Source organism: Musca domestica, unplaced genomic scaffold, assembly GCF_030504385.1.
Source record: "Musca domestica strain aabys unplaced genomic scaffold, Musca_domestica.polishedcontigs.V.1.1 222, whole genome shotgun sequence".
Taxonomy (NCBI): Eukaryota; Metazoa; Arthropoda; class Insecta; order Diptera; family Muscidae; genus Musca; species Musca domestica.
The window spans coordinates 770,301-842,389 of record NW_026712264.1 but is presented as its reverse complement, the minus strand read 5'-3'; the positions used below and the strand labels follow the sequence as shown (position 1 = coordinate 842,389).

The window sequence follows — 72,089 nt, the reverse complement described above, 5'->3', positions numbered from 1 at the left end:
CCACTTTATGTTTTTTTTTAAGTTTAACAGCATTATCCAAACGGTCTTACTGGTATTTGTAGTATAAAGTGGAACATATGTGAATTCAGATACTTTTATATAAAAATGTTTTTTTTTTACCCAATGGTGGAGTGTATTAAAAGATCGACTTAGCCGAACTTATTATCCACACTCTGGAACATTTTTCATATAATGGTATAGGACGGGTAAATTCCGACTTAGATGAGTAAGGCATTAAAAGAGTTTTAGTTAGTGATTCATCATGTAAACCCTATTGTAGCGGATGAGTCTCCACGAAAAAATATTTATCAATATCTTTATTATCTTAAATTAGTGATATTCAACTTCCTCGAAAACCGAACACTGTTATATCTGTTCCTAATTATTTATTTTAATATGTATTATCATGTCATTAAGTCATTTTAAAATTACTTTCTTGAACATTACTCACAATTGTCTTTATTATTTGGGTAAGTATTTAATTACTTCAACTCAAATACACAAACACAGCTAAACAGTGGACAAAGAACGTTTTGTGGGGTCTTTGCAATGTATTGCTGTCAATGAAAATATCTAAAATTGACTTAGATAACGAGTATCGGGGCTGATTTTGCCTATTTGGAACTTTGCCTATTTTTCTTTGTTGTCTATCCCGAAATGGATTCAATCATTATTTTTAAACCACGGTAATGTAGAAGGCAGTTTGTCTACGTTACCTTTTGGCAGATCTTAGATTTGCGTGTTTTGAACTAAGTTTATTTTCGAATCCTTTTTTTTTTCTTTTCCGCTGTGTTAAGAAAAAACAAATAGTTCCAAATAAAATAAGGGTATTCCAACTCAAAAAGTACCTGGCAAGAGTAGAATTCAAATTGATATAATAAATAATTTTAAATATTAATAACCCTCATAGATCGCGAAATAATTTCCTTAGATCCTCTTAGATTCTGCATAAAATTGGATATAATTTCTACATATTCCTAAAAAAAAGTTCAGAAATTTTAAAAGAAAATATCTTGCTCCTCCCCCATGAAAGACATAACTTTAAATAGTATTTCTACCTCAATTTTGATTTTTTTTTAATTTTCTGCAAGCTTCGCACATTCTAATATTTTCGATAATATTGGAGGTAGTCTCAATATGGTCCACTCTTTCTACAAAATTATATAAATTCCTTAGAAATTTTTCGAGATCTCAAGTTCCCTACAAAAGTACTCATTATAAATTGGGTTGCCAAGCCATTGAGATGAAATTTTCCAAACAATACTTGTTTGACTCAAGGACGAACCCTATTGAAATTGGTGAGAATTGGTTCAATTCAGATATAGCTCCCATATGTAACTTCAACCTATTTCGATTAATTACACGCCAAATGGCCAATATCAGTCCAAATGACCTGAAATTTGGCACATCTGACCAAATTCTATCTAGAAGTAAGTACATTATATATAAAGAAAATCGGTTCAGATATAGCATACTTAATATGCACTCCACAAGAATGATATTTTGTACAAGATAACGCTCAAATTTGATCGAGATCGGATCAGATAGGAAATAGCGTCGATATAAATCTTTATCCGATATCATTTTTATTGTGTACCAAATGCCTTATATCTACCTACCAAATGGACTGAATTTTGGCAATTCCGACTGAATTCATCCTAGAAAAAAGGGCATGAAATTTGGCGATAATCGGTCCAGATATAGCTATAGCTCCCATATAAATGTTTCATCCGATTTTGTGTTAAAGGCACTCACATGCATAATATGTACTTCACAACAATAACCTCTAAGTGTTTAAAATTTTGTCAAGATCGGCTCAGATTTAGATATAGCTCCCATATATATCTTTATATGATGTGAGGTTTATTGTGCACCAAATGGCTAATATCATAGACTAATATAATATAGGATTTCCTCAGAATTTTAAAATGGCCATAACTCTTTAAATATTGAGTTTTCAGCGTTTTTAGCTATAATTTCTGATCACTTTTTTAAGGAGGAATTCCTCAGAATTTTAAAATGGCCATAACTCCTTAAATATTTAGTTTTCAGCGTTTTTAGCTATAATTTGTGATCACATTTTTAAGGAGGAATTCCTCAGAATTTTAAAATGGCCATAACTCCTTAAATATTGAGTTTTCAGCGTTTTTTAGCTATAATTTGTGATCACTTATTTAAGCATGAATTCCTCAGAATTTTAAAATGGCCATAACTCCTTAAATATTGAGTTTTCAGCGTTTTTAGCTATAATTTGTGATCACTTTTTTAAGGAGGAATTCCCAAATGGACTGAATTTTGGCACTTCCGACTGAATTCTGCCTAAAAGCAAGTCCCTCACATGTCAAAAGCAAGTCCTTCACATCGAAAATACTTCTGCCAAATTCTATCGAAGTCGATTCAGATTATTATATAGCTTCGATATACATCTTTATCCGATTTTACGGTAACTGTTCACCATGTATGTAATATCAGCCCAAATTAAATAGATTTTTTGATATACAACCGAATTTTACCATTTGGTGAAACTCGAAATATTACTACCAAATACGTTTAGTGATGTAGGGTATCATTATTTACTAGTTTAGAGGTAAATTTATGGAATCTTAAGGTGAGAATACATAAAAGTCTTTTTTGACTGGTTTAAGCTTCTTCGTAAAAGAACAAAGAAGTCTTAGGTTAACGTATTTCTACTTTGACCTATAATTCATACTTGTTCACCCTACGCTCCTTTGTCAGCTGATGACATATGCCAGCCAAAAATGCATTTTAAATGTTCTCACCTTTAATCTTATACATAATACTTAGTACATGAGTATTTCTAGAAATATTAAACAAAATAACACTATTAAATAGTTCAACTTACGTTCCCGACAATCCTTCGACGCCTTGGAAAATCTCTGGGCGTAAAACATTACGATAATGGTATAACACCGTCATGCCGGGTCTTGTTGGCCAAACACCTTCATTGCGATAGACTTTTTCAAAATCCTGAGGACTGTGACAGAGTACCGCATCTGCTTTGCCAAATACACCTTTGACCAGACCAATTGGACCCAAATCCTCCTTGAATGCCAACATCAACTGGGCTGAATCAAGATTTCTATATTTACCGCCGGGAAGAAAATTTCGTAATAATTTCCAAGCGCCAATTTTTGGGATGTCTTCGAAAGCTTTAGCATCTTGCCATTCATCCGATAAAGTTGAACACGTTCGCGTTGCCGTGAAAACAAACTGAAATGCACCCGGCAGAGACAGAAACTATGAAATAGGTGTTGATTATTTGAAATTCACTTCACATCATTATTTGTCGACATCACTCACTTTATTTCGTATTTATAAGAGATTGAATTCACTCTTAAAATTGAATTTTTCGAAAAACTTGCAGCATTGCCGCTTTTTAATATCAACATTTCGCCAAGCTATCTGCGTCACGGGCAAATGCAAACTGCAACATCGTCATGAAAACAAAGCAAATGCCAGTGCCAATTTGTGCTCCGAAAAAGCGGTTTGTGGCCTATCTCTCGGTACATGTATACTTAAGAATGCGCATTATACTAAACAATTAGATTTGTGTGATCACCATTGTTTAAAATTATGTGCCACTAATTTCTCTGAGAGAAAAGCAATTCGTTTACTCTCTCCCCCTAAGCAATTATATGTATTTTGTGGGTAGAGATTGCCAATGGCGTATACATTATTTTTGGTCAAAAATATAGAATCAGTGCAAAATGAAAATGCCTATTAAAATTTCACTATAAATAAAATCCTTAAAAAATTCTGTTAAACTTTTAAAAATACCGAATATAGGGTCTATACGACGTGGACATACATAGGCATTCTTTGTCATAAGCCATTACCATATTCACATTCGAAACTTGAAATAAACGGTGAATAATGTAGCTAAAATCATCAAAATATCGTATATAAGGAGGTGCCGTTCAATTGGAGCTGGGCGAAGACCTGGACCAGCATAGACAATCACAGGCTGTAGCATCCATTACGAACTTCAAATACCACATCTCAAACAATTTCGGTGGGTATTGTACCTAAAATCGTTAAAATACCGAATATAGGGAGGTACTGATATATGGAGCCTATACGAAGTCCTGGACCCGCACAGACAATTTTCTGCCACAGACTGTAGTTTCCATAACGAACTTCAAATACCAATTTTAAACAATTCCGGTGAATAATGTCGCTAAAATCATCAAAATACCGAATATAGGGAGGTACCGTTATATGGAGGCTATACGAAGATGTGGACCTGCACAGACAATTTAGGGTGTAGTATCTATTTTGAACTTCAAGTACCAAATTTGAAACAATTCCAGTGAATAATGTCGTTAAAATCATCAAAATACCGAATATCGGGAGGTAACGTTATATGGGGGCTATACGAAGACGTGGACCTGTACAGACAATTTTCTGTCTTAGGGTGTAGTATCCACTACGAACTTCAAATACTAAATTTGAAATTCCTTCCGGGAAAAAGGTCGCTAAAATCATCAAAATACCGAATATCGGGAGGTACCGTTATATGGGGGCTATACGAAGACATGGACTTGCACAGACAATTTTCTATCTTAGGGTGTAGTATCCATTTGGAACTTCATATACCAAATTTGAAACAATTCCGGTGAATAATGTCGCTAAAATCATCAAAATACCGAATATAGGGAGGTACCGTTATATGGGGGCTATATGAAAACGTGGACCTACATGGCCCATTAACGAACTTAACCTGCCTACTGGAAAAATAAACATGTGTGCAAAATTTTAGCCATATATCTCAATTCATTCGAAAGATAGCGTGATTACAACAGACAGACGCACTTTTGGCACGAATTATGGGCTACAAACGGCCAATGAAACCGTCACACGCAGCGCGAATGTTGCTCTGCGGTATTTTGGACCATTACCGGCGAAGCGCTTGCTTGAGGTGATCGACACTTTGGTATTTTTTAGTGCCAACCTTGCTTTCCAAAATACTCCAACGGATTGGTATCCGGAGATTTTCGTGGCCATTGAGAGCTGAAAATAAAGTCAGGAACCTTATTTTGTAACCATTCTTGGGTGGCGCGTGCTGAGTGCGATGGTTCTGAGTCCTGTTGGAATGTCCTAGGTCTGCAGCCAAAATGTTTACAAAAACGTGGACCTGCATAGACAGATTTCTGTCTTAGGCTGTAGTATACATTACAAACTTTAAATACCAAATTTCAAACAATTCCGGTGAATAATGTCGCTAAAATCATCAAAATGTCGAATATCGAGAGGTAACGTTATATGGGGGCTGTACCAAAACGTGGACCTACATGGCCCATTTTCAACACCAAAAGTCCTGCAGATATAATATACATTTGAGTAAAATTTATCAACCTACTTCATTTCGTTCGGAAGCTAGAGTGATTTCCACAGATAGATAGACGGACGGACTCCGCTAACTCGACATAGAATTTTATGCTGATCATGCTTTGTGGCGTCTAAAATGTATATTTCGTGGTGTCACAAACGGAATGGCAAATTTAATGTACCCTATGGTGGAGGGTATAAAACAATTATTAAATCGATATTTAATGGTCAAAATCCAAACGTCCTCGTATCGTCCCTTAAAAATGGTCTTGAAAATTCCACGTTTTATTTTAAGATCCGTGAAAACAAATTAAAAATCCATAATCGATCAAAAAAAAAAATCTCTGAAAAATCTCCATTTATACAATATCCCAAAATTAAAGTTACAGTACATTATTTCGTACAATTTAATATAAATATTTCTTAACCTTGTGGTAATAAAACTTTAGGCAAAATTCCAACTTCAGGCTTCCACCTAACGCAATATGTCTTTCTTATTCCCATTTTCCGTACTCTTTCCACAAGTCCTGCCTTATCACAGACGTTCGCAATCAATTTCAATCCTTGTGCAAAATTATCAGTCAGTCATTAAATCAGCATTGATCCAACCAAACCCTTTCCAGCCATAATTTCGGACCTAATCTTAATTTGTTTTCTTTAAAAAAATTTTATTTTGCTTCGGACTTAGTAGGGAAAAGTATGCATTTTACAATAATATTAAATAATTTTATTGAAAAGGTAAAAATTTATAAAACAAATATTTATCTTATAACAATTGCTTTAGCTTAACTAAGATCTAAATTAGAATAACAAATTGCGCAGCTAACAACCAAAACCATTCATATAATAATCGAAAAAGTTGTCATCGTAAAATACTTCTCCGTAGTAGTCGGCATCCAAAAGTTTATCTTCAAAAAGAGGCCGGTATCCTGTAACATATCCATATGCGGGTGGTTCATATGTGCTGTAATATGATAATGGTAACGGTCTGGCCACTGTGCCCCAAATGTGGATCATCAATAACAGCAAAACACGGGGAAGGAAACCTAAGGTAGAAACATTAGGAAGAATTAAGAAAAAAAGAGTAATAAAATATAGAAACCAATAAAGAAAGGTCAAAGTCGGGCTGGGCCGACTTTATAATATTCTACATCACTTTCCATACATAGTATAGCTACATATAAGAAATTAAATTTTTATGGGGAATTAATGAGAATTTAAACATACCAACTATAATCGTTAAAGCAGGTTTTTATTTAAAACCGACATAAAACTAATATTTTGCATGCTTCTTTCATATTCTACGAAAGCATATGTGTCTGAAACCCAAATTCTTCAAAATCCATCCTCTTTGAGCTAATATTACACTTCCGAACCGATCTTTATAAGTTTTATCACATGTATTTCTATACTGTATCTGATAATTGACACCAAATATCGTTTTTGTGGAGAGCATTTACGGGTGTGAGGGAGTTAAATACAAAATCGAATGAAATCTCTATATGGAACCCATAGCTATATCTTAACCGATTTTCACTAAGTTTGATACACTTTCTTTCAGGCTAAATTCGTTCTTATGTGCCAAAATCAGTTCAATTAGGCCTGTATAAAACATTTGTGGCACAATAAACGTGAAATCGGATGAAGACATATATGTGAGCTATATCCAAATCTTCACCGATACCGATAAAATTTGGAAAAGGTATTTCTGAGCTGTATTTGGATATCGTTGTTACGGAGTGCATATTACGTCTGTGGAGTACAAGTACTTGGCTATATAGCTATATATGAACCGATTTCCATAAAATTTGACACAACTATTTACATTTGGTGCACAATTACAGGTAATCGGGCGAAGATATACAGGGTGAGATTAAAAAACTGCAACTGCTGCAATTTCTAAGCCACTCGTCCGACAGCTGTTAAAATTATTCCAGTGACAGATCCTTATATTGTTTACAAGCGTACAAAAGCATTTTGGTGAGAATTTTCCAGAAAAAAGTTATACAGGGTTGTCCATATTCGACGGACCCATCTGTCAACGCCATAACTTTTAAAAGAAATGTCACATCGCTTAATGACATACCGTATTTGAAGCGTCAGTCCAAGCAGATTTTTACGATGAACCAATACACGCCACGCGAGCGCTCTGAAATAGTTGAAATTTACATTCTACAGAAGAAGTCAATTGTGAAGAAAATGTGAGAAGTGCGCCTTCTAAGAACACCATTAAGCGTTTATACGAAAAATTTTTCGACTGGTAAGGCTCTTTCTAATCCGAAGAGGCCATATAAAAGTCGACCAAGGCGATCGGCCGAGAATATCGCTGCTGTACGAGCCAGTGTTGAGAGGTCTCCAAGAACATCCCAAAAACGCCGTTCTCAGCAGTTGGGCATGCCTCGGTCCACTTTTTTTTTGGCCGAAAGTGGTGAACTGCCGAATTTGGTTTTTTTCCGATGAGAAAACTTTCGTTGTCCAGCAGTTTGTAAACAAACAAAATGATCGTGTTTACTCGCCAAAGAGGTCAGCTGCGAATGTGCACCTTCGGTTGGCCACCAGAACTCAAGACCGTGGCATCAGAATAAATGCCGAATATTATTGCGAAAATATTCTGGAGGGTGTATAAAAGCCTTGGGCACGCAAACATTTTGGCCGCAGACCTTGGACATTCCCACAGGACTCAGCACCATCGCACTCAGCACTCGGTACCCAAGAATGGTTACAAAATGAGGTTCCTCGGTTTATTTTTAGCGCACAATGGCCACCAAAATCTCCCGACACCAATCCGCTGGACTCTTGTTTCTGGAGTATTTGGAAAGCAAGGTTGGCACTAAAAAATACCAAAGTCTCGATCACCTCAAACAAGCGCTTCGCCGGTAATGGGTCAAAATACCGCAGAGCAACATTCCGGCAGCGTGTGACGGTTTCACTGGCCGTTTGAAGGCCATAATTCGAGACAAAGGTGATCAATTCGAACAAATCTAAACGTATTCTAAAATTGATGTTATTTCCGACATTTTTTTGCTTTTGAGGTCTTACAAACGGAATGACAATTTAATATAGCCTCCTTTCCAATGTGGAGGGTTAAAACACTGCAATTAACGGTCATTAAATTATTCACAAAATCCAAAATTTTAACCAGAAAGAACTTGGAAAATTAACGGTTTGTTTTTGGTCAGAAAAATTTAACTGAATTTAAGAAAAATCCTAGACTCCCATCCAAAAAAATCTTTTTTTTTAAACACAACTTTTGGCGAGTAAAGTATAAATATGTTATCTCAGATCGTACGATTTTTGGCACAGAAATCGTACAAATCTTCTGTAAAAAATGTCTATTTTTGGCCAGGAGATCTTAAAAATGGTCTTTAAACGATTTTTGGCCAGGAAATCCTAAAAATATTTCTAAAAAATCATGACACTCAGTCGAGGCGTACTTGAAAAAAAAATTAAAACAGTGATTAAAAAAAACAATTTTTGTTTATTGTTCTCGGTGGGGAGTTCCTGAATTAATACGTTATTCAAAAAACCTTTAAACTCCTACAATTATTCTTAATAATAGACATGTTTTGCCCAATAAGCCCTTATAGGCCACATTTTATTAGTCCACTACCTTTTAAAATTTAAACTATTTTTGGGCACAAGGTTCGCGGAATAAATTATTAACAAATCCCACCAATGAGTGGGACGATCGTAAAGTTTGCAGAAAATCTGAGACTAATTTCACATGTATATAAAGTATAGACTTCATTGCGGTTATCAATTGATTTGTTTGTGTGTCGCGATTTTTAATAATGATTACGATATAGCCTATCTTTAAATACCATCTAAGTTCGTTAAACCTATAATTCCCTTCGAGAGCTATCGTGTGCACCAACAAGACTCACGAGCACAGCTAGATTGACTTCAAATGTCCTGAAATGGATTTCGTCCAAAGAGATATGATCTAAAATCGTTATTTTGATAAGGCTTAGTTTGGCCGTATTAACCTCTTTAGACTGAGAGTCAGTAGGCGCATACAATTTTTGTCCCAACTTGCCTGTGAATCAATTTTTATACTCTACACCACAAGGTGGTCAGGGTATTATGTCTTTGTGCATTTGGCAAAAGGCAAAAGGAAACGAAATAGACCCATAGTTCCTTTTGATGATCTGCATAGAATCACATTCTGAGTCGATTTATGCATGTCCGTCCGTCCGTCCGTCTGTCCATGTATTTTTGTAAACAAAGCATAGTTCGCAATTATTGCCCTATCCAAATGAAATTTTGCACAAATCATTTGTTTAGCCCAAGGACTAACCCTATTGAAACTGGAGATAATAGGTCAAAATTTAGATATAGCTCCCATATATATCTTCGTCCGATTTGCCTTTTATTGTGCATCAAACGTGTAATATCAGCCCGAATAGTATGGAATTTTGCAATTAAATTAGGCCTGAAAATAAGTATGCCAAATTTGATCGAAATCGGTTCAGATGTAGCTATAGCTCCCATATATATTGTTCATCCGATTTGTTATTTTTGTCCTCCGCAGCCGTAATATACACTCTGTAACAACAATATTTGGGGAAATATTTCAAATACAGCCCAGAAATACATGTGCCAAATTTTATCGAGATCGGTTCAGATTTGGATATAGCTCCCATATAAAACTTCGTCCGATTTACCTTATATTGTGCACCAAACGTCTAATATTTGCCCAAATGGGATGGAATTTGGCACCGAATTTAGTCTAGAAGCTAGTATGTGAATTTGGCGAAGATCGGTTCAGATATAGCTATAGCTCCCATATATACTGTTCATCCGATTTGTCATATTTCATCCGATTTGTCACCCACAGCCGTAATATGCACTCCGTAACAACGATATTCAGAGAAAATTTATCAAATACAGCTCAGAAATATCTTTGCAAAATTTTATGGAGATCGGTTCCGTGGATATAGCTGCCAGATTTCAAATTAATTTTGCACCAAATGGGCAATACAAGTCCGAATTTAAAAGATACAAATTCTTCGGCATATTTAGTCCTTTTGAACTTTAAATTATAATTATAATCATAGCGTGTATCATTAAATTCTCCCATAAAAACTTTTAATTGTTATGCGGAGCTCTACTAAATTAGCAAAGTGGTGTAGGGTATCATAAAGTCGACCCCGCCCGACTTTAAGACTTTCTTTGCTGGTTTTTAATGTTTCCATTCCAAAGAGCCACATTTAGTTAAAATTTCAAAATTCTTATTTTTTAAATAATTCCGACTCATATAAAAAAGCACAAATCTGCATGAATAACTTATATGCAGATAAAAAAATAAGTAAATAAATTTTTTTTTTGTTTTCACACATCGTTTTTAGACATTTTGTCTCCACACGTATAACCAAAGTGGGAAATAACACTACCTCTGAGAAAATACACCATACTTGTTAATGATTATTCGAAAACGTTATTGAAAACTATGATTTTTGCTTGCGACGACTTCAATTGTCTACCAGAAACTGAACTGAAATGAACTTCAATTGGCCATCTAGCAATGCATTTCTTTAAACCAGAACATGTTGCAGCGGTATTTCATCAAATCTGTTTTGACTGTTTATCGTGTCGTGAATGGGTCAAAGCAAAAAATTCGGAAAATTCAAGTTCATGATAAATCCAAACAAAAAATGTCGTTTAATAAAAAAAATGTATATGCATGAAGCTATTGCACAAAAAAATATCAACAATTACATTTACATTACCATTAAAGAGTTGATGCTATTACATATTGTAATGTACAGCTTGTTGGGTAATTTCGCCAAGAATGCAGGTCACTAGTGTCATAAAATATTGATAAATATTTAATCGGAGAAAATGTTTTAACCTATTTTGTATGAAAGTTTTAAAACTTTAAATTTGTAGACTTGGAGTTTATCGTTGCTATACTATAGCCCCGCCACTTTATTGATTTTTTGGTTTTGGAAATACATACTAAAAAGTGCTAAACGGTAGTAAATTTGGCGTTTAGGTGAGGAATTGAGTTGGAAGTCTAACATTTGGCATTAGTATCACCTTTGTGCGGTTCGTTTGGTACATGGTGGTACTAAGATGCACTACATTTTGGTACCCAAATGTGGAATTATGTGAACGTATAGTGAAAAAATCTTGAAATCTTGAGATGATAATAAATTCTTAGAAATAGGTTAATATAAGGAGGTGATTTTGAAAATGTGTACTAAGTGTAAGAGCTAAATAACACTAGATTTTATACAATTCCGTTTTGGGTGAACGGGAGAAGATGGCAATTGAAAGGGATAGGGTCTAAATTCTGAAATGTTTCCTCTAGATTACTGATGGTATCAGCGTTCGAGATTTGGCGATGGCTGGGAAATGTGATCTATATTATTAAGATAGAATACATCGGTCCACTCCTCCTCCTCATCCCCCACAAAATGTCGAAATTTCCAAAAATATTTCTGGACAGAAAGATAGGCAATAATCCGATTTTGCTACAACTTTGCAAATCCTAATATTTACCTCAGTTCTCGGTTAGGTGCAAAAAATGGATAATATCGGTCCACTCCGTCAAGTGCTTCCGGGTAATAAGCATCAGGTTCTCTTTATAATTCAAACATCAAATTATTTCTACTAACACAAGATCTGATGTGAAGATGGGATATATCAGTCCAATTCTTCTCCCCCACAAAAATTCAACATTTTGAATATCCATGAAGCTCATAAAAAACGAAATTAACATCCAATTGCATTCAGACTTGGTACATCCCAATATTTCCATCAACACAAGATCTGTTATGAGATGGAAGAGATCGGACCATTTCTTCTGGTACCTGTCCCAAATAGGGTTCAGTATTTTGAAGCGAAATAAGCATCCAACTCTCCTGAAATTTCACACATACAGACATTTTTGCTAATACAAGATCTGTTGTAAACACAAAGGGTCACAGTTTTCAATACTTTTATCTGTCATGACTTGCGAAACAAGTCAGCAATTCTTTACAACTTGCTATATCTAATGAGATATCAAAAATGTCAATCGACACAACATACCATAAATTTTTCATTGTTTTTATTTATTTCTCTATCGATCCTTTACCTGTTACATTTTATCATATATAATCCTATTTTGTCCCTTTCTTCATTTCAGATCTGTTGTAAGAGGGATTCTCTTAATAATAATTTTGAAAATAAATAATATGTCCTAAATGTAAACATGTATTTTTCATTTATTTATGTTTTAAATAAAGATTTTTAATGAAATTTGTGAACGACTTGTTGTTTCTATACTCAAAAATGTTTTTTTTTTGCGGAAATCATAATAAGCGCTTAATTATTTCTAAAATTATTTGCATTTTAAACTATGCATAGGCAACGATAGGGAAATGTTTAATTCATTTTTCGTGGGCGCCTAAAAATATGCTTTGAGTATTTGTTGCAAACTGATAGTATAAACTTACTTGGAGAACAATATGGCAACATTGCATTAAATATGCCCACCCTTGAAAAGGCAGATTTTGTGGTGTTTTACAATTTGCCGTAACAGGTGCCCAGAATTGAAGAGCAGGGCTATTTTGACACATTGTAAAATTAAAATTGAAATATCTTAGCAGATACTTAACCGATTTTCAAGATTTTTTCATTAACGTTGAGATTAAATATTGTAGATTTGTACCATATTAACAAATATTTGAAGGGGTCTTGTTTTGTGGCAGAAAATTACCATTATATATGAAGTTAAACCTGTAATTTACAACACGTTTATCACTAAAATCTCATTTATGTATTTCGGCAACCAAATGGGGCGAAGTTGTGATGAGGTTTTTACACAAAAGTGGCATATCATACATGCAATTTTTGCCAACATGTTTTGGAAGACAAGAGGTAATTTCCTCATTTCTACAGGTGAATAGATCAAAATTTGGTGTAGGTGGCCACAAAAAGCTATGGTAATTTACAAATGGAATTTTTATTTACTTATTTTTTCAATTTTGAATTCCCGATTTCTTTTTATCTAAAATACGTATTCACAAATTCAAATGCTAGAATTTTGGCTCAGACTATTGAATATATGTACAGAAAGGAGACAGTACTGCACTTAGAATTATTCACCATTTAAAGATTAATAAAGATGAGAAAAATATATCTGGGTGTATCAAAGCATATATCGACAAAATGCAGTTCCAAGGCCTAACTAGCAAAAAACTTACTTTTCCATATCAAATGAGAATGTTTGATAAATAACCGCTTCGGATGTGACTCTAGCGCTAGGAACCCCAAATTACATACGTCCTTGGAAGCAGATAGAACTAACATTTTTAACAAAAACATTATGGTGGTGGTTCCAGAAAAAAGTTTTTCGTGATGGAATTCAAGTGGGATAGTGTGATGTCGTTATATTTGACTGGAAAACCACAAGTGGCTATCGTTAGAGCACTCCAGCAATCAAATGTAAATAAATCTTTTGTGTCTCGTACCATTACAAGTTACCGTGATATTAGTAGCGTAGCCCGACGTTAAGGAAGTGGACGGAAGAAAACATCAGCAGAAATGGTTCGAAAAGTAAAGAAGCGACTTGATCGTAAACCGCGTCGCATTGGCCGAAAAAGGGCTCGTCAGCTGAACATATCGGAATATTCCAATCGGCAAATATTGAAAAAATGAGCTCGGGGTAAAGCCATTGAAATTACAAAAGTGCAAGAACTTACACCGAAACAAAAAGAAAATAGACGCAAAAGAGCTAAGGAGTTGCTTCGATTGGCCGAAATTGTGAACTGCCGAATTTTGTTTTCTCAGATGAGAAAACATTCGTTGTCCAGCAGTTTGTAAACAAACAAAATAATCGTGTTTACATGCCAAAGAGGTCAGGTCAAAATGTGCACCTTCGGTTTGCCACCAAGCGCCGGCCATGGTGATGGTGTGGGCCACAATAACAGCCGATGGTCGCTCTGCGCTCGTATTAATCGACCATGGCATCAGAATTAATGCCGAATCCATTGGACTATAGTGTCTGGAGTATTTTGGAAACCAAGATTGGCACTAAAAATACCTAAGTATCAATAACCTCAAGCAAGCCCTTCGCCTGGAATGGGCCAAAATACCGCAGAGCAACATTAGGGCAGCGTGTGACGGTTTTATTGGCCGTTTAAAGACCATAATTCAGGCCAACGGCGAACAATTCGAACAAATCTAAACTTATTCTAAAATTCGATGCTATTTCCGACGTTTTTTATTTATTCAATAAAATTTAAAAAAAATTAAAATTTATGGCGTCTGACTTTGTTGCAGTTTTTTTTAACTCACCCTATATATGATGAGTCTTTAAGTAAGGACCTCCGAAAATAAATTTTGTAAAACATCTAACATCATTTAACAAAATGTAAAACTTATGGCGACTGACTTTGTTGCAGTTTTTTTAACTCACCCTGTATATTATGAGTCTTTAAGTAAGGACCTCCGAAAATAAATTTTGTAAAACATCTAACATCATTTAAAAAAATGTAAAACTTATGGCGTCTGACTTTGTTGCAGTTTTTTAACTCACCCTGTATATTGTGAGTCTTTAAGTAAGGACCTCCGAAAATAAATTTTGTAAACATCTAACATCATTTAAAAAAATGTAAAACTTATGGCGTCTGACTTTGTTGCAGTTTTTTTAACTCACCCTGTATATGATGAGTATAAGGACCTCCGAAAATAAATTTTGTACAACATCTACCGTAACTTCAGCTGTTATTATTGCCAATATCCTCCACTTCAATTTTTGTAAACAAAAATTCGTTAGATATGGCCCGATAACGTAATGGCCACTCTTTGCTCATTTTCGAAGAAAAATCGCCCTCCACACCCTAACATGAGAAGATATAGAGCTAAAATTTCTATCAATATCTCCAGAAGCTCTCTGAACAATTTTTTATTCATAATTTTTATCTATATGACATTCAGCTCGATTTTATAGCTGGATATTTAAAAGCCATATAAAATAGAATTTTAAAAATTAAAAAAAAAATATTTAAGCAATCTATCTCATTTTTGACCATTGGAACTCCTTAGCACATTGTGACCTTTTGTGTGGAAACTGTCTTCTAATTCCCTTCCATTATGTTATTTTGCGAAGAATATAATCTGTCACTTCTAGATATAATGTATATTTTCACATTTTTAAAAATTTAATCAAGTCCCAACTGCTTTTCCAAGGTTATACACATTCGCCAATTTATCTTATAAAACAATACAATTGGTCCATTAACTGTCTACATTTAAGATAACTTTAATATTTTCTCCACATATTGGCGAAAAGTTGACAAAAATCGCTCAAGTAGTTCTAGAGATATTTCATTTTGAATACGACATGTCCACAAATACACTTACTAATTACTTCTGTTTGCCTAGTATACAAAAAATCACCCAGTAAAGTATTGGTCTGCCGAAAAATGATGTTTGTGTGCAGTCTATTAACACGGTATAAAAAATAAAAGCGTACTTTAAGGCAAACATATTTTTACTAGTTCCTCAAAGTATGCTCCGTTTTTATAAGGAATAAATATCTCAAATGAAAATAAATTTTCAGATTGCCACTGACTGCAACCCAGACTTGACAATCAAGCTTGAGGTGAAAATTGATACGGAATTGCATATATATATATATATATATATATATATATATATATATATATATATATATATATATATATATATATATATATATATATATTGGCGGTCTTTGAGAGAATAGATATATTGTCTTGAGAATAGATATATTGTTTTTTTTTCATGTGTTCAAATAAATATTTATAATTTTCAATCGTAGTTTCAATAAAATATATTTAGGGTTCCAAAGGTATGTAAAATATACATGGTGAGACAACAAACTCCAACAAAGTCAAACGCCATACTCTTTACATTTTTTTTAATTTATTGAATGAAAGCAAAAAATGTCGGAAATACCATTGTAACCATTCTTGGGTGGCGCGTTCTGAGTGAGATGGTGCTGAGTCCTATTGGAATGTCTAAGGTCTGCGGCCAAAATGTTTGCGTACCCAAGGCCGAACAGCTTCTAACCACAAAAAAAAAAAAAAAGAAATTCAATCACAGGTTTTTTTATAGAGCTGCTCTATAGTCAACTGACATTCTAGACAGGAGACTCAATAAAAGTCTTCTAAAAAGAGAAAATCTTCTAAGGGTCTTCTCTTCTTTATATTGAAGACCCTAAAAATTTCGTTTGCTTACTGGAGACCTTTAGAATGTGTTCTATCTGTCAAAGACCCCCAGAAGACCTTTTGTCTGTGAAAGATTTCCAAAAGGATTTTTCTATGTGGAAAACCTCCAGAAGAACTGCAAAGGTCTTAACTCTGTAGAAAGTTCTGGAAGGAGACATCTGGGAATTTTATACAAGATTTTCTGTCTATACAAGCTTTCTTGTAGGAAAGGTCTTACGTCTTCAGAAGGACTCTAACAAAACTTTTTCCTCCAGAAGATCCCTTTAAGGTTTTAATTATACAAAAGAGCTATAAAGAATCGCATGTGTACGGAGACCTTCTAGTAAATATAATAATTTTTAAAGCTCTTCTATACGATTAAGGACTTAAAAGGCTTTCTGAAGGCAAATGTTCTGTTAGAGTTCTTCTGAAGACGTTAGATGGTGCTGAGTCCTGTTGGAATGTCTAAGGTCTGTGGCCAAAATGTTTGCGTACCCAAGGCTTTAATACACCCTTCAGAATATTTTCGCGATAATATTCGGCATGTATTCCGATGCCACGATCGATTAATACGAGCGAAGAGCGACCATCGGCTGTTATAGTGGCCTCTGGCCGGCGCTTGAGTTTTGGTGGCCAACCGAAGGTACAAATTTTCAGCCGACCTCTTTGGCAAGTAATCACGAGCGATGGTACGAGACCCAAAAGACACGCTTGAATTCCAACACGAATAACTTTTCTTCTAGAAGATTCTCACCAACATGCTTTCGTACGCTTGTAAACAATATAATGAGCTGTCATTGAAATAATTTTAACAGCTTTCGGACGGGTGGCTTAGAAATGACAGCAGTCTGAAATTGGTTGCAGTTTTTTTCATCTTACCCTGTAAAAACTATTCAGTAGATGAATGGTAATTCATTTGGTGAAATATATAGACATTTCTCAAAATATTTTTTAATGGAAATAAATCAAATAAAGAAAGTACATCCTTATTCCAGTCCCTTTACAGCTACTCAAATAAAACAACAACAACAACTTGTTTTTAATTAAATATATAATAATATAAATATTTGTTTATTATTACAAAATAATATAATAATGTTTGTATATGTATGTATGCTTGTATCCGTTACAATAATTCGATTCGATATAATATTCATAAATTTGTTCGCAAACACCAATTATTATAAAAAAAGGAATTAATAATATGAAATGAAAAAAAAAATAATAATAGAAATTAACATAAATATTCATATAAATGTACACAAGTATTAAAAATAATTATTATATTGATTTTTGCAGATAAATGGAGAGAGAACAGTAATTAAGTATTCTTTTTTCTGCAACAACATAAAAATAAGATTTTTTTTATAAAATTCACATTTAATTCTTTTTATTTTACAATTTAACAAGAATAAAATTAAAATTAAAAAAACGAAACGAAATGAAATGAAATAATATATATCATAACAAATATTAATTTAAAGAGAATTTTAAGGGAGCAGGTTTTCGTTAAACAGATATGAAAATTTGGCACACGCTTACGCTTCAAGGGCAAGCTAAAAATTGAAAGTGACAATAATATTTGATATTTTATTTTAAGGCTTTTTCCAAAGCAAACTATTTGATGAATAATATATTATTATTTTTTTTTAATATTTATAAATATTTCCTAAATTAAAAACTACTTTTGGATTTCGAATCCACAAGATTTTGTTAAACATTATTGTTGCTGCAGCTGTTGCTGTTGCTCCTGGTAATTGGCAATGATTTTTGCTGCATCATTCATAATTTTCGCCGTGGAACGCACCAAAAACATCAAATGACATTCATCGTAAACTGTCAATTCGACACGTGTACGCACAAGGCCATGCAGCACGGTGGCCCTCTCCAAATCCAACCAACGTTGTAGTGCTGTTTCACGTTCCTTTGTTGAACCGGTAAGTACCACATCCGAAGGACCCCACAGTATGTATTCGAGTACAGATTTCGATTTCGAAAGAGATTCGGAGCGATCTTGCTTCAGAATATCCGCAACAATGGGTGTCATTTTGGTTGTGGGCAACATCTCGGTTAGAGCTGCGTGGGCACATTTGCACAAAGTGCCCATGGGTTCATCTTCGTCTTGTTGAGTACTAGAAGCGATGGAAAGAGAAAAGCAAAAGTTAATATTGACGGTTAAGAGGGATTTAAAAAAAAGGCGGTTCTTTTTTCTGGCGTTCGGAAAAAGTCTTAAATAGTCTTAATGGAAGCCGTTTGGAAGACCCACACATTTTCCATAGAAAGGTCATCTTTGATAGGGAAAAGTATTCTATAGACAAATTTCCCTTTGGAAATAGTCTAAAAACCTAGTATATGCCATTTAAAGGCAGAAACCCTTCGAGACATCATCTTTAGACTACAAAGTGTCATGTATAGACAGAGAACCCTATAGAAGCAATTTACAGGTAGAGGACCTTCAGAAAACAAAAAAAGTAAAAAAGCAGTTTAGTTCGGGTCGAACTTTTAATACCCTCCACCACTGAGAAGGAACTTGAAAAATTAAAAAAAAAAAATCCGAAAACTATCACTTATATGAAAACCGTTTTATGGGGACTATACGAAGACGTGAATCTGCATTCGAAATTTTTTGTCATAGGTTGTAGTACACATTAAGATCTTCCAATACGATATTTGAAAAGATTCCGGTGAATAATGTTGCTGAAGTCATCAAAATACCGACTATCTGGAGGTACTGTTATATGGGGGCTATACGATGACGTGGACTTGAAAACACAAATTTTTGTCATAGGCTGTAGTACCCATTACGAACTTTAAATATGAAATTTGAAATAATTCTTGTAAATAATGTCGCTACAATTATGAAAAAACCGAATATCAGGAGGTCCGTTACATGGGGGATATCATAAATATTTCGAGGAGTTACAAACGGAATGACAAAGCTAATATACCCTCCATAGAATGGTGGAGGGTATAAAAAGACAGAAATTCTCGAGAAAACAGAAGATCTTCTGGGGGTCTTCAGTAAGCAGGGCTTTTAGAGACCGAACAGCTTCAAAAAAAAAAAAAAAAAAAAAAAAAAAAAAAACAAAAAAAAGAAATTCAATGACAGACATTCTTGACAGAAGACTCAATAAAAGTCTTCTAAAAAGAGTAAATATCCCAAGGGTCTTCTCTTCTTTATATTGAAGACCCTAAACATTTCGTTGGCTTACTGGAGACCTTTAGAATGTATTCTATCTGTCAAAGACCCCCAGAAGACCTTTTGCCTGTGAAAGATTTCAAAAAGGATTTTTCTATATGGAAAATCTCCAGAAGAACTGCAAAGGTCTCAACTCTGTAGAAAGGAGACATCTGAAATTGTTATAGAAGATTTTCTGTCCATACAAAACCTCTAGTAGGAATTCTCCTCTGAAAGGTCTTACATCTTCAGAAGGACTCTAACAAATTTTTTTCCTCCAGAAGATCCCTTTAAGGTTTTAATTCTACAAAAGAGCTATAAAGAATCGGAGACCTTCTAGTAAATATAATAATTTTTAAAGCTCTTCTATACAATTAAGGTTTTAAAAGGCTTTCTGAAGGCAAATGTTCTGTTAGAGTTCTTCTGAAGACGGCAGGCCTATCAGAGGAATTCTATGAAATTAGATACATTTAGAGGGCTATTTACGAGAAAAAAAATAAAATATGTATAAGGTTGTCGCCTCCCAAAACTCCTTTAGAAGGTTTTAATTCTAAAGAAGAACCCCGAAAGGTCATCTGTTTTAATAAGTATTCTGAAATGTATTTTAAAAAGGATTCTGTCTACGAAATACCTTGAGTCGACCTTGGGTTTCCAGAGCAATTCTTAAAGTATTTACTTCAGAAAAACTCTAAAAGTCTTTTGTCTCCAGAGGACCTCTTAGAGGATTTAACTATAGAAACACTCTTAAAAGTCTATCGTCTACAAACGATGTTTTGCAAGTAGTCTATCCACCCATAAGACCCGCAGATCGGTGTTTTATAAGTAGCCTAAATTCAGCAATTGTTTCATAATTTACTGGATTTTTCCTGTTATAATGTGGCAAAGCGTTATTTGTATAATAAAGGTGTCCAACAAAATCCGGAATCAATACTCACCCCTGTAATACACATAAACGCGCCTGGGCATCTTTGTTGTCATACTCCTTGGAAAGCACCACATTCGACAAACTCAAAGGCATCTCTTCGACAGCTTTGACTTGCAAATGTTTCATACCATTGATAAGTTGTAGCATAATGAAAGCCACCTCTCGGGTCATGACATCATCGAAGGCTGGCATGCCATTGCTGCCGTTGCCAGCTGAATTGTGTTCTTGTTGCTGTTGTTCGGGCAATTTCAAACTCACATCACCACCACCACCAATTTCTTCATTGAGTGTGCTTAGATTTTGAATGGACAAGCCATTTCTCATGTTGTTGTTGCTGCCGTTAACAACACCTCCAACATCTTTCAATATTGTCAGATTAGGTATTGAACCACGGAAATTGAAATTACTCTTATCCAAGACATGGGATTTACCCTTGAGTATGGCTCCTATCGACTGCAATGTATCCAACTGCAGACGTGGCAATACCGAGATTGTGGCCTGTAGCAATGTCATCTCTGTGCTTGGCATTAATGGCAAATGATAACTGGGCACAACATCACAAAATTCGGTAATGGGATTTAGAGCACCCGATACACCACCGGACAGTTGACTTAATTCACCGCCTACTCCAGCCAATTGATTGCAATCGGCCGAGAGTGCCAATGTCACTGGTGCTGTTGTCCATAGAGCAGCATGGAATGCTTTTTTGCCAACCACAAAAGCTTGGGCTCCCTCCAGTATGGTGAAATCTTCAAAACGCAAATTTATGGCATTGGCAAGTGGTCTCAGGGCTGGTGGTATAATGGGAGTTTGTTGGAGCTGAAAAAAAAAGAAAGAAGGAATGATGTTTGTTATTGGATATCTATAGGAAACAATAGAGGTAGTGTATATTATTTGAAATATATACGACTGGAGAAAAGAGTGGAAATCAAGTAGCATTAAAAACTGTCGTTTCAGATTATTTTTGCGACACTATCTATATTATTCTATAGAATGTTTCATGACATAAATCTTTATAAACAGAAACATGCCTTTGGATAACTCGACCGATGGGAGCCATTTACTGGAACTGTCCAGAACATAAATATTCCTTAAGTTCTCATAAAGCTACAATCAGAAGATACGTTTATCGGCATTTTAAAAGTTTACATGACAAAGAAAGCAAAAAGGGTGGGGCAGGCAAGGTCCATCTACCACATATTTTGATTTTTTGTTTAAATTCCCTGGGGAACATTTTTGTAAACTTTGGGGAACATTTTGTATTTCTTTGAAATTATGCTTTGTAAGAGAATTTTACATAAACTCAAATGAACTGCGGATAGCTCAAGGGATAGAAGGATAAAATGCTTTTTGGAATTCATTTGTAGGTGGAAGACTTTTTAAAGTTTTTCTTTAGTATTAAGACCTACAATATGTTATCTGGAGGCAGAAGATCGTTTCGAGGTTTTTCATTTCACAGAACACCTTCCTGATTATATATCAGAGGCCTTATTAAGAGAGATAATCTTTTAGAGCTATTTAATAGCTTTTAAACCTTTGCAGGGACATCTGGAAGCAAAATTTAAATCTATTCTCTAGAATTAAGACATTAAAGGGGTATTCTAAAGGCAAAAGATCTGTTAGAGTTATTTTTTTGTAGACGGAAGACCTTTCAGATAGCTTCTATAAAATAAAATCCTTTGAGAAGGATTCATTAGATAGTGACTTTTTAGGGTCTCCTGCTGAGAGAGGATTTTACAAAACATTAAAAAAATTAAGGTTTTTTATAATTCTTTTGAAGATGAGGTCTTCAATAAAGAATATTCTGTTTACAAATCGTCCGTAGGCACGAGGCCTTTTGGAAGTCTTCGATAGACAGAAGACATTTTAGAATACAATCTATATTGCTCCTGTAGACAGATGAAACCTTTGGGATTTTCTACAGAAATACGCAGTTTTCGATGTATCGAAGAGCTTCTAAAGACAGAATATCTTCTAAATAGAAGATATTAGAGAACTTTTATAGGTCTTCTGTCTGAAAGTTTTGTTAACTATGGAGAACTTCTTTTCGGAGAACTTGTGTCGATAAAAGATTTCTGGAGGGTCCTCTGCATGTAGGGCGTGTAAGACCACTTGAAGTTTTACTGTCCATAAATGTTCATCCGTTAGATATGGGACTTTTAGACAACTTCAAAAATATCTTTTGTCTGTAGCATACTTCTATCTGTCAAAGAGGTCTTTTCCATGGAAAATATGTAGGCCTTCTACCAAAAGGACTTCCAAAGAGTCTACCATCCATTTTGGTCCTCTAGAAGAAATTCGATCTATTGATCAGTTAAACGTTAGAATACCTCATTCCTCCTTTTAATTGCAACTTGACAAACAATATTAATTTTTGATTTGTTTCCATCGCTTCCAGTATTCAACAAATCGAAGATGAACCCATGAGAATTTTGTGTAAATGTGCTTATGCTGCTCTAAACGCGATGTTACCCAGAGCTACAACCTTATGATGGAGTTTATATCAATCCAAGCCTAACTACCAAATATTAATCGGCATGTAATAATTTGGGATTTTTACAATAATTCCAAGAAAAGGTTAGTATATATATAAAATTAAAGTCATATGTAAAGCTACATTTTCTAGATGTTAAGCATTTGTATAACATACTTTAAGGCGCCTTGAACATTGTTATCCGCAAGAAAACGCTTTATGGGATAGTATACATTAATATATTCATAGTATAAGTGTAATATAAATATTTTACATATAGAGTTTCGTTTTAATTTAAAAATCATAGGGCGCTCTTACAAGCCTACTACAAAAAACGTTATAAATAATATTAAAATATTAAAAGACCATTTTACATATGACTCTAACACGATGTGGAAACTGGCCTTAAATGAGATTGACCTTTGAACCTTTAGTGAAATTTCCAAATGTATTCTCACCTGTTCTAAAACTTGTGCCAATGCCTCATGATTGGCTCCCACAACAGCTGAATAGTTGTCCTCGATGGTTTTGTGGACAACACTGCGACCTTTGCGCATGCGCAAACGATTTGTAGCTTTAACTCTGGTTTTCATGCCCTGTAACAAAAACAATGAAAAATTTTTAATTATTTATTTTCCACACAATCAAAATCGTCTCCAACTCACCGATGGTATACCCCAAACACTGTCATTTATATCGGCTGAGATATCACCGCCCGCTTCGCTGCCATAATAACTGTAGGGTGAATAAATATCCAAATCACCCATTTCACTGCCACAATATGAAGCTGAAATCATGCGGGGAATGTTCGCTGGAAAAACAATAAAAACCAGAAAAAAATCATGAAATCCATTAATCTCTGTGGAAAAGTTGTACAAATCTCAACTACTCACCCAAACTATTGTTGAGGCCATAAGTCCTCACCGGTCCATATTCACTGCGTGTATAACTGGCCACAGATATGGTATCCAATTGGAGATTTTCCCGCCGTCTTGCCTGCATTAGGCGCTGGGAGGCCTGCAAATCCGCCGACCTGGCCGGGGGCGGTGGTGGCGATGATGGGCTCTTAACCATTTCATACATATTCTCATAGTCCCTCTTATCCTTGAGATAATTATCAATGGTACTGTTGATTTTACGTACCGTATCCTTAAGGCTATTCGTACGACTGTCACTCTTGATCGAACAAGTATCGGATGCGTTGTTATTGTTATTGCTGTTGGAGTTGTTAGTCTGTTGTGTTGTTTCGAATATTTCCAATTTATTGGACATTGTTGGTTTCGCTTCGTTCTTCTTGCGTTCGAAGGTACTGGTGCGACTGCTGCCACCACCACCATTGTTCGTTGTTGGTGGCTTACCTTCATGACGTGAGGCGGCGGCGATGCCACCCAATTGTGGACTTTGTATATTTTTAATGGCATTTTGTTGCTGTTTGTTGTTATTTGTAATGATTGGTGTTGTTGTTGCTGCATTGTTAGAACCATTGGGATTTGTGGAATGTTGTTGATCCGCAGATACATTTTCACCATTTGACGAGCAAATTGAGAGAGTATCAGCGTTTTCCTTGTTGTTGTTGTTAGTACTGCTGTTGTTTCCATTGGGCTGTTGATTTATTCCAATATGACGTTTACGTGCCAATTCCAATTGGGCCTCACGTTCACGCATACTGGCCGTACGTTCAGGTTTGCGTGGAGCTATTGATGAACGAATTTCGCCTGTAAGATGAGAGAAGAGAAATTTTATTTTTTTTTTTGAAATTATTTTTGATTTATTAAAATCTATATTTTGACTGTTCTCTGTGGGAAGTACTACTAAAATCAGTGAAACAATATACTCCATCCAAGCACCAGATGCAATATTGACCCAGATATTGGGATATACGAAAATGGAGAAAACGAGCACCAATTTCTTCTCAATTGTAATAATAATTTTTATACAAAATTTTGACCTTTATTGGAGAATGAGCGAGAACCATCCTCCAGATGCATTAAATGATATATAAAATATATTCATTTAAAGAATTTTGAACTTTATTGGGTTAGACACGGAAAAAGTGGACCGATATAGAGATCGGAGGAAAATCGGTGGAATATTTCTCCTTAAGATTATTTAAAATGTTGACCCTTTATTGGTAGTTACACGAAGAAATATACTAGGTCTTGTTTATTTTCATACCTGCTCCAAAACTGGCAGAAATCTTAATGCGAAGTTTCAACCACATAACATGGTCCCAATGTTTTCTATGAAATCTAGTAATTTTTGAAAGTTTTGAACATTTGTAAAGAAGGAGAGGAGTAAACGCAATTTCTCATCCTCGAATTCGATCTAAGTTTAATCAAAATTGAATTGGTGATGGCTAGAGCGACTCTGGAGTGGATTTTGCTCGTATCAAATTATACAGGGTTGTCCATATTCGACGGACCCATCTGGCAACGCCATAACTTTTGACAGAGATGTCACATCGCTTAATGACATACCGCGTTTGAAGCGTCAGTCCAAGCAGATTTTCACCATGAACCAATACACGCCACGCGAGCGCTCTGAAATTTACATTCAACAGATGAAGTCAATTGTGAAAACTCAACGTGCTTTTAAAACATTAAAAATGTGAGAAGTGCGCCTTCTAAGAACACCATTAAGCGTTTATGCGAAAAATTTTCGACTGGTAAGGCTCTTTCTAATCCGAAGAGGCCATATAAAAGTCGAAAAGCCATATAAAAACGCCGTTCTCAGCAGTTGGGCATGGCTCGGTCCATTTTACAACGGATTATTCGCATTGATTTGCATTTGTTCCCGTACAAAATTCAATTGACGCAAAGAATGTTGCCTGCGGACAAGCCTCGTCGATTGAGGGCTGGTATCCTCAAATTTGATATTGAGGTATCGGTTGGTACGTGAAATTGAGATATATGAGTGGTTTCGGATGGATATCACTGTTGCTGTCTTTGGTTGAGAAACGGAGCTGGATTTGGATACGCTTAATAAATTTGGTAATGGGGGATATTACAGAGCTGAAATCCTGAGATTTGAGATTATTGTCGCTGTCGTATCTGAAAAAGCGTAGTTTAACTGCACGAAAGAAAGATATGGGACCGTGAAATTTTACAATGTGATCCTTCCTGTTGTCTGTATTTGAGATATAGAACGGTCTTATGCGATAAAAAAATTACAAAATTTGGTACTGAGCGAATGTATAGAGCTGGAAAGCCGAAATTTGATACTGAGGTCTCCGTTGGGGTCTGGTGGTGGTTTTGTAAATGCTTACTATTATTGTTCGAAAAGTACAAAGTTGTATTAATATTGGATCACTGTTTATGTATAGGATGGAGAGATGTAGATTGTTCAGGATATAAGTACTAAATGTGATATTGAGGACACTGTTGGTTCCTATGGTTTACATACGGTACAGAAGCATTTTGGTGAGAATTTTCCAGAAAAAAAAAAACTTATTCGTGATGGAATTCAAGGATGATAGTGTGATTTCTTTACATTTGACTGGAAAAAAGCAAGTGGCTATCGTGAGAGCACTCCAGCATTTATATGTGAATAAATCATCTGTGTCTCGTACCATCGCTCGTTACCGTGATACTTGTAGCGTAGCCCAACGTCAAGGAAGTGGACGGAAGAAAACAGGAACATCAGCAGAAATTGTTCGAAAAGTTACCGTGTATTATTAAGACTTGATCGAAACCCGCGACGCAGTGGCCAAAAATGGCTTGTGAGCTGAACATATCGCAATATTCCATTCGGCAAATATTGAAAAATGAGCTCGGGGTAAAGCCATTGAAATTCCAAAAAGTGCAAGAATTTACACCGCAACAGAAAGAAAATATACTCAGAAGAGCTAAAGAGTTGCCTCGCTTGGCCGAAAGTGGTAAACTGCCGATTTTGGTTTTCTCCGATGAGAAAACATTCGTCGTCCTGCAGTTTTTAAACAAACAAAATGATCGTGTTTACTTGCCAAAGAGGTCAGCTAAAAATGTGCGCCTTCGGTTGGCCACCAGAACTCAAGCGCCGGCCATGGTTATGTGTGGGCCGCCATAACTGCCGATGGTCGCTACAAGGTCGAATTAATTGACCGTGGCATCAGAATAAATGCCGAATATTGTCACGAAAATATTCTGGAGGGTGTATTAAAGGCTTGGGTATGCAAACACTTTGGCCGCAGACCTTGGACATTCCAACAGGACTTAGCACTATCGCACTCAGCACTCGGCATCCAAAAATGGTTACAAAATGAGGTTCCACGCTTCATTTTTAGCGCACAATGACCACCAAAATCTCTCTTGTTTCTGGAGTATTTTGGAAAGCAAGGTTGGCACTAAAAAATACCAAAGTGTCGATCACCTCAAGCAAGCGCTTCGCCGGGAATGGGTCAAAATACTGCAGAGCAACATTCGGGCAGCGTGTTTGAAGGCTATAATTCGTGCCAAGATGACCAATTCGAACAAATCTAAACTTATTCTAAAATTTGATGTTATTTCCGACATTTTTTGCATTCATTCAATAAAATTAAAAAAAAAATGTAAAAATTATTGCGTTTTATTTTGGTGTAGTTTTTCTACCTCACCCTGTAATATTAAGATGCTTTCATTCTATGAGAACTAAAATTTTTAAATTACCAACTTTAATGCTAAGAATTGGAAATTGGAAACTTTGAGAAAGACCAAATATCAGGAGGTACCGCAACATTGGGAATAAACTCAAATAATGATATGTAGAAAAACATGGAGGGTGATATTTTCTACATGTAGGGTGTTTCATTCTCCTACAACCTAAAATTTCAAATTGCAGGACATTTTATTGGAAATTCCGGCAGAAAAAGATTCTACATACTGAGAACTCTAAACTACTAAATTACAGCAAATTGAGGCTGAAGTATTTAATGTTTCTAAACCGTTTTCGATGCCAAACATCCAGAAACAATGTTTCAAAGATTTATCATAAATATTGTAATTTGTATCGTGATTTTGGCACATTGACAGGCAGAGAGGGGAACATTGCTAAATTTATTCAAATTCACACACTGATCAAGAAAAAATACAATTTATATATTCCCTCCTCTGAAAGAAAACAATAGTCCGCCCTAGTCTTGGAATCAAGTCAAGCTGTCATCAATACGACTAATAATATGACCTAATAAAAATATTCTCATAATGAATATTAATTGATTGCTTTCATAAACTAGATAAACATTTCAATACCGATTTTGTTCCGTCTATTTTTGGATATCGTCATAACGGTATCAATGTTCTATTTCATCACGATCATTAATCAATATTAAGAAATCTCTTCTGCTGTTCGAAGACAATTTTCTATAATTAATCATGATTTTGTGTGGCAGAGAGATTTTAAAGACGTTTGCTGCAGATAAAAGAGCCAAATCGAAATTCCTCTTGTCTATGGAATCCATTCATTTACATACATACCTACATACATATAAAGATATCTAACCACATTCCTGCCTACATACAAACATATTTTTGTAAGTGGGGAATGGTTGATAACATTTCTCCAGCCAACCATCCAACCCACAAGATTGGCAAAGTCATAAAGCGGACACTTAAAGATTCTAACCCAAATCACGTCGTATGGCTGAGCAATTTTGCAAAATAGCAAACGCATACACACATACAGGTATAAATACATACACATAGACAACAAACAAAATAAATACCAAAACAAGGTACGACCTTCAAGAATATGTGAAGTTTACCCATTAACCTCAATAAGAAGAGCCATCCACATAAACCGGCAAAACAGAAAAGTTGTGGTAATCGCAAAGAATCTAAACCTTAAGATTTTATCCCCAGCTAAAATAGCACACCTCCCCCCTTCAAAACACATACCTGGACACATGGACCTGTCAATAAATGCTAATAAACTTGCTAGATGGGCGGCTAAGGGGGTTACACGCCGGAATCATCTAAATACTCAATAAAAATTGTTGAAGCCAAAGTCTTTACCAAAATGAAATACATCATCCCGCCGGGTTTGTATGTGTGTGTGTGTAAATGTTTATGGATGGTCATTATTATTATACCAACATTAATTGGTTGTGATCATCTTCATCATTGCCATCGTCATCTCCATGAAAAGTTTACCAACATCAGTTTATAATCAAAGTTGTTTGGTTTCTATCACATTTTTATGAGCTTTCCTATGAATCACGAACGAAACAACCAACTAATCTAACCGCCCATCCATTACACCTTGAATACGAAAATACGCAAAAATGTGTTAACACACATGGGAGGCGAGGCGAGGCCCTCAATATGGTCATTGTCAGGTGAACAGTGGTTTCGGTTGAATTTTGTTTTTTATAATCACCAACACAAAGAGAATTGGAATTTACTTTTTACGTATTTAAGGACAATTTATATATCATGTTGGCGACTTATTATACCCTCAGCCATATGGCCACAGAGGGTATATATCATTTGATACAGTCAAAACGTGATTAGTCGAAATAACGGTTTTAGACCCTAGGTCTCTTTGGACCAAATCCGTTTCAGAACATTTGGAGTCGATCTAGCGATGTCCGTCCGTCCGTCTGTCTGTCTGTCTGTCTGGCTGACTGGTGCGCACGATAACTCTCGAAAGGAGTATCCGATTTGGTCCGAACTTGGTACATGGTAATATCTTCGTCAAACTTAGATCGAGTTCGGAGATGGGCAATATCGGTCCACTCCTTCTGGTAAACCCCTCCCCTCAAAAAAGGTCAGAAACAGAAAGGATAATCCGATTTTGCTCCAACTTTGCAAATTCTAATATTTGCATCGGTGCTAGGTCTGGTGCCGCCCCCACAAATGGTCAAAATTTTGAAGAGTTACAACTCTCATAAAATGTGATGTAAGAGTGCGATTGTCTTCAAATTTCACACATCCCAATCATTTTATTAGCCCAAGGTCTGGTGTAAAGATGGAGTATATCGGTCCACTTCTTCTGGTACCTCCCCCACAAATGGTCGTAATTTTAAAAATATATATTCCTTATTATTATAATGTTTCCTCATCGGAGAAAACCAAATTCGTCAGTTTTCACACTTTCGGCTAAGCGAATCAACTCTTTAGCTCCTTTGAGTCTGTTTTCTTTCTCTTGCGGTGTAAGTTCTTGGACTTTTTGACATTTCAATGGCTTTACCCCGAGCTCATTTTTTAATATTTGCCGAATGGAATTTTGCGATATGTTCAGCTTACGAGCCATTTTTCGATTAAGTCGCTTCTTTACTTTTCAAACCATTTAAGATGATGTTGCTGTTTTCTTCCGTCCACTTCCTTGGCGTCGGGCTACGCTACCAGTATCACGGGAAGGAGCATTGGTACGAGACACAAAAGATTTATTCACATTTAAATGCTGGAATGCTCTAACGATAGCCACTTGTGGTTTTCGAGCCAAATATAAATAAACCACACTATCACGCTTGAATTCCATCACGAATAACTATTTTTCTGGAAAATTCTCCCCAAAATTCTTTTGTACACTTGAAAACAATATAATGAGCTGCCACTGAAAATGACAGCAGTCTGAAGTTGGTTGCAGTTTTTTCATCTCAACCTGTATATGGATTTCTGGCGTATATGTAGGTAAGATTTAGACTCTTCACGTCTTCAAGGACTTGCTTCTATCCGGGTTAAAGGAAGTTTTTAACTATATTTAAAAAATGGGATTAAAGGGGCTCCTTTCTGAACTCCTCCTATTTTTATCTGCAATACTTAAGAAAACACTATATACGGATTATATTTTCGTACTTGTCTCCTAACTTTACTACTGTTCGCACCACGAAACCGGCATCATTGATTACTTTGGTGTCTTTTTTTTTTGGTGGCCTCGTCTTACTATCTTTGGTGGTAAGAAGCAGCAACCAAAAACGGCAGCCACGCATTTTAATCAAGTTAACGGTACCATATAACGAATAAGAAAGCTTAGAATAAACCCAAAACGAGGCAGACAAAATATAATTCTTGGTAACAAGTCTAAGCCACAATGACACCAAAGCTGAGAGGGAAGGAACACATAGAAGACGAAAAAGAAGAAGTAAAGCGACCATTACGACGACGGTTGACGGGAAAGCAATCTCAAAATTCCATGATGAGCAACAACACTGCGGCATGGTTGAGCTGTAATACAGCTAAAGATTAAAGTGGGTTAAATGCACAACAGACACCAACACCATCACTTATTTGCCAGCACACAAAAACAGAAGCTACAATAATAATAAAAACTTTTAAACTTGCATACAGAGATTATGACCAAAACAACAACAACAACATGCCGAGAGAATCGAAATGGTTAAGCAAGATTCCAAAACGGATGAATAAATGGCCAGAGGGAGGGCAGGAAGACAAACGGGTGAGGAATAAAAATAAATGAATGAAAGAAAGAAATTCTCTTCGTAGCGGGAGGGGGAAAGAGCTTTTGAAAGAAGAACAGGAATATTTGTAACTAACACATGGAGAGAAGGTGTCAATATGCAATGCCCGAGGTGGAAGTCAGAACCTGTATATTAACCTTTTTTTACTTCAACACCAGCCATTATCATCGTCGTCATTATGCCATTGTGTAGTCATCATTATTGTGTCTTCGTGTGGCCGCCAGCCATCTCCTACTTCAACTTCTTTGGGTAACTTGTTACACCTGCTTTTATTGCACACAAACAAGTGCGACTTAGAACGGTTTTCGATATAATGAAGTTCCATATGGAAAACTCGTTGTCATAGTGAGTTAAAAGACTAGCACTGGAAGAACGTGATTTTATTGAGATTTTTTTTTTCATTAGGGGTGTTTAAGTTCAACTTGAAAGTCCATTGCAAATGTTTTACGAGATAAAGATTTAGAAATCCATAAAGTACATATTTAGCTGGACAACACAAAAAATAATTCCTGGGAATTTCCAGCAGATAATGAGCCAACGAATAGGTCTTTTTTTGGCCCTTTTTTAAATGTGGTCCAAAATTTTCTTTAAACATGATCGCGGCAAGTCAAGAGTCTAAATAGGAATTCATGTATATTAAAAACACATCTTAGGAATCCTGGGTTCTTAACCCAAATCAATGTCCTTATATAGCTTTGACAATACTTTCACGTTTTATTTAAAAAATAGTTCCACTTTTTGGTACAGCCATTATATAAAGATTATCCCCGATTTTAATTTTTTTGAAGGTCTTGTCCATATTATCCAATCAAGTGAGCTTTCTGAAAATTTTCAAATTTTTGTTACTTTTCGTTGTAAACTTTCAAAACGCTTTCCTCAGCATACAGGGTTAAATTAAATAAGCTTCAACCAATTGCAGACTGCTGTCATTTCTAAGCTACTCGTCCGACAGCTGTTAAAATTATTCCAGTGACAGCTCATTATATTGTTTTATTGTTCACAAGCGTACAAAAAAATTTTGGTGAGAATTTTCTAGAAAAAAAAAATTATTCGTGATGGATTTCAAGCATGATAGTGTGATTTCTTTATATTTGACTGAAAACCACAAGTGGCTATCGTTCGAGCACCCCTGCATTTAAATGTGAATAAATTTTTTGTGTCTCGTACCATCGCTCGTTACCGTGATACTGGTTGCGTAGCCCAACGTCAAGGAAGTGGACGGAAGAAAACAACAACATCAGCGGAAATGGTTTGAAAAGTAAAGAAGCGACTTGATCGAAGCAGTGGCCGAAAAATAGCTCGTGAGCTGAACATATCGTAATATTCCATTCGGCAAATATTGAAAAATGAGCTCGGGGTAAAGCTATTGAAATTCCAAAAAGGTACAAGAACTTATACCGCCACAGAATGAAAATAGGCACAAAAGAGCTAAAGAGTTGCTTCGCTTGGCCGAAAGCGGTGAACAGCTGAATTTGGTTTTCTCCGATGAGAAAACATTTGTTATCCAGAGGTTTGTAAACAAACAAAATGATCGTGTTTACTTGCCAAAGAGGTCAACTGAAAATGTGCACCTTCAGTTGGCCACCAGAACTCAAGCGCTGGCCATAGTGATGGTGTGGGTCGCAATAACAGCCGATGGCCGCACTCGGCTTGTATTAATCGACCGTCGCATCAGAATAAGTGCCGAATATTATCGCGAAAATATTCTGGAGGGTGTATTACAGACCTTGGACATTCCAACAGGCCTGTGTGATGGTGCTGAGTCCTGAGTCCACCCAATAATGGTTCCAAAATGAGGTTCCTTGCATAATTTCCAGCGCATAATGACATTTTTCTCCATGCACAAGCAGTGAGTACCCCTATTGAAGAAAGAATGTTCAGAATGTTTTTCCTACATCTCCTCGTTTCTCCCAACACACCACACAATCACAACCATATCGGTAGAAATTATCCAACTGACCATACCTGTTCTGTTATTGCCAACACACAGTACTTGTAACAATTTTCAAAACTGATTTGGGTCTCAACCGACACTGCATGGGGGAATATGGGTCAAAATGTCAATAAGATTTTTGGGCCACTTATTTATCAAAACACACATGGACAACAAGAAGAACTCACACATACATATATACAAAAAATAATAACACTTTACCGCAACACAGTGTTGATGTTATTGTTGATATGTGTGTGTGTGGATTTTGTGTGCCCACAGCCGGAGGTGATGTTGAAGGGATCATCTCTGTCATATTCATGTATGCATATCATCTCCATGTAGAAAATCCACATATGGTCAAGTGGGATTAGAAAACATTGGTTTGTAAAAGTCAAGTGCGTATGGCTGGTTTTCTCAAGATGTGTGTGTGTGTGTGTGAATTTACAATAGCCAAACCAAACCATCAGCTGGTGATAATTCCATAAATCATGGCTTCCATTGAATTGCATTGGGCATTTATTTTCATTTGAGATTTTTGTTTATTAAGGCCAAGAAAAGGTTAAATTTCCCTCCAAGGCCGGAGATCTCTGCATTTGTTGATTGTTGAGTGCCAATGGAAACCGTTACAGGTTAATTGGAGATAATTGAGGCTGGGTGTGGTTGGTGGTCATTAATATTATCGAAAGCATAACAAATGTGCTGCATAAAACAATAGCGGATAATAAACAATTAAAAATAATTCGTTATATTTAAGGTGAAAAATTCCGGTATATTTTTTGATCTGTGTTAAATTGTTAAAGTCAGACACCATTTTTGAACTTAAGTTAAATCCAGTAAATATTTATAGAATAGGTATAGTGTAAATATAGTGTAGGTAGATAGGTATTGTGTATATAGTATAAATGTCCTTTGTATTATTTTCAGGAATAACTAAGCTTCCAAAATTGAAATCGTTAAATCTTTGGTGAGTGTTGGGCTTCTCTTTTTTTCCTTATGTTTTACTACAGAATTAGAAAATATATTAGATATGCCTCCTCTTTTACTCAGATAAAAAAACTGCAACAAAGTCAAACACCATAATTTATTTTTTTTTAATTTCATTGAATGAAAGCAAAAAATGTCGGAAATGTCATCCAATTTTAGAATAAGTTTAAATTTGTTTTGGTCACCCTTGGCATGAATTATGGCCTTCAAACGGCCAATGAAATCGTCACACGCTGCCCGAATGTTGCTTTGCGGTATTTTGGCCCACTCCCGGCGAAGCGCCTGCTGGAGGTGATCGACACTTTGATATTTTTTAGTGCCAACATTGGTATTCGGATAGGTATTCGGAGATTTTGGTAGCGAGGAACCTCATTTTGTAACCATTCTTGAGTGGCGCGTGCTGAGTGCGATGGTGCTGAGTCCTTTTGGAATGTCCAAGGTCTGCGGCCAAAATGTTTGCTTTAATACACCCTCCAGAATATTCGGCATTTTTTTGTATAATACATATAATAGCGGAGATCAACTATTGGCTGTTGTAGCGGCCCACACCATCACCATGGCCGGCGCTTGAGTTCTGGTGGCCAACCCAAGGTGCACATTTTCAGCAGACCTCTTTTCAAGTAAACACGATCATTTTGTTTGTTTACAAACTGCTGGACAACGAATGTTTTCTCACCGAAGAAAACCAAATTCGGCAGTACACCACTTTCAGCTAAGCGAAGCAACTTTTTAGCTCTTCCAATACACGCCACGCGAAATATTTGAAATTTATATTCAACAGAAGAAGTCAATTGTGAAAACTCAACGTGCTTTTAAAACATTAAAAAATGTGAGAAGTGCGCCTTCTAAGAACACCATTAAGCGTTTATACGAAAAATGTTCGACTGGTAAGGCTCTTTCTAATCCGAAGAGGCCATATAAAAGTCGACCAAGGCGATCGGCCGAGAATATCGCTGCCGTAGGAGCCAGTGTTGAGAGGTCCCCAAGAACATCCCAAAAACGCCGTTCTCAGCAGTTGGGCATGGCTCGGTCCACTTTACAACGGATTATTCGCATTGATTTGCATTTGTTCCTGTACAAAATTCAATTGACGCAAAGAATGTTTCCTGCGGACAAGCCTCGTCGATTGGAATGGGCCCAAAATAGTCATGGGTCCGTCGAATATGGGCAACTCTGTATGTTCAGGTCACAAGCCATTTTTTGGCCACTTCGACGCGGGTTTCCATAAAGCCGCTTCTTTACTTTTCGAATCATTTCTGCTGATGTTGCAGTTTTCTTACGTCCACTTCCTTAACGTCGGGCTACGCTACCAGTATCACGGTAACGAGCGATGGTACGAGACACAAACGATTTATTCTCATTTAAATGCTTTAGTGTTCTAACGATAGCCACTTGTGATTTTTCAGCCAAATATAAAGAAATCACACTATCCATCACGAATAACTTTTTTTCTGGAAAATTCTCAACAAAATGCTTTTGTACGCTTGTAAACAATATAATGAGCTGTCACTGGAATAATTTTAACAGCTGTAAGACGAGTGGCTTAGAAAAGGTAGGAGTCAGAAGTTAGTTGCAGTTTTTCATCTCACCCATTTGATACGGCCAAAATGTGCCTCATCGAAACCCTAGCTCTCTTTGCACCATATCCTCGGAACATTTGGAGTCGATCATGAAACTCATAAAGACGAAATGACCACCGGATTACTTCTAAACTCAGCACATTCCAATATTTCTATTAACACAATATAATGAAAAATATCGGCCCACTCCCTTCGGTACCTGTCCCACAGCGGTAAAAATTTTGAGTAATTATAACTGTCATAACTGATGAAATAAATATGCGATTCTCTTCAAATTTCACACTTCCCAATATTTAAACTAAGACAGGAACTTGTATGAAGATGGAAAATATCATCAGTCTATTCCGTGTGGTACCTCCACAACCATGGCGTGAAACAATGCCTAATAAAATCCGATCTCTTCAAATTTCACACATCCCAAGTTTCTTCCATTACAAGATCTTGTGTGTGAAGATTATAGATATCGGCCCAAACCCTCCGGGAACCTCCCCCAGAAATTTTCACAGTTTTCCATATTTTTAACTCTCATAACTTGCGAAGAAATCAGCGATTCTTTTGCAAATAAGTGGAAATGTTCGACTTTCTTTAAATTTTGCACATCCCAATTTTTTCATTAGTATTATATGAAGTGGAGTACTTCGTTGCACTATGGTACCTCACACACATTTCTTCGTTGTAATATTTATATAAGACAAAGATCGGATACCAAATAGACAATATTGGTCCACTACTTTGGACTTTGGACCCCTTATGGGGGGACAACAATCAAAATAAATCTTAAAAGCCGACATTGCCTCAGAGTACACATCTGTCGGCAAAACCGACTGATACTTTTTAGCTTGTTTAATAGTTTGTAATGCTGAGTTTTAATCGAGATCAATAAGTCTCACGTTCTTTCCTAAAATAGTTCGTGAAAGAACATTTCCCCTTTTTCCAAGCAGAACAAAAAAAGCGAGTTTAGGAATTTTATGATAAAAACCAGTAAAGAAAGTCTTAAAGTCGGGCGGGGCCGACTTTATGATACCACTTTGCTAATTTAGTAGAGCTGCGCATAAAATTAAAAGTTTTTTATGGGAGAATTCAATCATACACGCTATGATTATAATTTAAAGTTCAAAGGACTAAATATGCCGAAGCATTTGTATCTTTTAAATTCGGACTTGTATTGCCCATTTGGTGCAAAATTAATTTGAAATCGGATAAAAATATATATGGGAGCTATATCCAAATCGGAACCGATCTCGATAAAATTTGGCAAAGATATTTCTGAGCTGTATTTGATATATTTCCCTGAATATCGTTGTTACAGAGTGCATATTACGGCTGCGGAGGACAAAAATAACAAATCGGATGAACAATATATATGGGAGCTATAGCTATATCTGAACCGATTTCGATCAAATTTGGCATACTTATTTTCAGATCCAATCTGATCGTACGTGCTAAATTCCATACTATTCGGACTGATATTACACGTTTGGTGCACAATAAAAGGCAAACCGGACGAAGATATATATGGGAGCTATATCTAAATTTTGACCGATTATCTACAATTTCAATAGGGTGGCCAAACAAATGATTTGTACTGGATAGGACAATAAATGCAAACTGTACTTTGTTTACAAAAATACATGGACAGACGGACGGACGGACATGCATAAATCGACTCAGAATGTGATTCTATGCAGATCATCAAAAGGAACTATGGGTCTATCTCGTTTCCTCTTGCCTGTCAGAAACAAATGCACAAAGACATAATATCCTGACCACCTTGTGGTGTAGGGTATAATGAACTACAAAAATTCCTCATGAAATACATCACTTCAATTGTCTCTCCCTCCTGCAAGTAGTTCTCCCACAAAGTTGCAACAATGTTTCTACATTTCATGACACATCATTAAATTCAATTTAATCTCAAATCGTAAACTTCCTGGCCAAAGCATTGCATCCTGTGGTCAGAGATAGGAATAAAGAGAGTAAAAAGAACCATTACAAAGAACTGAAGATTTTTTGGTTCATCTGGTCTAATGCCTCATTTCCAGGAAGTGTTGTGCACACCAACGGAACAAAAGTTACAACAACGCCCAACTAACAGAAAAGAACGATAGATGATTAGAAAAAGAGAAGAAGAAGAAGGAAAAAACTCTAAAGCATTACGCAACTACGCAAACTTTTCATATCTGTTCATGAAGTTTTCCATCAAAAATATGAGGATGATGACTACAATGATGTTGTTGTTGTTGTGAGAGTGATGTCCGCACAGCATCAAACATCATTCATGGCATGACATGAAGACTGGTCACGGCAGCCAAGTTGGGCTATGGAAAAAATTGTTTGCAATTAATTACTTTTAAACGATACTCGTTGAATTGACCAGGTTAGTTCTGGGGAACCGAGAGAGAGGGTGTCTGGAGTAGCTTGTAAATTCATCAAACAACTGTGTTGACTACAGCCTTCAAGGTATTCTGTCATCTGACATAAGCTGTCGTTTTTTAATGTTGAATGTTTTTTTTCAGTGTTCTTTTTGCACTGTTGCTTCGTCCGTTTATGGTTCATCATCATCATGAACACCGCCATCGTCATCATGGCAATGACTATAATGCCTCCTAAACACGCAATATTTTTTTGTTTTTTTTTCTTGAAGAGAATACAGCATGGAGTAGGAGATTATATCCACAAGTATTTGTACAAGGGAATATACTTATCTATGATTTGGGTTACCAAGGAGAGAATGTAAGCAATGAGTCAACTTTTGGGATCAGTTGCGGTGTTCCATAACCGGACCCTTAGAAAACAGCTGGGGAAAATTCTAGTTGCATGGTGTAAATGTCTGAAAAGGTTCAGAACCACCTCTAGATAATCTTCTAGGCATTTAAGGCTTCTGATAATGACGTTTTTAATTTTTCTTAGAAAATTCTTCTATAAGGTCACTAGAAATTGTTTTAAACTGAGAAGTTTTCTGGCAGTTCTGAGAATCGTCTGAATATATCTCTGAAAAAAAACCTTCAAGAAAAAAAATATCTTAAAAAAGTTTTCCGGGTTTGAAAGTGTTTTGGAAAATCTTATATTTGCTCGTTTATACTCGCGAGTGAAACATACTCGCATGCTCGAAGAGTAGAAGTTTTACATGAAGGTTACTCTTCAAATTTTTGTTTTATTTTGGAGTGGTCGCATGTTTTGTTAGTAAGAGTGGGACTCAAAATGCTCGAAATGGAGTAAGAGTTTTTGAATGGAAGCAAGGGACCCGTGGATTTTGTGTAAGACAACGAAAGCAACAACAATACCATAGCCTTTGTTCGTACAGCTAGGCGACAATGCACATCAACCTTTTAGCATTTTACTCTCACTCGGAAACTAACAAAGTCTTTTCGTTCTTATTCGAATGTTATCGATTAATAGAGTATATTTGTTTTCATTTTTACTCACAGGGGTACTGCCACTCCAATTCGAACGAGATTTGCTCTTTACTCGAATTCGAGCGAGCATTTCCGAACTATGCTTCTAGATAAAAGAGTCCCTTTGAAAGATCCTTATGTGTAGGGCGCCCGAAAGGCCTTTCTCATTCAAAATTATTTTCAGTAAAGAAGATGTGTGGAAGTGCTTCCAAGAGATCTTTGGATGTTCCTACAGGTGTAGAAGATATGATCTCTTTATTATTCGAGTGCCATAGAAAAATGGATTATTCTCGATTACTTTTTTACATGCAGGCGTACTGCCACCCGAGTCCGAGTCTGTAGGAGCTACGCTTTTAGGAAAGGGTGTTCTTGAAACTCTTTCAGATAAAGAAACCCTCTTTATGTATATAGAGTCTCTGAGTGATGTTCCTTATTAAAATGACCTTTGAAAGTTCTCTATAAAGAAGATCTTTGAAGTTCCAAAAGGAGTAAGAGGCCCATGAAAAATCTCTTATTTTCATAAAGGCTCTAAAAGATATTCTAGAAATAAAATTTCATTGGAAGTTATTCTATGCATAAAATACCTCTCGAAGGCCATCCAGACATTGAGGGCCTCTGGAAGGCCCTCTAGCATCAGAACAATGCTGGAAGGTCCCTGAGGCAATGAAGGTTTCGGAAATGTCTTACGTGCTTTAAAGACCTCTGGCAGGCTTTCAATCTTTTGAGAGATGGAAGTTCTTAGAAAGTTCTTTTAGTCATAAGAGGTCACTTGAAGTTGAGACCTCTTACAGGTCTTCTAGGTATAAGTGACCACTGGATAGGAGGTGTGGAAGATTCTAGAAGGTCCTCTATATATAAACATCTCAGAAATATCTAAACTATCTACCTACTCATCTATCGACATATCTGTACATGAAAGAGCTTTCGTCTTTCAGAGACCTGTGGGACTTCTTCTTCCTATAGAATACATCCTGGAACTATCCTGAAACTCCCTTTTACGCAAAGAAAATCAATTGAAGATCTTCTTTTTAGAAGATGTTCATCGAACATTATCCTTTGCTACGTCTCTGTCTTTTTCTCTTCGACCTTTTAAAGCCGACATTCAAGACAGCATAAATATTTGCCATTGTTTTTATGAGCTTTTAAGGTTTTATGTACTCACCTAAATTGGCATAAACATTGTCCGACTTGCTTTTTATCGAACCGCTTTGTTGGTCCCCTGCAGCGCCAGCGCCTCCTATGATGCGGATGTTGTTGGTGTTGTTACTGGCGGCTGATGATGAGGTTGAAGATGTGGCGGTTGATTTGGGCGAGGAAGTAATGTTGCTGCTGCTGTTGGCATTGCCTGTTCCATTGCTGGCGTTTGCGGATGAGGATGCTGCTGATGTTGATGTTCCTGCCGCTGCTGCTCCCGATGATGCCATTGGCAATGATGTGGTCAATGCAATCTGTTGCTTTCTACGTAATTCTGCACTTTTTGGTGGCGGTGGCCTTGCTGGCTTATTCATTTCGTGACTACGTTGCGTGTCCACCGAACGTAGAGGAGGTGCCGGCGGTTTGGCCGTGACCACAGCCACTGTTTGGGCCGTAACCGAATCATTTGTCTTTGTTATGTCCTTGACCACTTCGACAGCTGTGGTATTAATGTCTATGGGATGGATGATGACTAAACGTGGCTTGCCCGAGACCCCCACCTCCTCGCCCGTGCAAATTTCCGAATAAATGCTTTCCTTTTGTTTGGTTAGATTCTCGGTAGTTTTACTGGCTCCCATGCGTAAAAATTTCTTAATGGAAAACTTCGTTTTTGTTTTGGCTTGATTGGCAGAGGATTTCTTATCGCCTGCCTGTGAGGAGGAGGAAGAGGCGGCGGCAATATTCGTGATGGACATGGATGTGGTAACAGTTTTGGTGGCGCTGCCACCAGGATATGAGTCGGCAGTGAGATTTTCTTCAGAGGCAGATAGGGTTTTGGGGGTACGTGGCTTGGGTTCAGGTGTTAGCGACTGATTGAAGCTGATCGAGGAGGTGGCATTCTGAAGTTGCAGATTCTTAATGGCATTGCTGCGTTGAGTGGCAAAGGTGTTGAGACTTCGGAATTTTGGATTAATTATGGCTCTTTCGCGTTTATCTTTTTCGCGTATGGCAGCAGCGGCTGCAGAGTTTTTACCCACCGTCCCAGCACTGGTCATGGCGCCAATTTTACGGGTATAAATTGAGGAGCCTGGGGAGGAGTTACCAAAATCATTTCCTGCAGACGAGGATTCTTTGGGTTCCTCTTCCTTAGCAGCTGCTGCTGCTGTAGTGTGGGTCTTGTTGGCTGTCTCATTGCTTTGTTGCTTGGAAAATTCCTCCTCCATGTTGTAATCAGTCTCCGGAGATGATGGAGCACTTGATTTGGTTTCAGTGGCCGGAGGAGGATTGGGAGCTTTGCCCTTTTTCAGTTTATTGTCATCCTTTGAGGAGTCATTGTCTTGATTTTCCATGGATTTGGACATGATCATTTGCAGCTGTGAAATGACTTGCTGTTGATCATTGGATTGCCCTTGCATGCCACTAACAGCACTGCTTGAGGTTGGTGGACCCCGTTTTGTTAGGAAAGTCTTCATGGGACTGGGCGTGGGTGAAACCAAGGGCTTAACTGGCAAATCAGGTTTCTTCAAGAGTATGGGAGGATGTTGCTTTTGCAATCCATGCAAAAACGAAGGTCGGGCATCAATGACCTTTGTTGTGGGTGGTGGTGACTTAGGTAAGGGCGGAATTTCCTGCGGCTCTTGATTTTCAAGACTACCATCCGGATCGGCACTACCATCCGGTTCGCCATGCAATTCCCTGGACTTTTCCATAATAAAGGGAGCCGATTTTTCCACATCTTCGTTAAGCTTAATTTCCCTCAAAGTCATCGGGGGCTTCTGATCGGCAACTTGAATATCTTCATAGTCGGAATTATTGGTACTGGCACTTAGCTTCTTTTCAATTCTCAGGCGATCTCTGTCCTTTTCGGCCACATGAATATTTTTGTAATCATGACCTATGCTAATGCCAATACCCGAGTCCGATTCGCTGCGTATCATGTTGTATGAAGTCTCCTCGTCACTGCTGCCATCAAAGCTGCTACCCGTGGAGTCCAACGCATCATCGGAGCTACATTTGGTGACAATCAAGCCATCCGATGTTATTTTACTGGTCATAAAATTACCCTCATGTAGATTATAGGAGGCCGCCCGGGTCTTGGAGGAGAGCAACATATCGGTAATATATTGTGAGGAAGAGAAAACACTCGAAGAGGAATCGGTTTGATCCGTCTTCGCCGAGCTTTGGGCCTTAGCCTTGTCTTTATTTTCATATTTTCCATCGGGTAAATTTTCGTAAGTCTGTGATGTCTCCACCACATCGTAATAGGCCGAAATACCATTTTCCGTATCCGAGCAATTGCTATCCGAATCGGAATATTTATTGAAGACATTCACTTTGGGTTTGACTTGATCCTTTGTGATAGGCGGGTTACGCACGATTGGCTTCTTAAGGTCGAGAAAGGTTTTGTTCTCCAGCGACTCGGCTAAACTGCCAATTTCAAATTTAATTTTACCTGCAGAGCTGCTGGAGGTGGAGGCAGTACTGCCAGCTGCTGCAGAGGCCTTTTGTTCTGTGGCCAATTTCTCGGTTTGTTTCTTTTCCAAGGTCTCGGAAATTTCATCGAGCAGAGATTTCTCCATGGCCCTTTCAATTGGTGGACTATCCTTGCCATCACTTTCCATGGAGGGCAAGGGTTCACTAATGGATTTACTGGACAACATCGAACTGCTTGCAGATGTAGTCGTGGATTTCTTCACCACAGTTTTTGTATTGCTTGTTGTTGTTGTAGTCTCTGTTTTGGTTTCAAATTTGGCCTTTACAGCCGTCTTGCTGGTACTTGCCACCGTTGATGTGGTTGACAGCTGACTCTTTGTGCTCAACTCCTTTGTTTCATTGGCCCCAAATGGCAAAACATTTATTTGCAATGTTTGTTTCTTACCCTCCTTATCCACCTGAGGGGCACCCAATTTTAAGGCAGCAAACGTTTTCTTGATATTCTCTTGCGGATCTCCTAAGAGGTTGCCATTATTCATATTAAAATCGGTATTGGCCCGAGTGATACGTTTCAATTCAATGGTCTCCTCATCATCGGAACCCGATATTTTATCATCATCCTTATCATTGGCTAAATTCATAAAATCATGATCATCATCCGAATCATCGGACCATTCTCCCCCGTAGCCAATAACCTCGGAGATGTTTTTGGGAAAATTCACCTTGTGCGACTTGTGTTTCCCCGTTGCCTTTCCTGCTGCCCGTTTGATGATACTCTTTGTCGGTTTTTTATTCTTATTTGGATAATCAGTCTTTGGATCGGTAGTGGACTTGGAGCTGAGGCTGCTACTTAGACTCGATGAAAGCGCTGTGTATTTGGAACGTGACGCGGCCAAGGCAGCAGCAGCTTGTTTGTGTTCATCTTTCGATTTGAAACAATTCGAACACAAATCTTTTTTCCAGGCATTCTGGGAGAAATGTGTACATATGGACGAAGACATGATGGGGTGGTGTGTGTGTGTGTTTAACGGACGTTACACCTGACGTTTTGAAGGGGGGTTTTCTTCTTATTCCGTTCGATAAAAGGCCATAATCTGAAACGAAGAGTAAAAAATATATACATTTTTATTGGATTATGCAGATATTCAATAACTTTACAAAATACATTTGATATTTTCTTCAAAAATCCTCACTGATTGAGTGCAGGATAGATGTATCGAAGTGTTTTCGGATATTCGAACTTAAAGGTTACGAAAAGTTCTAAAATGGTACGAAACATATACAATGGTACTATTTGGACACCACAGAGCTTAAACTTGACATTTGGTATGAGAACCAAGGTTGGAGCTTAAGACTTGGCATTTGGTATGAGAATCAAGATATGAAGGTGGTTTTGGAAATGTGTACTAACTGTGCGATAGGTAGTAAAATGGTACTAAATTTGGAACAGTTTGGTATAGAGTGAACAGATAAAGCTGGAATTTTGAAATTTTGTATTGAAGTCCCTGTGGGCAGTTGGTTTCCGATAAAGATATGGTTTTGGAAATGGATGCTATAAATAGTACTATATTATGTACCATTTGATATTGGGTGAATGGTGCCATGAGATCTGAAATTGTGTATTAGGGTCACTGTTCACGTGTTGCCTGGATATGGAGGTGGTTTCGGAAGTTTGTATTATAATTTTACGAAAAGTACTAATTGATACTAAATTTGGTATTGGGTGAGAGCATGGGACTGTAATTCTCAAATTTAATATTGAGGTCTTTGTTGGTATCTAGGATTGAGAAATGGAGGTGGTTTTGGAAATGCGACCTATATTTGTACGAAATTTACTAAATGGTACTAAATTTGGTATTGGGTTAAGGAATAGAACTGAAATGTGATATTGAGGTCTCTCTTGGTATCTGGAATTGAGATATGGATGTGATTATAGAAATGTGTATTATAGTCGGGGGAATTTGGCAAGGGGATAGAGCTGGAATCTCGAAATTTGAAATTGAGGTCTGTGTTGGTATCTGGAACTGAGGTATGGAGGTGGTTTTGGAAGTGTGTGTTATAATTGTACAAAAAGTACAAAATTGTACTATATATGAGATTGGGTGAAGGGGTAGAGCTGAATCCTGAAATCTGATATTGAAATCTCTGTTGGTATCTGGAATTCAGGTATGAAGGTGGGTTTGCAAATGTATACTATACTTGTACGAAACTTACTAACTAGTACCAAATTTGGTATTGGGTGAAAGGATACAGCTGGAATCCCGAAAGTTGATATTGAGGTTGGTTATTGGAGAAGTTTGCTATAATTGTACGAAAAGTACTAAATGGTACTAAATTTGTTATTGGGTGAAGAGATAGAGATACAGTTGTGAAATTTGATATATAGACTACTAATGATATTTGTGTTTGAGATTGGGAGATTTGTACTAAATTGTACTAAATGTGGTATTGGATAAAGGAATAGAGCTGGAATCCTAAATCACTAAATTTGGGATTGGGTGAAGGAATAGGACTGGAATTCTCAAATTTGGTATTGAGGTCTCTGTTGGTGCCTGGAATTGAGTTATGGAGGTGGTTTTGAATATGTCTACTATAATTGTATGAAAAGTACTAAATTTGTATCACTGTTGGTGTCCGGGATGTAGTGATGTAGTTTGTTTTGGATATGGGTGTATTACTAAATTTGGTATTGGGTGAAGAGATAAAGGTGAAATTCTGAAATTTTATGTTGAGGTCGCTGTTGTTTTCTAGGATTTACATAGCACAGAAAAATTGGATGTGGGTTCATTGAAGTAGAAGATAAAAAATTGCCTATATTCTTTCCGAAAAAGGAATACCTTGAATAATATATTAAACCCTGAAAGTCTGAATATTTAGTACGACGTATGACGTCCTGATTAAAAAATGTTGTCAAACAGAACAAATTGTGCATTTTGAGAAGTAAAAAGGCTTAATACGATTTGTTGGAGCGAATCTAAAAATGTATGGTGAACGAAGTAGCGGGTACTTGATAATCTACCATATTGCTCTAATTGTACCGGAAAAATTTTTAATTCTCCTATTATTAAAAAATCCGCGATTATAACGCTGATAGTCCACTCAAAATATTTTTAAAAACTGGGTCCCCGATTGAAATATAGTCCTTGAAATATATTTTTTAATTTTCTTGAAAATCACCTCCGTTTTCTTGGTACATTCCTCTAAAAGTTTTCTTACAGTGCATTTCGCTTAGACAAACGTTTGTTAATTTCAGCTATTGCACCTTCATTATGGTCTGAAAAAGTTTCTACATTTCAGCCGTTATTCGTGTTTCTTTCATTTGCAACCTGAAAACATTTCCATTCCATTCCAAGTGTTCCATGATGCAAATACCAGCGGCAACTGCATATGGAGATTAAACGATATTTCAAATTACACGTTTGTTTGTTGCTCCATTTCTCACACCACTCTTGGGTCATCGTCTCGATTGTGTGGCTGGCTACCATAACCGCTACTTGGGCTGAGTTGGCTGTCTGTCTGCCTATTGGTCGGTCGGTCTAGAAACGATTAATTAGCACAATTGCATAACGTCTGGAGTGAAAAATCTTTGACCTCATACGGATGTGTGAATATGAAAGAGGTCGTCAATTGAAATGCAGGTTTATGTGATTGGAGTTTGATTTTTTGAGTGGAGAATGGAAGGGGGATGTGATCGAAACATATAACTCACAAGAGGTTTTGGAAATGTAAAATTTTAAACATAAAATATGAGGAAATTTACAATTTAAGAAAAAATAAGATTAAGGCTATGATACCCTTAAATAAAAAATTTTTAAACAAGAAATTCTATAAAAATTTGGTTCAAAGACTGCAAAAAAATGGAAAGAAAATTTGGATTCTGAATCACTGCAGATTGAAATGAAGATTTTAGGTTTGACAATTTCATCATTTCCTGAGCTAACATGTTATAGAAGCCCTGTCCGAAATTTAACACATTAGGATTGACTTGTCGTCCCTACGGTTTTTTCTTCAAATCGGTCACCAACCCCTTTACAATTTCTTAAGAACTAACAACACAGAATTCTATTAATTTCGTTTCGGTTTCCAAGTAAATCTTCTCCCAAAGAAACTTTAGAACTTTAACCAATCATAAGGAAATTTCCCAAGAACACTTTTTTTCCCAAAAAAAAAAAAAAAATAAATAAAACTTTTTCTGTTCTCCCTATCTTTGAGACGGTTCATTGGAACTGAAAAGTTTGGTGTTTGTACACCACATGTCCCCTCGAATACAGTTTCATTACCATGCCAACCAAGAAAGTCAAACCACTCATTCGTTCATGCAGTCACTCAATCACCCGCTCGCTGCCTCCCTCATCGGTCGCCTGTGACCATCTGAATAGAAAGTAATGAACTTTGCTTTCAATCTTCTTCTGGCAGAAGTAGAATGTTTGAATATACATTTCAGCTATTGTTCAAATAAGACGAACGAAGAAAGTTTCAGTACTTTTTTCGTATTCTCATTCTAAGAAACCAAAGAAGACCAAGTTAGAAGTTGTTTAATTTTTGTGGAAAAGATTTCGAAGAAAAAACTGAATTCTTGGAGATAATTATAGATTTGTTTTGTTGTGCCAAGAAAAATTGGTTACTTTTCACTTTTAACTGTGTTTCTTCTCTCTAATGAGTTGGATGGGGTTTTTCTTCCCGTCACTGAAATGGAAATTTAATTGGGGGTTAGAGCCAGAGAAAGAGAGGCGGGCGATGTAGTTCACATCGAGAAATTTGCATAGAGGATTTGGGTTAAGACTTGATTGGAGAATGTTTAGTTTTTGGCCTAGTTAGGGAGCAGAAGAAATGGCCGCTTGACTGAAACTAAAAATAATTGTTTTTAATTAATGGTTCTGCTCGGAGGTCATTGGTATCTGTGAGATTTTTTGGGAAAACGTTTTGGTAAAAAATTGTTAAGAAAGAGCCCTACAACACTGTGTTGTATAAATGCTTTTAAAGAGCTATAAACGCTCGTGAATTTTTTAGAAATAATTTTGAAAGACTCCTGGATTTTTAAAAATATTTTTGAAATACTATAAATGTTCGTAGATTTTTTAAATATATTTTTGAAAGACTCGTGAATTTTAAAAATTATTTTTGAAAGACTACTGGGTTTTTAAAAATATTTTTGATGACTACTGGATTTTTAAAAATATATTTGATGACGACTAGATTTTAAAAAATATTTTTGAAAGACTATAAGTCCTCGTGGATTTTTTTTAAAAAAATTTTGAAAGATTAGAAATGCCCGTGTATTTTTTAAAATATTTTTGAAAGATTAGAAATGCTCGTGTATTTTTTAAAATTATTTTTGAAAGACTATAAATCCTCGTGGATTTTTTAAAAATATTTTTGAAAGACTATAAATCCTCGTGGATTTTTTTTTAAATTTTTGAAAGATTAGAAATGCTCGTGGATTTTTTTAAAATATTTTTGAAAGATTAGAAATGCTCGTGTATTTTTTAAAATTTTTTTTGAAAGACTATAAATCCTCGTGGATTTTTTAAAAATATTTTTGAAAGACTATAAATCCTCGTGAATTTTTTAAACATATTTTTGAAAAATTAGAAATGCTCGTGTATTTTTTACAAATATTTTCGAACGACTATAATTGATTGTGGATTTTTTAAAAATATTTTTGAACGACTATAAATGCTTTTGGAATATTAAAAAATATTTTTGGAAGTCTATAAAAGCTCGTGGATTTTTTAAAAATATTTTTGAACAACTATAATTGATTGTGGATTTTTTAAAAATATATTGGAAAGACTACAAATGCTCGTAGACCTCAAAATATTGGTCCTGGACGTAGAATGTTATATGGATCTTTTTGTCTCGCCGATTTGAGTCAATCTAGCTATGTGTGTCCATCCATCTGTTCATGTGCATGGAGGTAGGGGTAGGGTCAGAATAGAAACCTATTATTTTCAGAGATGATGGTAAGCAATTAACAATTAAATAACAATCGACACGGAATTTTGCATGAGGTTAGAGGTTTAGACTGAGGAATGTAAAACTTACAAAATTCTATTCGTTAAATCAAAGATTTAAATGATTTTTTAAAATGTCCAATAATATACGGAATATAGAGGGTGATATAAAAAAACTTCAACAAAGTCAAACTCAATGATTTTTATATTTTTTTTTAATTTTTTTGAATGAAAGCAAAAGTGTCAGAAATAGCATCAAATTTTAGAATAAGTTTAGATTTGTTCGAATTGGACCCCTTTGGCACGAATTATGGCCTTCAAACGGCCAATGAAACCACCACAAGCTGCCCGAATGTTGCTCTGCGGTATTTTGGCCCATTCGCGGAAAAGCGCTTGCTTGAGGTTACCGACACTTTGGTGTTTTTTAGTGCAAACCTTGCTTTCTAAAATATTTAGACACAGTAGTCCAACGGATTGATATCCGGAGATTTTGGTGGCCATTGTGCGCTGGAAATGAAGCGAGGAACCTCATTTTGTAACCATTCTTGGGCGGCGCGTGCTGAGTCCTGTTGGAATTACCAAGGTCTGTGGCTAAAATGTTTGTGTGCCCAAGGCCTTAATACACCCTCCAGACAATTTTCGCAATAATATTCGGCATTTCCGCTGATACCAGGGTCGATTAATACGAGCGAGAACGAGAACGACCATAGGCTGTTATGGCGGCCCACACCATCACCATGGTCGGCGCTTGAGTTTTGGTGGCCAACCGAAGGTGCACATTTTCATCTGACCTCTTTGGCAAGTAAACGAGATCATTTTGTTTGCTTACAACTGCTGGACAACGTATGTTTCCTCATCGGAGAAAACCAACTCTTTACCTCTTTGAGTATATTTTCTATCTGTTGCGGTGTAAGTTCTTCCACTTTTTGGAATTTAAATGAATGTACCTCGAGCTCATTCTTCAACATTTGCCGAATGGAATATTGCGATATGTTCAGCTCACGAGCCATTTTCCGGCCACTGCGATGCGGGTTTTAATCAAGTTGCTTTTTTACAAAAGATTTACTCACATTTAAATGCTGGAGTGCTCTAACGATAGCCACTTGCGGGTTTCCAGCCAAATATAACGAAGTCGCACTATCACGCTTGAATTCCATCTCGAATAACTTTTTCGCTGGACTATTCTCACCAAAATACTTTTGTACGCTTGTAAACAATATAATGAGATGTCACTGGAATAATTTTAACAGCTGTCGGGCGAGTGGCTTAGAAATGACAGCAGTCTGAAGTTGGTTAGAGTTTTTTTCATCTCACCCTGTATATAGTGCAACATTTTCAAACCTAAATCCTTAATTTTTGAGTTTCATACAATTTACAATTTTTAAATGTAATTTAAAAAATGTTATAACATTTTTCTGAACTTTTAGTTTTTTTATTTTTTGTTTCAAATTGAGACTGGGAACTCAAATTTCAAACACACAACTATTGTCCAATAACTTGTCCAAAAATATTTTATTAAAAAAAAACTATGAAATAAGGAGGATCAGGAATAAACAATGGCTGTGATGGAAAAATAAAAAAAATATAGAAGTGGTGGTAATGTGAGAAAGACAACAGAGGTCGTTGAATAGAGCGCACAGAGAAAGTTAATTGATTACTTGTTTGGCAACAAAAGAAGCAGAAGTCGTAAACGTGATTTATATGAGAGAAGAAATGATGTAATTTTGAATTTTTTATATTTGGTATTAAATAAGAGGTCAAGCGGACGGATGTCGGCAAGTGTTGGATTTGATAACACGTTATGTAGATGTGAAAGCGTCATTCAATCGGGCAATCAATCATAACCTTAATGGGATGGAATTAAAATGGGGCGGGGTCGAGCATATGAAATACCACACAAATTAGGGAATAAAACAAAGCCGAATTTACAAATAAATTGTAAATTGCATATAGTAAGGGTATCAGGGGGAACCTTTATAAGAGGGCAATAACAAAACTTGAACTCGTATTGATCATTTTTTAAAAGTGGGGTTTCAACAGAATAAGAATTCGAAATACCTGGAACTACATTCTTAATTATACCCTACACTACAAGGTGGTCAGGGTATTATGTCTTTGTGCATTTGTTTGTAACAGGCAAAAGGAAACGAGATAGACCCATAGTTCCTTTTGATGATCTGCATAGAATCACATTCTGAGTCGATTTATGCATGTCCGTCCGTCCGTCCGTCTGTCCATGTATTTTTGTAAACAAAGTACAGTTCGCATTTATTGCTCTATCCAGATGAAATTTTGCACAACTCATTTATGTTTGCCCAAGGACGAACTCTATTGAAATTGGAGATTATCGGTCAAAATTTAGATATAGCTCCCATATATAACTTCGTCCGATTTGCCTTTTATTGTGCACCAAACGTGTAATATCAATCCGAATAGTATGGAATTTTGCACATACAACCAAATTAGGCCTGAAAATGAGTATGCCAAATTTGATCGAAATCGGTTCAGATATAGCTATAGCTACCATATATATATTGTTCATCCGATTTGTTATTTTTGTCCACCGCCGCCGTAATGTGCACTATGCAACATCAATTTTTTGGGAAATATATCAAATACTGCTCAGAAATACATTTGCTAAATTTTATCGAGATCGGTTCAGATTTGGGTATAGCTCCCATATATAACTTCGTCCGATTTACTTTTTATTGTGCACCAAACGTCTAATATTTGTCCAAATGGGATGGAATTTGGCACTTACGACCGAATTGAGTCTAGAAGCTAGTATGTCAAATTTGGTGAAGATCGTTTCAGATATAGCTATAGTTCCCACATATACTGTTCATGTTATATTTGTTAGCCACAACCGTAATATGCATATGAACGATATTCAGGGAAATACATCAAATACAGCTCACAAATATCTTTGCCAAATTTTATCGAGATCGGTTCCGGTTTTTTTTACTGTTTTTTTTCTAGTAACGTTACTATGTAATATAAATTCAAAATATTAAAACTTGACGAATTAAATGTAAAAAAGAAAACGTAAAAAAATTGTTAAAGCAATAATTTGTTTTGTCGTCTAAAGCTCTCTACAAAATTTTAAAGCTCTATATTAAATGTTGCGAAACAAATTTTAAAATATTGAGGTCCCTTCGTATGTTTAAATATATTCACAATAGAAGATCGGTAGATCTTCCTACATAAGATCGGTCTTCTCATAGAATATCAGTTTATCTTCTCATAGAAGATCAGCCGATCTTCTCATAGAATACCTGTTGATATTCTCATGGAAGATCTGCAAATCTTATCACAGAAGGTCAGATCACAGAAGATCAGTTGATCTTCTTGCAGTAGATCAGTTGGTCTTCTCACAGTAGGTCAGTTGTTCTTCTCTTAGAATATCAGTTTTTCTTCTCTTGGAAGATCAGGTGTTCTTTTCGTAGAAATCAGTTGATCTTCTCTTAGAAGTTATTTTATGAACTTCACATAGAAGATAGGTCGTATAGTATGAGATGAGTAAATCTTCTCATAGAAAATCCTTTGATCTTCTCAAATAAGAGCTGTAGATTTTTTCATAGAAAATCAGTTGATCTTTTAATGAAAGATAAGTTGATATTTACAAAAAGGATCAGTAGATCTTTAAATTTTGTAGGTTTTTAATTACCGATTTGAAATACACGCCAGTGGAAGAAGAGAAAAAAATTAAATATTTGATTGTCTATCCATCACCAATTGTCTGCCGCTTGGATACTTGACAAACGAAATATTTTGGTCTACTTTACTGCAATAGTATTTGTCCATATGTCTTTCAGCCTGGCAGTAGCTTGCTCCGGGGAACAAAATTGCAAACCTCTTTCAACTGCTGTAACAACAAGAAGTAACAGCAACGATTAATTGTTTTTTGTTGGCCATAATTTGGCGATAAAATTGTTTGTGGGACTTAAGTCTCACCTAAGCTTCTTAGGTGGAGGTGTAACAAACAGTGACGGTTTGCATTTTCCGCAGCACATATTTTCGGCATGAGTTGTTGTCGAAACTCTTGTGTGGTGTTGCAGCAAAAACAAAATATTTTTTTTTTTCATTTTGGGAACCAACGGCTTATATGATTTAGGGAATTTTTGTATGTGTTTTGCAAAAACTTAACAGACAACTTTATGGTAATAGGAAACACGTGGTACTCATGGGTATCACCGGCCAAATTGTTGTTGGCTATTTATGGTAATTTTGGGTTGAAGGTTTTTTTCTTTGCTTTTATCTGTCGCTCTTAAATTTTCTGTTACAATGGGTGTTTCAATTGTTACATAATTGTTATGTTATTTTTTTTGGAGGAAAATCGTGACGAAATTGAGTGGTGGTATAAATTTCAAGTTTTTTGATTGAATGTTTTTATGAAAAATATTGTGTTCTAATGGGTAGTGAATTATGTTATGATTTTCGGTTTTTCTGAATATTCCCACACAGCTGGATAATATTCTAATGGACTTAAAAGTTACAATTTTATAAAATGAAAGCCTACTTCATCAGTCGGCGTTTCGTTTCATATGTCAACAAGGAATCGATTTGCGATTATTAATTTCCTACTCAAAATTCGATTTTGACGCTTTTTTTGTGTGATGACGTAAATTGTTGCGATTTGTTTAAAAAGTATGAACATTTGACTCCGAACCCGAATCCATGGTCACAGAAATGAAAATCGATTACGAAGTCGATTTTGGGACGACTAGCTTAAGAAATTTTAACTTTTCCGAAATTAGGAGTTATTTTCTATGAAAGTATAAAATGAATTATACAGGGTGAGATGAAGAAACTGCAACCAACTTCAGACTGCTGTCATTTATAAGCCACTCGTCCGACAACTGTTAAAATTATTCCAGTGTCAGCTCATTATATTGTTTTATTGTTTACAAGCGTAAAAAAGTATTTTGATGAGAATTTTCAAGAAAAAAAGTTATTCGTGACGGACTTCAAGCGTGATACTCTGATTTTTTTATATTTGGCTGGAAACCCACAAGTGGCTATCGTTAGAGCACTCCAGCATTTAAATGTGAATAAATGTTTTGTGTCTCGTACCAACGCTCGTTACCGTGATACTGGTAGCATAGTCCGACGTCAAGGAAGTGGCCGGAAGAAAACAGCAACATCACCATATATGGTTCGAAAAGTAAAGGAGCGACTTGATCGAAACCCGCATCGCAGTGGCCGAAAATGGCTTGTGAACTGAACGTATCGCAATATTCCATTCGGCAAATAAAAAAAAATGAGCTCGCGGTAAAGCTACGGAAATTCCAAAAAGGTACAAGAACTTACACCGCAATAGAAAGAAAATAGACTCAAAAGAGCTAAAGAGTTGCATCGCTTGGCCGAAGGTGGAGAACTGCTAAATTTGGTTTTCTCCGATGAGAAAACATTCGTTGCCCAGCAGTTTGGAAACAAACAAAATGATCGTGTTTACTCGGCAAAGAGGTCAGCTGAAAATGTGCACCTTCGGTGGGCCACCAAAACTCAAGCGCCGTCCATGGGGATGGTGTGAGCCGCCACAGCCGATGGAAACAGAATATTATCGCGAAAACATTCTGGAGGATGTTTTAAAGCCTTGAACACGCAAACATTTTGACCGCAGACCTTGGTCATTGCAACAGGACTCAGCACGCGCCACCCATGTATGTTTGCAAAATGAGGTTCCTCGCTTTATTTCCAGCGCACAATCTCTGGATACCAATTCTTTGGACTATTGTGTCTGAAGTATTTTAGAAAGCATGGTTGACACTAAAAAATACCAAAGTGTCGATATGGGTGTGAAGATAAATTGGATAATAAGAAGGTCCTAACAGATTGAAACCTGCGCCGAACAAACTAATCTTAAATGAAAGGTCTCTCTGAGTACTTTCAATCCATATATAGGTTATAGTCCAAAACCGTTTCAGAGACCCAAATTGGACCCATCCAGATAATAAGAAGGTCCTAACAGATTGAACCACTGTGCAAAGGCTATAAAACCTGAGTATCAAACTAGGCTTAAATGAAAGGCCTATCCGAGCACTTTCAGCCCATATGTAGGTTATAGTCCAAAAAATTTGGGTCTCTGAAACGGTTTTGGACTATAACCTATATATGGGCTGTTAAGTCCTTAACAGAGCTCTGTTAAGTAACTGTGTTCTGTTAACATCCAATTTCACTTTCCAATTTATCTTCACACCCATGGTGTCGATCACCTCAAGCAAGCGCTTCGCCGAGAATGGGCCAAAATACCGCAGAGCAACATTTGGGCAGCGTGTGACGGTTTCATTGTCCGTTTGAAGGCCATAATTCGTGCTAAAGGTGATCAATTCGAACAAATATAAACTTATTCTAAAATTTGATGCTATTTCCGACATTTTTTGCTTTCAATCAATAAAATTAAACAAAAATGTAAAAATTATGGCGTCAAACGGCACCACCCGATATTCGGTATATTGATGGTTTTATCCACATTTTTTCACGGATTGTATACTGCCGCAGACTATGTTGGTCGACTTTTTCTTATATTTTACATAAAATCTGTAGATCTCCATATTTATCTATTTTCCTTTTAAAAAACAATCTATGCATCTTCTTATAGAAGATTTATACGAGAACTATTGACTTTCTTTAGAAGTTCTGAAGAGATGCTTATTAAAGATCTACATATTTTATTTACTTCAAATTATTTTATTTTTTATTGGGAGCTGTTATGACAGGACCGCATCTACGAAATCTTTGTGGTTACATCATCAATCAATACCAACTCATTCCGCCATAACACATATTTTCCAAGCATTTCATAATTTCCATTGAACTGTCTTTTATACGCATCACTTCATTTTCTTTTGGCCTCCCCTGATTACACATCCCATGTTTATGATGATTATTTCACAAATGTATTATTTCATGTTACCGTTTTCAAATTCTTTCATAACATGAGCGGCTCCATTATTACAGAGCTGTCAGTCAGACAGGCCGACGGTTTTTCTGCCACAAAATTTATTGTACAATTATATCGGTGTATTGCATCTTCTCAAGCAAAAAACAAGAAAAAAACATTTTTCGTCTGTACTCTCGTCATTACTTAACATTGGAAATAAGGAGAGAAAAAAAACACAGCACAAAACTGCATTTATTACCCATTTTTGGGTCAGTTTTTTCCTTCTCGTGCATTTTTTTGCAGTTTTTTTTTTTGAGCAAACAAAAATATTCAGCCACAGCTTAAGAGTTGCTAATAGGCTTACGAAAAAAGCCAACAACAAAATACCTCTCAAGATTTATGCAAATCAAGCCACATTTATGCTAGAGCATCTGCCGGCAGTAAATTCACTAGCCAGTCAGTGCTGGCTGGATGGTTGCTGCATCGCCTGAGATAACCCAGTTTAAGTTATGCTAAACGTTTTGTTTGTTTGTGTTGTAAAGTTTCGTAGCTGCCTTGTTGTTGTTGTATTTGGTTTTCGCAAATTGAGGTGCTGTTGCTTTGCATTTGCATCAGCGGCAATGTTTGCAATTGCAAGATGCTGTTGCATATTAATTTTGGGAAGAAATTTATGAAATTCGCTGTTGATTTTCATAAAAAATATATTAAACAAATTCTAAATGATACCTGGAGATCAAAAATATTTCTATGTAAAATGAGTGACTTAGAAATGACAGCAGTCTGAAGTTGATTGCAGTTTTTTCATTTCACCCTGTATATGGCAAAGCTATACATGAATAGCTACCATAATACAAAATTGCAAAATGTTTCTATCTGACCAAATTTTACCAACTATAGTGCTATTTAGTATTTTTTGTGATTTTGGAAATGAGTGCGTATATACTTATATATCATTCTCACTAGCCTGTCACCAACAGGGACCCCAATACAAAATTTCAAAATTCCAAATTTTCCCAATTTACTACCATTTGGTATTGTTCGCACACTTAGTACCCATTTTCAAAACTTCTTTCATATATCAAACTTGCTTTCAAACCTTGATTCTCGTTCCAAATTTCAAGCGTTTAACTCTATCAGTTCACATTTTAGAATTTTTCGTAAACTTAAGGTTGGAATTTCCAAAAATCATTTTAAAATATCAGGATACTAGTTCATACCGTTTGGCCAATACAAAGTATTAAATTTTTATTACTTATGTACCCTTTTAGTACGAATTTCCAAAAAAACTGAACCTTATCACGCACCAAGACTGGCCCTCAAGCAAAATTTCAAGATTCCAGCTTCAACGGTTTCTACTGAGCGTTTATTCTCAGTCAGTCAGCTAGTTACTACTCTTTTTATACCCTACACCACAAGGTGGTCAAGGTATTATGTCTTTGTGCATTTGTTTGTAACCGGCTAAAGGAAACGAGATAGACCCATAGTTCCTTTTGATGATCTGCATAGAATCACATTCTGAGTCGATTTATGCATGTCCGTCCTTCTGTCTGTCCATGTATTTTTGTAAACAAGGTATAGGTCGCATTTATTGCTCGATCCAGATGAAATTTTGAACAGATCATTTGTTTGGCCCAAGGACGAACCCTATTGAAATTGGAGATAATCGGTCACAATTTAGATATAGCTCCCATATATATCTTCGTCCGATTGGCCTTTTATTGTGCACCAAACGTGTAATATGAGCCCGAATAGTATGGAATTTTGCATATACACCCAAATTAGGCCTGAAAATAAGTATGCCAAATTTGATCCAAATCCGTTCAGATAAAGCTATAGCTCCCATATATATTGTTCATCCGATTTGTTATTTTTGTCCTCCGCAGCCGTAATATGCACTCCATAACAACGATATTCAGGAAAATATATCAAATACATCTCAGAAATACATTTGCTAAATTTTATCGAGATCGGTTCAGATTTGGATATATCTCCCATATATAACTTCGTCCGATTTACTTTTTATTGTACACCAAATGTCTAATATTTGCCCAAATGGGATGGAATTTGGCTCGTGCGACCGAATTGAGTCTAGAAGCTAGTATGCCAAATTTGGTGAAGATCGGTTCAGATATAGCTATAGCTCCCATATATACTCTTCATCCGGATTTGTTACATTTATTACCCACAGCTGTAATATGCACTCCGTAACAACGATTTTCAGGGAAATATATCAAATACAGCTCAGAAATATCTTTGCCAAATTTCTTCGAGATCGGTTCAGATTTGGATATAGCTCCCATGTGCACCAAATGGGCAACACAAGTCCGAATTTAAAAGATACAAATGCTTCGGCATATTTAGTCCTTTGAACTTTAAATTATAATTATAATCATAGCGTGTATGATTGAATTTTCCCATAAAAACTTTTAATTGTTATGTGGAGCTCTACTAAATTAGCAAAGTGGTGTAGGGTATCATAAAGTCGGCCCCGCCCGACTTTAAGACTTTCTTTACTGGTTTATACATGGATATATCCTTTAGACCTTTTCATTCTTTGAAAAACTTAATACTTTAATACGTCCTACTCAGATTGAGTTCAATTCTTAAGAAATCTAAATGATAGTCTTCCTTCCCGTTGGAAATTGTTTTATGTCATTTTGATTCAAGAGGTTTGAAGTGCCATAATATATTAATATTTTCTTGCATACGTCACTTGCCGATGGACTTGCCTTGTCTTCCTCTTGAGGAAGCGTAACGCACATAGTTATCAATTTTCTGGAACAAAAATTATATTGCTTCCATGTTCTGTTCTTATTCATCGGGCCATGTGTTTTGTTGCAGAAACTTCTAAATCACGAATTAAAAATAGAACACCAGCTATTACACGGGAAAGGTGCCACTTCAAAGTGTTACTCATTGGTTATTCCACGTCTGACGACGCCATTTGCCATCAAAGTCCAATAGCTTCGCTCGATGAACATCTATTTGAGATGACACAATTTTCGATGTCGCAGTAAATGGACAATAATTTTTCCATTTAATTTTCATGTCTTTATGACGAACATGTTGTGGAAACAATTTTCCAGTGGTGAAGAGAAGGCACATTCATGATGAAATTGGCAAGTGAATCGATGCTGGAAACGTGTTTTGCCATCAGGTTGATTGAAAGCCATGAAGAAATGGGACATCTATTAAATATCAATTGGGAAACTAGTAGTGTGCGGTTTATTGAGCAAGTGGCTTTGTTACTAAATTCCATAAAATTCATAAATTCCAGAAATAATTAGATATAGCGGAGAGGTGCAATAAATAATATAAAAAACAAGTAAGCAAAGGCTATAGTCGTTAGGGTCCGACCATGTGATACCCTACAACACTACAATATGTTAGAAGCCTCTTATGTCCAAATCCATTTTGGAAAATTTCGCTTTTAAAATTATGTCACGGAGCACTGCCCAGACATTACCCTTAGCATTTTGACCAGGGACATTTGCCCAATATTTACGCGATCCGTCGTGCTCCCTCCTCAGGCGTGTCGATTGGCTTTAATTGTGCGATCAGGATTTTTTCTGTTTTTGGTTCACTTGAGCCCCTAATATTTTTTGATCATCTCCAAATGCAAGAGACCTATCTGTATCTCCAGATTTAGATTAATCTATACGATTTGCTTGTCTACGAAATTTGGCTATATTCGTCAACGAAATCAGCATAAAAAAGGCGGAAGTTCGCCTTTTGTGTATTTCGGATATCGCCTATAAGTAGTGCTAGTATTTTTTTCACACAAAAGTAGTGGTCCATTCTACCCGCTGTCCTAAACTTTAACTTCATGCGAAATTTCGTGTCCTTTGTCCTTTCCATTTGTGACCATTAACCCCTAAATGTATTGCGGGCATCTTTGAAAACAATAGACCTAGCCCTTCTGAGCCTTACCCTACCCTTGCGAAAATTTTCGTGATAATCGGACGATAATTGCAATCTGAATATAATAACCCTAACCTGTGTTGTAAAGTGAAAAAATATTACAAAATATACAGTTCAATATTATAAGTCAAATTGAAAAAATCGCATGCGATAAAAAATATGAAAAAATAAAAAATGTCACAAAATACTACAAAATCTATATTAACATCTTTATTGGCATATTTTTCGATTTTTTTAGATTTTATACTTTTATTCCAGGAGGGCATTCTGAATTGACAAAATTTGCCAAAATCGGTTCAGCCATTCTTGAGATATAAGCATTTTAGCTAACATCCCCTTCCTTTGTATATATGTATTGTACATATTTCGCTATATATATCCGATATATTTACTATCGGCATCTACGTAACGGTCAGAGTTGACCTGTTTGTCTATTTCTGATTTCGCCGGGATTAAAATATACGCGGTTTAATGGAAAATTTGATTTTATTTAACTCAGATGTCATAGCCTTTTTCACCCACTAAATATTACCCGATTACCATCAAAATTAGAAGACTTCTGCCCAGCTATTGGCTATTGGTCTATAACTGCGACCTGTAGAGCAACTGCAAAATCAGGAAATTTTTCAGTATTTGGTCCATTTCAACCCCTAAATATTATGAGATCATCTCCAAAAGAAAAAGGGTTCTATTCTATTCTATGCCCAAACCCCACCTCCATTCTAAATTTCGTAAAGATCGGTCCATAATTGCGACCTGTAGAGTGATTACAAATTAACATGGACAGACGGACATACATAACTAGATCGACTCAGCTCGGCGAGATAGGAAGATCCATATATACTTTCCTATGTGGGAAACCAATATTTCGAGGTGTTACATAATTTTTGGACCAATCAAAGAATAGTTTTTACCAGCAGCAACAACAACAACTACAACATCAACAACAAGTTTTGCAAACATGTGATTTTCATGCCTTTCATCTCTTGATTCGAAAAGAAAATGCCATTTGACCTTTAATATTGCCCGCTGGTGATGCATCCAAAATGTTACTCATTGTCGCCTTCATCTGCGACATCATTGTTAACGTCATAGACGACGTCGACGTCGTGTTGTCGTTCACAACTATAGACATAGTCATAACCACCGCCATCATCGTCATTATCTTCTTCATTGGTAGGTAATGGCGGTGGCATTTGGAGCAGCACTGTGCACATTATAAAATCCATATGCAATTTGCAATGTAACATTGAAAACTGAAATGCCAGAACTTAACGTGCCATCATGCCATACAGAGAGCGCCATCGCCAAATGTCAGTCTGTCTCCCACTATTCACTTCATCTTTCTATCAAATTATGAATTTATAAAATATCAATTTTTTACAAAATAGTAACATGTAAAATATGGGACTCAATTTTCCACGGGATAACTACAGGGTGAGATGAAAAAACTGCAACCAACTTCAGACTGCTGTCATTTCTAAGCCACTCGTCCGACAGCTGTTAAAATTTTTCCAGGGACAGATCACTATATTGTTTACAAGCGTAGACAAGCATTTTGGTGAGAATAAAGAGTTGCTTCGCTTGACCGAAAGGGGTGAACTGCCGAATTTAGTTTCCTCCGATGAGAAAACATTCGTTGTCCAGCAGTTTGTAAACAAACAGAATGATCGTGTTTACTGGCCAAATAGGTTAGCTGAAAATGTGCACCTTCGGTTGGCCACCAGAAATCAAGCGCCGATCATGGTGATGGTGTGGGCCACCATAACAGCCGATGGTCGCTCTCCGCTCGTATTAATCGAACGTGGCATCAGAATATTATCGCGAAAATACAGGGTTGCTCATATTCCACGGACCCATCTAGCAACGCCATAACTTTTGACAGAGATGTCACATCGCTTAATGACATACCGCGTTTGAAGCGTCAGTCCAAGCAGATTTTTACCATGAACCAATACACGACACGCGAGCGCTCTGAAGTAGTTGAAATTTACATTCAACAGAAGAAGTCAATTGTGAAAACTCAACGTGCTTTTAAAACATTAAAAAATGTGAGAAGTGCGCCTTCTAAGAACACCATTAAGCGTTATACGAAAAATATTCGACTGGTAAGGCTCTTTCTAATCCGAAGAGGCCATATAAAAGAGGCCATATCACTGCCGTACGAGAGAGGTCCCCAGGAACATCCCAAAAACACCGTTCTCAGCAGTTGGGCATGGCTCGGTCCACTTTACAACGGATTATTCGCATTGATTTGCATTTGTTCCCGTACAAAATTCAATTGACGCAAAGAATGTTGCCTGCGGACAAGCCTCGTCGATTGGAATGGGTCCAAAGGTCCGTCGAATATGGGCCCTGTATTCTGGAGGGTGTATTAAAGCCTTGGGCACGCAAACATTTTGGCCGCAGACCTTGACAACAGGACTCAGCACCATCGCACTCAGCACGCGTCGCCCAATGACCACCAAAATCACCGGATACCAATCCGTTGGACTATTGTGTCTGGAATATTTCGGAAAGCAAGGTTGGCACTAGCGCTTTGCTGGGAACGGACCAAAATACCGCAAAACAACATTCGGGCAGCGTGTGACGGTTTCATTGGACGTTTGAGGCCATAATTCGTGTCAAAGGTGACCAATTCGAATAAAATCTAAACTTATTCTAAAATTTTAATCTATTCCGAAATTTTTGCTTTCATTCAATAAATTAAAAAAGAATGTAAAAATTATGACTTTTGACTTTGTTGCAGTTTTTATACCCTCCACCATAGTATGGAGGGTATATTAAGTTTGTCATTCCGTTTGTAAGACCTCGAAATATAAATTCTAGACCCCACAAAGTATATATATTCTTGATCAGCATAAAATTCTATGTCGATTTATCAATGTCCGTCGGTGGATGATGTTTACCCAAATGTGTATTATGTCTGCAGGACCTTTGGTATTGAAAATGGGCCATGTAGGTCCATGTCTTCGTATAGCCCCCATATACCGGTACCTCCCGATATTCGGTATTTTAATGATTTTAGCGACATTACTTACCGAAATTGTTTCAAAATTAATATTTAAAGTTCGTAATAGATACTACGGCTTAAGACAGAAAATGGGCCATGTAGGTCCACGTCTTCGTATAGCCCCCATATAACGGTACCCCCCGATATTCGGTATTTTGATGATTTTAGCGAGATTATTTACCGGAATTATTTCAAATTTTGTATTTAAAGTTCGTAATGAATGCTACAGCCTATGACAGAAAATTGTCTGTACAGGTCCACGTTTTATAACCCTCATGGTACCTCCCTATATTCGGTATTTTGATGATTTTAGCTACATTATAAACAGAGTTTTTTTTTCAAGTTTCGCATTTTAATATTGTAATAGCTTGTGACAAAAGTTGCCTATGCAGGGCCACGTCGTCATACAGACCCTAATATACGGATACATTTGGTATTTCTAAGATTTTAATAGAATTTTTAACGGATTTTATTTTTTTGAAAATTATTAAATTTTGTACCAAATGGTGGAGGGCATTCAAAGTTCGGCCCGGCCGAACTTATACCTTTTTTAATTGTTTTATCACACCCTGTATAGATGTCCACTGATATCACCTACTCTACAGTAGATGGCCACTGATGTCATCTACTTTTCACTAGATGAAGTCTGATGTTATCTACTCTACGGTAGATGACCACTGATGTCACCTACTTTTTAGTAGATAAACACTGATGCCATCTGGTTTGCAGTAGATAACTCCGATGTCATCCACTCCTCAGAGTAGATGCCATAGATGACCACTGTTAGCATCTACGCTACAATAGATGACCACTGATGGCATCTACGCTACAGTATATGACTACTTTTAAGAAGCTATTTCATTTGAGGATACCCCCTGTCCCATACTTTCCAACGCTACTGTGTTTTGTCACAATTTTCATTCATTCAAATTATTATTTGCACATCTGGTGAGAGAGTAATCACACTGATTTCGTGTCTCTGTATGTTTATGTGTTTGCAAGTGTGCGTGTATCCCTACTGTTTGATTTCAGAGTCTGTCAGTGACATAAAAGTGTAGAGCTGCTGTTTGATTTTTCAATAGAAAATGCCTAAGGTCCATGGAGGTTTTTCATGAAATGACTGACTGACTCGTACACCCGCACTCTTTGTCAGTTAGTTAGTCACTCCGTCAGCCCAGACAGACAAACTGCCAGCCACAAAAATTGTGCAGTGACTAGAGTCATAACAATTGCAATGAAGTGAAGTGAATTGTCATGATTTTGACATGTACAATCAATATTTTAGTAACAGAATGGGCGGCAGCTGACGAAGAGCAGGAGGAGAAGGAGAAGGACTACAGGGAACGGGCGGGGTTGTTTGGTTTTCTAAATAATCAACCAACAAACCATAAATGGCAAATTGAAAATCATGTAACATTTGTTTTTGTTGGTGTTGTGTGCAGTTTAGGTTTTCTCTGTGTTTCCCTGTCAGAGTAAACAAGGAAAAGTGAAATATGCCAAAATTTTGTTGTTTCTGTTGTTGCTAAATATGGTAATAAAGGAAATTGAATTTTGATTTTTATTATTATTGATTTTGAATTGGAGAGATGATGTAAGGACGATGGAGGAAATAATTGTCAATAGTATTGAAAATTAGCATTTAATTGTGAGTGGGGAAAATAAATATTTTGAAAATTGATTGGGAAATATAAATTACAGAGAGTGGAAATTAGAGGAAGTGCAGTAGCGGTATGAAAGAAATAAAAAGTTTGAAATTGTAAGATGCAAGAGAAAATGTAATTTCACTATGAAGAAGGGTGGTGTCATCTTCTGAACACTACTGTAGAGTAGACAAGTGGTGTAAAGTGAATGACCACTGGTGTCATCTACTCTACTGTAGATGACCACTGGTGTCATCTACTCTACCGTAGATGACCACTGGTGTCATCTACTCTACCGTAGATGACCACTGGTGTCATCTACTCTACCGTAGACGACCACTGGTGTAATCTACTCTGCCGTAGATGACCACTGGTGTCATCTACTCTGCCGTAGATGACCACTGGTGTCATCTACTCTACCGTAGATGACCACTGGTGTCATCTACTCTACCGTAGATGACCACTGGTGTCATCTACTCTACCGTAGATGACCACTGGTGTGATCTACTCTACCGTAGATGACCACTGGTGTCATCTACTCTACCGTAGATGACCACTGGTGTCATCTACTCTACCGTAGATGACCACTGGTGTCATCTACTCTACCGTAGATGACCACTGGTGTCATCTACTTTACCGTAGATGACCACTGGTGTCATCTACACTACCGTAGATGACCACTGGTGGCATCTACTCTACCGTAGATGACCTCTGGTGTCATCTGCTCTACCGTAGATGACCACTGGTGTCATCTACTCTACTGTAGATGACCACTGGTGTCATTTACTCTACCTTATATGACAACTGGTGCCATCTTCTTTACATTAGATGACCACTGGTGTCGTCTACTCTACCCTAGATGTCCGCTGGTGGCATCTACTATATCGTAGATGACCACTGGTGTCATATACTCTACCGTAGTTGACCTCTGGTGTCTTCTACTCTACCGTAGATGACCACTGGTGGCATCTACTCTACCTTTACATTAGATGGCCACTAGTGGCATCTGTTCTACAGTAGAATATCACTGACGGCATATATTCTCCATTAGAAAATCACTGGTGGCATCTACTCTACAACAGATGACCTCCTACTACAACAGATGCTATAACCTACTCTATAGTAGATAGCCACTTGTGGCATCTACTCTACAGTAGATAGCCACTTGTGGCATCTACTCTACAGTAGATTACCAATATTGTCATCTATAGTAGACCCCTGATATTATGAACCCTATGGTAGAGAACTTCAAATGTCGTCTACTCGGCGCGTAATGTCATCTTCTCTATACAAGACAATGTCTGCTGTGGTTTAATAAATAGTTGATGGCCACAGATATCATCTATTCTATAATAGATTGTAATTGGGGTCATTGTTTCTATCATGGACATCCTGGGAGTTATTTACTCTATTTCAGAGGAATTCATAAGTGAGTTTTCCTTTAATGAAATCATTATTATACCCTCAGCCATATGGCTACAGAGGGAATATATCGTTTGATACGGCCAAAATGTGCCTAGTCGAAATAACGATTTTAGACCCTAGGTCTCTTTGGACCAATTCCGTTTCAGAACATTTTGAGTCGATCTAGCTATGTCCGTCCGTCCGTCTGTCTGTCTGGCTGGTGCGCACGATAACTCTCGAAGGGAGTATCCCATTTGGTCCAAATTGGGTACATCGTAATATTTTTGTCAAACTTAGATCGAGTTCGGAGATGGGAAATATTGGTCCACTCCTTCTGGTACCTCCCCCACAAAAGGTCGAAATTTTCAAAAATATATATATTTTTCACAGAATGAGAATGGATAATCCGAATTTGCTCCAACTATGCAAATCCTAATATTTGCGTCAGTGCTAGGTCAGGTGTGAAAATGGACAATATCGATCCACTCCATCAAGTACCTCCCCCACAAATGGTCAAAATTTTGAATAATTACAACTCTCATAAAATGTGATGTAGGAGTCCGATTGACTTCAAATTTCACACATGCCAATATTTATGTTAGCCCAAGATCTGGTGTTAAGATGGAATATATCGGTCCACTCCTTCTGGTACCTCCCCACACAAATGATCGAGATTTTAAAAAAAATATATATTTTTTCTGCACAGAAATAGAATCGATAATCCGATTTTGTTCCAACTTTGCAAATCCTGATATTCCTGATGGATAATATAGGTCCACTCCATCAAGTACCTCCCCCACAAAAGGTCGAAATTTTGAATATTCATCAAGCTCTTAAAACACTTAAACACGATTCCATTCAGACTTGGCACATCTCAATATTTTCATAAACGCAAGATCTTTTATATAGATTGTAGAGATCGGACCATTCGTTCTGGTACCTCCCACACAATGTACCTAAGTTTGAATAATCGAAACGAGCAAAGAATCCGAAATAAACATCCGGTTCTCTTCATATTACACACGTCCCATTATTTCTACTAACTCAAGATCTGGTGTGAAGATGGCATATATCGGTCCACTCCTTCTGGTACCTCCGCCACAAAAGGACAAAATTCAGAGTATCCATGAAGCTCATAAAACGGAAAATTAACATCCTATTCAGACTTGGATGATGTATTTTATCTGTATTAGATGAAGTGTGAAAATGGAATACTTCGGTTCGCTATATCTGTTACCTGACACATATTTCCATTTTCCGAAAAGGTGCACATACCTCATATAAAGTACAAGAAGTAGTCGATATAGTCCAAATCTGTCACGTTCATAACTCAACGCTGGGAGTATACATCTGTCGGCAAAACCGACTGATACTATTTTACTTGTTTTGTAGATATTTAGATAGAACCCCCATGAGTTTTATAAAAAACCCATACAACTGTCCATGTATTTTTTGAATTGGAATCAAAAAAAAACTTTATATGCTGCCTCTCTGATCTTTGTCTCCGTTTAAAAATTGCTTCCGATATTCCATTATTTGTCTTTTTATCAACTTATCAATCAGCAACGTGACAATTTTAAAACTTTTCATTTTTATTGTCGGCTTGGATTAAATGTTTAATTATCAATGAATCTCTAAACAAAAAATAAGCGAAGAACGAAAAACAAAGATTAAAACAAATGCGACAATTTGTTTACTTACGATAAAAAAAAAAAAAAACAAATAAACCAAAGCAGACTGCACAAACCCACACCCGCAATATCTTCAATTAATATCTTAAGTTCAGTAAATCACAAACAATAGATAAATTCTGAGATTTAGTTTGTTCCTCAAATTGGAGAGGAGAATGCATTTCAACTTGAGCCAGAGTAAATAAATAAATCAAAGTTGGACATTGGAAATAAATGCATTCATTTGGCTTTAAAATATCTCTGTTTGTTTGAAATTCTCCATTCTCCACTTATAGAACCATTACTGGCGGGGAGAAATTACTTTGAGGAACGTTAGTTTTCCAGGTCGTAATGGTGTTTATTTGTCTTAATGATTTACAACTCAATGAAATGTGATTTGTATCTACGAAGTGTGAAATGGCAAAGAATGAGTAGAAAAGACACAGAAGTGGGGAAGTATGTCATCAATAGTTCTTAAACAGTTGTGGATTTTGGTGAAATTTAGTTCCGATATTGGACAGTGGTTAGGGAGAAAATAATACTTTGATTTTGGTGAAATCGGTGTGGTACATGAGCTCTACCAGAAATCGGGACTAAAAGTAGAACATTTATACATTTACAGACACATATACGTATGTGGACGCTCCCATGCTTAAGTATTTCATATGCCATATTTGAATCTTTACGATATTGGTATTTATTAAGGTTTTTCTGAAAATTGTTGTTAAAATAGCTGTTCATGTGTAGCCTGAATATATGGAGAAGGTTTTGAAAATAGAATTATTTTGAGATAAGTACTGTGTACCATCCATATTTGGTATTGGGTGAAGGTATTTGGATATAATTTTGATATTACTGATGGTATCTGTGTTTGAGATTTGGCGGTGCTTTAGAAATGTGTCCTATTTATGTAGAGAAAGTATTAAATGGTGCTAAATTTGGCATTGGGTAAAGAAATTGAACTGAAACGGTGACATTTTATAATGCAGTAACTGCTGCAGTCTTGGATTGAGATATGGAACGGTTTTGTAAATGAGTACTTAGACGAACTTCAAATACCAAATCTGAAATAATTCAGGTGAATAATGTCGCTAAAATCATGAAAATACCGAATATCGGGCGGTACCGTTATATGGGGTCTATAAGAAGACGTGGACCTACACGGGCAATTTTCTGTCTTAGGCTGTAGTATCCATTTCGAACTTCAAATACGAAATTTAAAACATTTCCGGTGAGTTATGCCGCTTAAATCACCAAAATTCCGAAAATAGGGAGGTACCATTATATGGGGGCGTTACCAAAACGTAGACCTACATGACCCATTTTCAATACCAAAAGTCTTGCAAAAGGCCTACATTTGTGTACAATTTTATCAACCTTCTTCATTTCGTTCGAAAGCTAGAGCGATTTCCACAAATGGACAGACAGATAGACGGACGGACATCGCTAAACCCAATGTTTTTGGGCTAGTTTGAAGGCCAATATCTTAATATTTCCCGGATAGAAGAAGGCATCAAGCTCCGCGAGATAACTGTTCACCCATCATCAATGACAGGACCCGACAGCATGATACTAAATTTATTCGCATAGGTTGCGAAGACGTCTGGGGGCGCGGAATTCTGGAAAGGTAAAGGCTTAACAGATCCCCTCCTTGGGGAACTGCCTGCCTTACTTTGCGAGGCTTGGCCTTCATTTTCCGGAATTCTACCTACGACTTGCGTCCTGAATATAAAACGTTTCAAATATGACCGGAGGGTGGTATTCTCAACGTCCTTAAACATCGTGGCATCAAGAATATATATACTTTAAACCGATTGTTGTGCTTAATGTTTTTATAAGGCCCATCCGACATTGCGGACTTTTAAACATATATATGGGAGCAAACTTGAAATTCTTGCTTCTATGCTAAACCCGGTTGAATTGCGAAAAATCAATCCATTTGCTATAATATTAGCCATTTGGTGTACAATAAACCTAAAATCTAATAATTATATATATGGGAGATATATCCAAATCTGAACCGATCTTTATAAAATTGAAAACAGATACAGCCAAGATCTGATGTCAAATATCAAATATTATTCTTTTATCGTACATTTTACGAATTTAAGGGACTTAAACACCAAATCGGATGAATCATATATATGAGAGCTGCAACTATATCTGAGCCTATTCCCAACAAATTTAAAGTACTTATTTCTATACTAAATACGGTTGGAAGTGCCAAAATTCACTCCATTTGGACGGATATTAGCCATTTGGGCCACAATAATCCTGGCCTGAAATCGGTCGTAGATATGGAAGTTGTATCTAAATTTGGACAGATTATCACCAATTTCAATAGGATTCGTCCTTGAGCCATACAAATGTTATTTGGAAAATTTCATCTCAATCGAATAATAAATGCGACCTGCATTTTTTTTACAAAAATACATGGACTGACGGACTGACATGCATAAAATGTGATTCTATGCTGATCGCCACAAGGAACTATGGGTCTATCTCGTTTCCTTCTCCATGTTACAAACAAATGAACAAAGATATAATACCCTTACCACTATGTGGTGTAGGGTATAAATATGGAATTTCAACCCCTATTTATCCACACAAAAATACGGTGCAACACTTCTGGACTCTTCACGACTAAATTATAAGAATTCCTTTAGAGAGATTTATTATTGTTAGTTAATTGCATTTAAATTTATGCATATTTTTCTTATTTGAAAAATATGGAAGAAAGAAGCTATTTCTCTTCCTCCCTGTCTTCTGCAATTGATTGCCGCATATATCACCTTAAACTCGCCTACTTTGCCTACATAAGCGGAAAAAAGTGAAGGTCTGTCTGTTTGTCTGAATGTTTACAAATATCAGTCTTCAGTTTAAATTATTTCACTTTGATTTAATTCCTACCGTCTGTGTTCGGTCTGCACGAATGGTTCTAGTCTAGACTTCTTCGACATGTATGAACGCATGAAAAAAAAAAATCATGTGGCCCAGTTTGATATTGTGGCGGATTACCATAAATTATGTGAAGATTGTGGAGAGATGACCTGGTTGATTCACACTTATATATGTATGTATTTATATGAATATGGAAATTAGGAATAGGCAATGATTTGAAGATATCTGAATGAATGAATGAATGGGGAGATATAATTTCACAGATGTTGTCTTTGCTGTTAATCTGATTAATGAAATGTTTCTATTCTATTAATATCTTTCGAAACGTTTTGACAATAAATTATACAATTTGAATATTTATAAAATGGAAATTTTGAAAAATAATACCATAAAACCGTAAATATAATATTTTTAAAATCGAAATTTCAAAATATGAAAATTTATGATTTCCAAAATTCTGCAATAAATTCGTTGTTCAAAGTTGAAAATTATGACTCACCTTAAATTGTTTCCTTAAAGAAATATTGCCTTTCCTTGTCTCCTGGGTTCTTGTGATTTGTTTCCAAAATTCTATCTGCAAAAAATAGAGAGAAAAATAACATCCATTAAAATTATTTGTTTTAATTGCAAAGAATATTTTTCTTTGTTGTTGTCTTAAAAAAAAAAAAAAAAAAACATTTCAGTTTCACTTTGCTACAATGTTTTTTCTCATTTTGGGCTTTTTAGCAGCAACAAAATCGGTCTACATGAACTTCTTACAAGAATCTCTAGCGAAAAATGTTTCATAATTGCTTTTTGAAGGGTTCCATGTCGAGTACATTCATTGTTGTTGTTGTTGTTTCTGTCGGATCGTTTGTAACATTTATACAGTCGATTATTCTTTGTTTTTTTTCTTGCTTCTCCTTGTCGTTGGCTCCTTAAAACAAAAGCAGTGCATTAAGGAATTTTTTGTGCACTTTGCCAGTCAGTCAAACATTTAGCCAGCAGTGTGGCATCCAGTCATGCTGTCTTCTCTTTGATAATTTGCCGCCTCAATTGCAGGGAAACAATTTTTGTTCGCTTAGCTCAAAAATATTTCATTTTATCGTAAAGATGTTTTTAAAAATATGGGGCGAATAAAGGAACATTTTAAAACATTTATTTTCGCAAAAAGTGTGAAAATTTAATTTTTTTCAGTATTTGTTTCTTGAATTAGGGAATATGAGATTGTCGTGGATTTTTTTAAAATATTTTAAGGGCCTTGAGATTTTCGTGGATTTTTTTTAAATTATTTTATGGAGCCAAAAAGATAGTCGTCGATTTTTTAAAATTATTTTTAGGGCCAAAAAGATAAAAGTGGATTTTTAGCAATATTTTTAGGGCCAAAAATAGCCGTGGATTTTATAAAATTATTTTTAGTAACAAAAAGATAGTCGTGGATTTTTTTCAATTATTTTATGGAACCAAAAAGGTAGTCCTCGATTTTTCAAAATTATTTAGGGTCAAAAAGCTAGTCCTCGATTTTTTAAAAATATTTTTAGGGCCAAAAAAATAATAGCGGATTTTTTAGAAATATTTTAGGGCTAAAAATAGTTGTGGATTTTTTAAAATTATTTTTAGGGAAAAAAGATAGTCGTGGATGTTTTAAAATTATTTTCAGAACCAAAAATATAATAGTGGATTTTTAAGAAATATTTTAGGGCCAAAGATAGTCGCGGATTTTTTAAAATTATTTTTAGGTCCAAAAAAATAGTCGTGGATTTTCTAAAATTATTTTTAGATC

General features: G+C 36.3%; 1 protein-coding gene and 1 pseudogene across 1 annotated transcript; both read right to left on the bottom strand.

Annotated features, from left to right (window-relative positions):
* LOC131802697 (cytochrome P450 CYP12A2-like) overlaps nucleotides 1–3,410 on the bottom strand; it is a 15,950-nt pseudogene extending 12,540 nt beyond the window's left edge.
* Nucleotides 3,411–17,562: 14,152 nt separating this feature from the next.
* Nucleotides 17,563–70,902, bottom strand: LOC101890026 (serine-rich adhesin for platelets). Its single transcript, XM_059123103.1, has 7 exons — nucleotides 70,827–70,902; nucleotides 40,537–44,035; nucleotides 23,999–24,820; nucleotides 23,771–23,916; nucleotides 23,564–23,701; nucleotides 20,643–21,451; nucleotides 17,563–18,661 (listed from the first exon to the last, which is right to left on the bottom strand). The coding sequence occupies exons 2-7, from the start codon at nucleotides 43,940–43,942 to the stop codon at nucleotides 18,250–18,252; spliced, it is 5,733 nt and encodes a 1,910-aa protein (XP_058979086.1). The 5' UTR covers nucleotides 43,943–44,035; nucleotides 70,827–70,902; the 3' UTR covers nucleotides 17,563–18,249.
* Nucleotides 70,903–72,089: the final 1,187 nt, after the last annotated feature.

Excerpts from the sequence above, each read along its gene's own strand:
- LOC101890026 (XM_059123103.1), bottom strand. The coding sequence starts at position 43,942 with ATGTCTTCGTCCATATGTACACATTTCTCCCAGAATGCCTGGAAAAAA. Across the intron at positions 23,917-23,998 it reads TGGCCTCAACAATAGTTTGG|CGAACATTCCCCGCATGATT; the intron begins GTGAGTAGTTGA and ends TTGTTTTTCCAG. Across the intron at positions 21,452-23,563 it reads TGGCACAAGTTTTAGAACAG|CTCCAACAAACTCCCATTAT; the intron begins GTGAGAATACAT and ends TTTTTTTTTCAG.